At 43.3% G+C, this 72,089-nt stretch overlaps 1 protein-coding gene and 1 pseudogene across 9 annotated transcripts in view; one reads left to right on the top strand and one right to left on the bottom strand.

Moving 5' to 3' along the window:
• Kcns3 (potassium voltage-gated channel modifier subfamily S member 3) overlaps nucleotides 1-3,562 on the top strand; it is a 65,336-nt gene extending 61,774 nt beyond the window's left edge. For all 9 annotated transcript variants that reach the window (XM_050141965.1, XM_050141968.1, XM_050141963.1 and 6 more), the window contains one exon: nucleotides 1,479-3,562. In XM_050141965.1, coding sequence (XP_049997922.1) covers nucleotides 1,538-3,013 — 1,476 coding nt within the window. In that variant the 5' untranslated portion in view covers nucleotides 1,479-1,537 and the 3' untranslated portion in view covers nucleotides 3,014-3,562. The remainder of the gene's footprint in view (nucleotides 1-1,478) is intronic.
• Nucleotides 3,563-20,335: 16,773 nt separating this feature from the next.
• On the bottom strand, nucleotides 20,336-21,501 carry LOC126501284 (V-type proton ATPase subunit d 1-like; annotated as a pseudogene).
• Between the last annotated feature and the right edge of the window lie 50,588 nt (nucleotides 21,502-72,089).

The following is a 72,089-nucleotide window of genomic DNA, read 5'->3' as shown; positions in this document are numbered from 1 at the left end:
TGTACAGTGTCATGGACTGCTCTCGGAAGGCTGAGTCTGAGTGGGTCTAAGTTACGGTCACAAGCACACTTGTCAAGCAAGACCCTTTACTTGTAGGCATGTCCAACCTGCAGCCTGTTGGCTGCACACAATTCAAGTCAGCTATGAGTGGCTCTGATACCAACACTGAGATTTTTTTCCCTTGTAACTCAGTTCCATGGTTCTTGAGCATAAACTTTGTAGGCGACAGTGTCAGGTTGTAATGGGAACTCAGTTCATTATAGTCTTGCCAACAGAATAAAATCCTAGCCCTCCTGCTGCCCACCTCGGATAATCCTCTGCTGAGAGCTCCCTTTCTCATTCTGTTTAATCAGCTGTGCTGCTCTTGTTGAGGACCTGGGTTCAGTTCACAGCTTTCAGTGAAGGCAGCGCACAACTGCCTGACGTTCTAGCTCCAGGCTATCCATGCCTTCTTCTGGCTCCCAAGGGGACCTGTGCACTTGTGGCACATACACATATTCTTAAAATTAAAAACAGATCTTTACTCCTCTGGCCCTCCTTCATATTTTTTCTCTGAGGAATGGATTTGATATACTTTGTTGTTAGAACTGAAAGAAAGTCATGAGCCCAACCAGTGTAGACCATCGATGGAGCGATAGTTCTGGATGATGCTGTGCAGGTAACTATGAGAAGAGGGCAGAGATGGGAGAAGAAGCTGTGTGTCAGGAAACGGAGCATGTTTAACTTGAAAAGGTCTTCCCCAGCCAGTTTCTTTCCACACTGATAGCCCCGAAACCCCATCCTGGAAAGTGTAATGATATCTGCAAGATATAAGGTGCTTAATTATGGGGAGATAATTATATCCTCTTGAGTGTCAGTGTCCAAACATAAATAATGGGCTCTCCTAAAACAGCACGGCGCTAGAGCATAAAGTGAAACTCACAGTCTCTGTAAGAGCTGATCTCTGTCTCCCTTGGATCAAATGTGGAGAAGAGGAACGCGCTCTCTGGGTGGGCAGCTAAGTTTAGGATGGACGGATGTAGGCTACAAGCCCTGCAGCAACTGATTTATCAAGAACGTCATGGTCGAGACTGTAGACATGTTTATATTGTGCAAGTAAATTGCTTTTTAGTGTCTCTCTCTCTCTTTTCCCGTGTGTGTGTGTGTGTGTGTGTGTGTGTGTGTGTGTGTGAGAGAGAGAGAGAGAGAGAGAGAGAGAGAGCATGAGAAGGAGACAAAAGATGAAATCTGAGTGTTTAATAGAGAAAAGGGAATTAGGCTTCATGAAATGATGCTGTAGGTTTTCTTTTATAAAACTAGATTTCTAAGCTCAAGTTTTTGAAGCCCTTCCAGAGGTCCCCAGAATGTGCTTTTCTTCTTCTCAATGTGCTTCCTGTTTTGCCTTCAGTCAGCTCATCATTCTGGAAAGGGCAGATTAAAAATAAGTCCCGATGGCGCAGGGCTGGGCACAGGCTAATACTGTCTTGTGCTCCTTCCAGGTGCAATGTGATCTTGGGCATCTCCCTTCCTGGCCAGCACTCTGCCTCCTCTATCCATCATGGTGTTTGGTGAGTTTTTCCATCGCCCTGGACAAGACGAGGAACTTGTCAACCTGAACGTGGGGGGCTTTAAGCAGTCTGTGGACCAGAGTACCCTCCTGCGGTTCCCTCACACGAGGCTGGGGAAGCTGCTGACCTGCCATTCTGAGGAGGCCATCCTGGAGCTGTGTGATGACTACAGCGTGGCCGACAAAGAGTACTATTTTGATCGGAACCCCTCCCTGTTCAGATACGTCTTGAACTTTTACTACACGGGGAAGCTGCACGTCATGGAGGAGCTGTGCGTGTTCTCCTTCTGCCAGGAGATCGAGTACTGGGGTATCAACGAGCTCTTCATTGACTTCTGCTGCAGCAGCCGGTACCAGGAGCGGAAGGAAGAAAGCCATGACAAGGACTGGGACCAGAAAAGCAACGATGTGAGCACGGACTCCTCCTTCGAAGAATCCTCTCTCTTTGAGAAAGAGCTGGAGAAGTTTGACGAGCTGAGGTTTGGCCAGCTCCGAAAGAAAATCTGGATTCGAATGGAAAACCCAGCTTATTGCCTGTCCGCCAAGCTAATCGCCATCTCCTCCTTAAGTGTGGTGCTGGCGTCTATCGTGGCCATGTGCGTGCACAGCATGTCCGAATTCCAGAATGAGGACGGAGAAGTGGATGACCCTGTGCTGGAGGGAGTGGAGATTGCATGCATTGCCTGGTTCACTGGTGAGCTGGCCATCCGGCTGGTCGCTGCCCCTTCTCAAAAGAAGTTCTGGAAAAACCCTCTGAACATCATCGACTTCGTGTCCATTATTCCCTTCTATGCTACGTTGGCTGTGGACACCAAGGAAGAAGAGAGTGAGGACATTGAGAACATGGGCAAGGTGGTCCAAATCCTCCGACTCATGAGGATTTTTCGAATTCTGAAGCTTGCCCGGCATTCGGTAGGGCTTCGGTCTCTTGGGGCCACGCTGAGGCACAGTTACCATGAGGTGGGGCTACTGCTTCTCTTCCTTTCGGTGGGTATCTCCATCTTCTCCGTGCTCATCTACTCTGTGGAGAAGGATGAACTCGCATCCAGTCTCACCAGCATCCCTATCTGCTGGTGGTGGGCTACTATCAGTATGACCACGGTGGGCTATGGAGACACCCATCCGATCACCTTAGCCGGGAAGATCATTGCAAGCACGTGTATTATCTGCGGCATCTTGGTGGTGGCCCTTCCCATCACCATCATCTTCAACAAGTTTTCCAAGTACTACCAGAAGCAGAAGGACATGGATGTGGACCAGTGCAGTGAGGACCCACCGGGAAAGTGCCCCGAGCTACCTTACTTTAACATCAGGGACGTTTATGCACAGCAAGTCCATGCCTTCATTACCAGTCTGTCTTCCATTGGCATCGTGGTCAGCGAGCCTGACTCCACAGACGCTTCTAGCATCGAAGACAATGAGGATGTTTACAATACCGCATCCCTGGAGAACTCTACCGCAAAGTGAGCAGGGGCATTTGCACCGATATCTTGTGTCCCTTCCTGACATTAGGTTAACACAGCTTTATAAACCTTAATGGGTTTGTTCAAATAAATCATTTAATTCTCAGGGTGTACCTTTTAGCCATAGTTGGACATTCATTGCTGAATTCTGAACTGATAGAAATTATCTTTATTTTTCTCAAGTGAGGTCAATTAAATGCCTTGTTCTGAAATTTATTTTTTACAAGAGAGAGTTGTAATATGTTTTTTTTGGGGAAAAGAGTAAATGATATTGGGAAGGATTTATTGCTTCGGCTTATGCATCATTCTGTACTTACCATTCACTCACATTGAGCTAACTCTAAATTACTGACGATAGAGCAGAGGCCCAGCTGACTGAAGACGACATGCATGTAAGATCTACAACATGAGACAATGCATGTAAATCCATGTTCATGTTCCAGACATGGGAATTGGGAGCTCAATAAACTTCTAATTCAGTATGGAGAATGCTGTGTTTGTATGTTTTTATGTCAAGTAAATATATTCTATTATCCCATAAATATCGGAATAAAATATTCTATTATCCCAGTAAATATCGGAAGGTGTCTCAGGGTTTCTATGGCTGGGAAAGACACAACCATGACCATGGTTGTCTTAAAAAGGAAAACATTTAATTGGGTATGGCTTACAGTTCAGAGATTTAGGTCCAGAATCATCATGGCGAGAAGCATGGCGGCATGCAGGCAGACGTGGTGATGGAGAAGGAGCTGAGAGTTCTATATCTTGATCTGCAGGCAGAAGGAGGCTAAGGCACACTGGCAAGACCTGAGCTTCTTTGATCTTAAAGCCCACTCCTGTAGTAGCCCACTTCCTTTAACAAAGCCACGCCCACTCCAGCAAGGCCACACCTCCCACTCCCTGTGAGCCTATGGGGCCATTTTCATTCTGACCACCACAGAAGGGAAATGCTCCTGTTGCGACATCAAGAATGTTTTCATGGCAGCTGAGATGATAGCTCAGTAATGTGCTCTCATGGGGACCTGGGTTCTAGCCTCAGAACCTACTGTTAAAAAAAAAAAAGTCAGGCATGGTATTACGTGTGTGATTGCAGAGTTAGGCTCATTGACTGGGCAGCCTAGCTTACTTGAGGAACCACAGAACGGTGAAAGACCTTGTGTCAAAAAGGCAGATGGCATTGAAGAATGAAACTCCAGATTGTCCTCTGACTTTTACATACATATGTACCCATGTGCACCCCCCACACGTGTATCTGCATGTGCGTGTGTGCTTTGTTTTGAATATACCCAATGATATGCTAGTTTTTTGTTCCAGATGCTTGTGTTAGGCAGGTAGAAAAACGCATTAATAATCAAATTGTTCTGCCACATGTACAGTAATTAAAATGATTAAACACGTAGGTGTTGAGCTATATAAATGAACGATATACCTTATCTAGGTGTATTTCCAGTGCAGTTTGAATTCCATAATAATTTGTATTTTCAGGATAAAACTTGAAAATTAGAGGGACCTGGGAGAAGGGAGGAGTACACAACCACACAGATGGGCATCATCATGCAGAGTAGTGAGCGCCGGATCTCTAAGGCAGGGGTGCCCGCAGCCATAAAATGAGCCAGCATTTTCAAAGGGCCATAGACCGCTTTTATACGGAAGTTCCACACAACAAAAGGAGGCTCACTAATCATTGCCAGACCAATATAGCATAGTTCCATCCCACGCAGAGGGAATGGAACCTCAGACTCCATTTTGGAGATGTAACAAGAAGCTAACTGGTCTTGGCAGGTTGGCTGAAATATTTCGAATGGGGAAGCCACAGGGGTTTATTGGGCAGCATTTTATGCGTGGAGATGCATCTCATTGAAAGCCTATCTATAGTCTGTCAGAACCTATAGAACTCCTGTTCTACTTACTATGTCTGTGACGTCTGAGACAGACATAAAGAAATAGTTTGCTTCGGAACTTGATGTTTATTACACGAGTGTGTTGTCAGAATTCTACTCATTTGGGAAAACCTTTTCAACCAAAATGCATTTTTGATGTCATAAATACAGTTTTATAGCATAAAAGTAGAAGTTGGGATCCTGTTTTATGAAAGATTTTCTGACTAATTGTGAACTAACTAAAGCCTGTTTATATGGCCATTGTTGCAGTAATGGTAGGTGCAGCAGCATCAGCAGCAAAAACAGGAGACCTGAGTGAGTATTTTGCTGAAGTAATCTCATTTTATCTTCTTGCAATTTTGCCAGCACCTAGAGTTTATTTCTGCCTTCGTTTCAAGATGCAGAAGCTGAGGTTGGCTTGGTAAGTTTTTATGGTGGGTAATGTAGTTGGGCTTGGACTCATATTTCAAAGCTGACCTCTGAAATGCCACCCCCCCTTCCCCGGGGTGTGGGGTAGCGCATTTGCGGTAACCACAGAAGGGTCGCTCCGGAAGAGGGAAGAAGAGAAGAGGAGCAGCAAGGGTCCCCAGAGTTTGATTTTTCCAGGGCCCGAGTCAAAGGCGCATCCTGGTCTGTGCACCTTTCCGTTGCTTATCCTGAAACCAGACAGAGTTATTTACAGGCATTTCTAGAATAACTGTGACGCTACAACAGGCCCTGAGGAGCATCGAGTAGGAGACACAGTGAAAAAGACTGGTTCTCCGGGAATTTGAGTAGATTTCAACCTGCAGGAGCCGAGGGGAGGTTCTGAGTCTCTATGAAGTTGAACTGCTCTTGCCTGAGCTCCCGAGGCATCCTGCAGTGGTTACCCCGTGGCCTGAGTGTCTGCTGGACTCCGCTCTGGTCCTCTCTCCAGCTCCCCTGTACTCCCTCCCCTCATTCATTCCCTTCTTCCCACATCACTCAGAGATCTCCCTGTTCCCATAGAGAGAGACAGAGGCCTGTTCTCTCTGGAAGAGTGGACTTGGTGGTTAAACATCCATCTCACAGGATGACCAAGGGCCTGAGCTAGCAGCAAAGGAAACCAGACAAACTCCATGCTGTTTCTGTGTGGATGACCCCGAGATTCATTTGAGCCGATGGTTTCAGGGAGTGTTTGTGACCTTATAACTCACTCAGTGTTTTTTTTTTTTTTTTTAATGTTTGTTTGTTTGTTTGTTCTTACTCTATGAACTCTTTCTGCTTGGTTTGTTTTGTTTTATCATCAGCACTAGGGATGTGAATGGCCATGAAGGGCCCATCTCCTCCCCAGTTCTTCACCCTGGGGGCAGAGAAAAAGAAGGATGAGTAGGGTGAGAGAGGAGGAAGGAGGGAGGGGGCAGCTTCCCGGAGGAGTTGATACACCAGAGCTGTTTGGGGGTGTCTGTCCTGAGCCTGGCTGGGTTCAATTGGCAACCAAACCCTTACTGGTGTCATCAAAGGTCCCTGTTCCCTCTTAGGCTGCCTCCCACTGCATACATGGCTTGCTAATCTCTACCTCCATTTTTCTCTTTCTCCCCTTTTTCTGAACCCCGGTTTTGTGGCAGTATCTTTCACCTTTCGGTGTTCCTACCTCCCACTCCTTTTTGTCTGGTGGAGGATCAGCTGTGCAGCTGTAGGTAGAGCTTTGATTGCTCGGCCTTCTGGTTTTGCTTGCCTTTGTTTTGTCACAACTGTTTGGTCTCTCATGCTATGTACATGCCGGCTCTCCATCTTGTGTTAATTTCCTATTTAACTTGACCTTTTTTGGGGGAGCACTTGCCGTTGTCCCCATCTAACTACGCTAGTCATTGCCTTGGGGCTTAGAGACCTCTGCTGTTATTTTTTTAAGGGTTGATTCACGGCACTGTTAAGCAATGTAGGCCACCATCCAGAAAAGGGTGATTTGTACCTTATGGGATTGTCAATATCTATTATTTCTGATATAGGATAGCAGCAGTTTCAATATGGTTCAATTTAGTGTTGTGAACTTGCCTTCTATTAGAAAAAAAAGTATTTCTTAAGTTCTCAGACAAAGTGTGGCTGCTAGCATAGTGAGCCTGGAGTCTCCTATTTACCCCATGGCTCATAGCTGTGCTATGGTGAAATGAGGAACACTCAGGGCTTGTGTTCTTATCTGGAGGGGAGTTCTTATCTGTGCACTTGATGATTTACATTCTCTCCAAGCTGGCTTTGTTCTTTCCAACTTTGTTTACATTATAGATTTGCATAATAAGAATCAGTTTTAATATTTTTGCTCTTTCATCCGGTGGAGTCCTAGCCCTTGTGGTCTGTCCTCTTTTGTTGGGGCCCTGGGAGTTGGCTACCTTAAGGCTTCAGCTGTCAAATGCATTTGCAGGAGGTTGCCCACCTCTCTGCATCTGGCGGCAGGAGTGACGGCTTCTGGAGTTCTGGGAGCCAGGCTGGGTGAAAGGTTTCGTGAGAAACCATAGGTGCATGACTTTGATTTGCTCTCGCATCACTGGTAGCTTGACCTTGGTTGTTCGCTGCATCTGCTAACTTTGTCCTTCGCAGGCAGAGTGCGAGAGCATCTCGGAGAGTAGGAGAGAGGAGGGCTGAGCTGGGAGAAAAAGGTCTAAGATGGTTAAGCACTGCTTAAGGCCATGGGACTTGACTACTTGGGGCAGCTTGGAGGGGGTCAGAGGTCACACCACTCTTAATTTTATAGTGAGGAAGAGGAATGAATTGCTCAAGATCATGTAGCAACACAAAGACCAAATTCATACTAGAACATAGTCACAGCTCTGGCTCCTGCCTTTTCCCATCCTTTCCTACTTAATACACACACACACACGCACGCACGCACACATACACACACACACTTTAGTTGATTTTTTTTAACTCTTTGGGGGCCCACCACCCAGCTCCCAAATAAATACACTTAGTTTTACTTATGAATGCTCAGTCTTAGCTTGGCTTGTTTCTAGCTAGCTTTTAAAAAAATTATCCCATCTACCTTACGCCTTTGGGCTTTTACCTTTCTCTATTCTATATACCTTTCTTTCCTTCTTACTCTGTGGCTGGTTGTGTGGCTTGATGGTTGGCCCCTGGCGTCCTCCTCTCCTCCTTTTTCACTCCTCCCCTTCTTTCTTCTCCTTGTCCCATTTATTCTTCCTGCCTGCCAGCCCTGCCTATTTCTCTCTCCTGCCTAGCTTTGTCCATTCAGCTCTTTATTAGAAAGAATCAGGTGTTTTAGACAAGTGAAGTAACACAACTTCACAGAGTTAAACAAACGCAAAATAAAGGAATGCAATACATCTTTGCATCATTAAACAAATATTCTACAGCATAAACGAACATAGCACATCTTAAGTTAATATTCCACATAGGTATAAATATATATATATCGTATAAGTGTGTGCATGTTCGTGTGTGTGTGTATGCACATATATTGTATATGTGTTTGGTCTCAAAGTTGACATCCAGTGTCTTTTCAATTATCCTCTGTTTCTTGAGGCAGATGTCTCACTGAACTCAGAACTCACCAGTTCTGAGTTCAGTGGACTAGCCAGATTTCCCCAGGGTCCCTTGTCTTTGCTTCCCAAGTGTAAGATTACAGGTGCCTACCATCCTTTCTCTGCTTATAGAGATCCAGTCTCTAGCCCTCATGATTGTACAGCAAGTGCCTTTTCCATCGAGCTATCGCCCCACCCCATCTTTTTCGTTCTGTTACAAAAATTTTATATGTTTTGATATATCAAGAATGACATGACATACTTCCTCATGCCTCTTATTCAACTTCAGCAATCACGTCAGCTCATTAGAAACTTATTTCATACCTCCCATGGTACGAAATAAATACTTCTTCCTTCCTGTGTTTATTTTGAAGCAAGAATCCTTTGATCCATAACCATTTCAGTGAACTTCTTGTAAAGAATTCTTTTCTTTTGGTCTGAACAAAATCGCAATGCTGGCAACAAAACAGAAAACTGTAATAATTCCTCAGTATTGTGAATACTAGTCTTAGGTAGTGTATGGCACTTACTATCTAGTTATTTCATAGACACAGCTCTGTTTCCTGTCTTTCCTCTTCTTTCTTATTTACAAACACACACACATACACACACATTATACACTGATGTGTTCATGTTCTTGTGTGTGTGCACATATATGCACACATGTGTCTTGCCTCATGGTTGATGTCCAGTATCTTCATTCTTTTTTCAAAAAGGAGGGTGAAAGTGTCAAGCTCCCCCAGTTTTCTGAACACTCAAATGAGGTCAGTGCTTCAGCTGACCTCCCAACTTCCCCAAGCCTATGTGTTTTCTATTACAGCTATATTAAGTTACCACTTCCCCTGGGTGATTTGAAGCAATGGAGATTTCTTTTGTGATTCTGAACTTGAGATGTAGGCATTAAAACTAAGGTGCTGTTCTGCTGGAGACCTTAGGAGGACAATTTGCTTCTTGCCTCTGCCAGCCTCCAACAGCTGCCGGCATCCTTGGCCTGCTGCCATGTGACATAGTCTGTTTCTCCGTGGCTGCATTGCCTCCACATCTCTGTGTCACGCCCCCTTGCTACTTCTCCTACCTAAAAACTTTAACCCCATCTGCAGTTTTTTCATGATATAGGTTGACAGTCGCAGCTACTAGAGACTGGGACCCGGATGCCTTTAAAGGCTCCTACGTCCGGAGTTGAGGACAACTCATGGTAGATTTGCAACCAGTAAGCAGCTTGCATTCTAGAGGTGCGCTAGCATCTCTGCATCTTAATCATTAGAAACGACAAACAGTGGGAGCAGTGATAATTAGAACACAGGTTTTTGTATCGCACAATCTGTATTTGAATACTTGCTCTGTCTTTGATCATGGGCAAGTTCTCCTTAGAACCTTGCTATTATTTATTTAGTAGGATTGATTAGGATACTATTCACCCCTATTACCCTTATCCCTCTCCACTCTGACTCCTGTCTTCCCCACCAGTTTCTCTTCTTCCCCTGTGTCATTTTGTGTGTTCAGGTTTTGTGCAGGTAAGGACCTCTGCGTGCTCCCGATTGTAATGGTCCTTTCATGTCCAGAAGGCAGCATTTCATAGGGCTCATATCCATTCTCTGGCTCTCAAAGTCTTTCTAACCCATTTTCTATGATGCTCTCTGGGCCTTCCTTGAAGGGAGTAATACAGATGTCTTGTTTAAGGCTGAGCACTCTGTTGTCACCTGTCCTCAGCATCTGAGCACTTGTGAGTCTTTCCATCAGCGATTACCCCCTGCAGAAAGAAGCTTCTCTGGTCCAGGCCTACACCGGCACTAGTTTGTGGGTTGAGTGTGAGTGTTAAGAAGGCAGTTAGGCTGCTTGTCTATTAGGAAAGCGTGAGCCACATGCCTGTGGCATCCCCAGTCATCGGCTTTTGACCAGTTTGTGTGCACTCCTGTGAAGCAGAACTCAAATTCAGCCAGAAAGCAGTTGGTTAACTCCATAATAGTCATGCCTCTGTTACACCAGTGGGCACAGTGATGGGCGAGTTATTTAGCCTCTATGTGTTGAAATAGGAGCGGCGGGGCTGCGTCCCCAACACCCCGGCCGCTTGGCTAGCTCATGCCCGAAATAACAACACACAAACTGTATTCATTTAAGAACTGCTTGGCCCATGAACTCTAGCCCTTACAGGCCAATTCTCGCATCTGGACTAGCCCATTTCTAATGATGTGTGTAAGCACCCCAAGGTGCACTTACCGGGAAGATTCTAGCCTAAGTCCATCGTGGGTTGCAGCTGCCTGGGAGAGCTGAGCATGGCGTCTCTGCTCCAGCCGAGCTGTCGGCTCTCTCCCCAGAAGCAGAGCAGAGTCTGACCTCACTTCCTCTTCCGCCCAGAATTCTATTCTGTTTACTCCTCCCATCTATGTTCCAAGCCATGAGGCCAAGCAGCTGGTTTATTATAACTTAACCAATGAAATCAACAGATTGATATATGACACTCCCACATCATCTATGAGCTGGTATTTTTGGTTTGTATATAGAGATAATACCAATCATCTTATAAGAATGAGAAAAATTAAAGGGGTAGCCTGTTTACAGTACCCAGTGTAGTGTTTGGCATACAGTATATATCCATAAATGGCTTTACATGATGTAATACATAGCTTCAGTTAGCTTATCTCAGATGGTGCTCATGAAGGCTCAGGACCTGTTGAAACTATTACAGGCATCAAGACAAAGATAACTGAATAGGTTTAACTGTATGAAAAACCACTGATGCAGGTTTTAAATTACAAAATATAAAACCCCAGAGAGCATAATCACAAATACCATTATAGAAATATAAACTGTAGAGAGAATTGGAAAGATTTAAAAAGCAAACCAACCAACCAAAAACCGTTAGAAATGCAATAGACTTAAAGATGGGGAAGATCACTCAATCAAGGGTCAGAACATCTTTTGATCTTTTATTTCTGTTCTAGATGTATTTCTTTTTCTCTGAGTAGGCTCAGCATAGCCCCTTCACCTCTCCAAGCGTCAGTGTCTTAATATATAAAACGGATCATAGTTGTGAAGATATGATCATGCTTCTAGTGTATTCCTGTAAACACTTGGTATTACTCCATCAGAGACCTTTTTTGCTAATAAGAAAGACAAAGAAGAGAAACAGTTATATGTTGGCTTCCCAGTGGACTTCAGTGCATCACTGAAAACAAATAAACAAAAATTATCAATAAACAGAACATGTGGTTCCTGCAACATGTGTAGCATCGGAGCCCAGCTTTCCTTTCAAGAGCATCCTGCCAGCCACCAGCGTGAGTGTGCATTGTATTGAGAAGTTCACGGTACTGTACAGCCAGATGTACAAGAGCAGGCACAGAGCTTCTGCTCCGGTAGCAATTAGCTGATGAAATTGTGCTTCGTCTGCAGCGGGCAAACAGGCTCTATTCCCACTGGAGTGGGAACATGTGCTCTGGTATTTATAAACTGAGAAAGATGCTTGTCAGCATGTGTGGTGCACACATTCATTGCCGAGAGTTGGTAAGAAATAGCCTCCTCGTTTCCCAAGAGCTAATGATGGATTCCTAAGTTCTGTCAGCAGCTCCACTGCTGCTGGGGAGTCTCTCTGTAGATGACAATTCCAGCATGTGCAATTTCAATCTTAGGCCAGGCAAAAAGCAAGATTCTGGGTCGGATACTTGCTCCATCCTACTTTGAGCCAACTTGGCTGATTCTAGATGCAAAGGGTCCTTGTGCTAGAAGACTGGTGTCACAGAGAAAAGGATCCATGAGAGTCGGAGTACTCAAAATCCTCATCTTTATTCTTTCTTGCCTAGTACCTGGATCTCAAAGAGACAGTACAGGCACAGCATCACCTCACGGCTGGGAGTCTGTAGGATTTCTAAACCTTTCCCAGGTTCTCAAGGGTGTTGGCTTTGGTAGGAAGGGGCTCATGCTTACCCAGACCCTTAGTCTCTGGGCCTGCTTCATAGTTTTGCAGCGCATTGAAAAAAGAACTGCAAGCTCTCCACAAGGTTCACAGAATGAAGCCAAGCTCTCCTCACAGGCCTCTTACTGTGTCCATTTCATCTGGGTATGATCTGGAGTCCAACTTTCATCCACCATTCGCCCTTGGGTTGTGGGCAAATCATCTGTTTCTCACTCCGGTTCCCACTCATTTCCTCAGTCTACAGTCTACCTGTGGCCCCATTTTGGATCACTGTCTATGTGACTCCACCCTTAGGAGTCTTTTTGTGTTGACCCCAGGTTCTCCAACTGGCAGGGGTTGAGCTCAATCTGCTACAGCCCCGTAGGAAGGGGCTTGAGCATCTCCTTTGTTCAACAAAAATATGATACAGGCAGCCGATACTCTATGCCGCTGTGTTGCTCTGACAATAGCGCAAAGGAAACAGTGCCTGTGGATGAGACCCTTAGAATATGATAGAGTGGTTATAAGGTTGATGTGTGTGAATCAAACAAAACCAGCATGGTCCTTGGGAGTCAGGTGGTTCAGGGTCGGGTTTTCCCACCCTCTCAATAGATAGCTAAGATTAGGTTACTAATTTCTCTGAAGCCTCTCTTTCCTCAACTTTAGGAAAGAGGCTATCAAGGTCCAGTTCATAAGGTTAAGGTAATTCATATTACAAGTACTCAGTAGGCATTTCTTACATATGAACATGAAATGTCTCCTGACAGCTAAAGACTTGACTGGGACAGATTGGCAACAGGGATCTCTGATGATATTCATGCATTGCTTCATTGATATGTTCATAATTGAATGGATTAGGGGAAGACATGGAAACTGTCAGGGGTAGGAGCTATTTGGAGGACATAGATCACAGAATGCATGCCCTTGAAGTATGTACCTTGTCTCTACTATCTCTCTCTCTATTCCTCTCTCTCTCTCTCTCTCTCTCTCTCCTCCTCCCCCACCAGCTCTCTCTTACCTTTCTGACCGCTACAAGGTGAGTGACTCAGTTTCACCAAATGGTCCCTGGTATGGTGTTCTGCCTCACCATGGTCCAAAGTGATAGCACCAAGCAACCGTCTTCTGAAGTCTCTGAAATTCAGCCAAAATAATCAGCTATTTTGTCTAAGTGAGAGAAATCTGACTGACGGAGTTGAACACATGCTACTTCCCCCCCCCCCGATTTTATTAACTACTTATTTGCCTGCAGGTAAGGCTTCATGACATAAGCTGAACTTAAATCCTTGACATCTGATGGTGCTTCTGAAGACCATTTTAGGAGTCTCTAGGGACTTTGGATCTTTTGCAGTGTGCCACATATGGAATGGCAGCTGTACTACAATAATATTATTATATGCGTATCTGACTTTAGCTAAATCAACACAAGGATGCCCACTATCCCCACCCTTAGTCAATACACTCCTTAAAGTCTTAGCTAGAGAAGTAAGCCAAGGAAAAGAGATAAAATGGATTCAAGCAGGAAAGAAAGACATTACATTATTCCTATTTGCAGATGACGTGATCCTGTATTTAACAAACCAGAAAGAATAACTGGACCTGGAGATGGGGGTTGGTGGGAACCAAACCTGGGCCCCCTGCAGACGCTCTTCACTGCAGAGCCATCTCTCCAGACTTCACCTTTTAAAGGCATCATCATCTCCTCATAGTGTTAAACAGGAAACCAAACCTTTAATTTGGGCCTGGAGTGGGAGGGGTGGTCTCGAGCCAAACCACAGCACTCAGTGTATCTCAGAACTAGATCCTGCACCTTTGTCTGTTTATGTTTACCTTACCTTACCCCATCTCATCTCATCTCATCTCATCTCATCTCATCTCATCTCATCTCATCTCATCTCATCTCATCTCATCTCATCTCATCTCTCATCTCATCATTCATTCATCCATTCATTCTCTACTGACCAAGTGCTTGGTGACCAGACAGTCTTCCAGGCCTTGAAGAATAGTTGTATCTTGTTTGGTCCTAGCCACCTGCCTTCCCCTCAGCATTTCCATCACACATTTACTTCTCCCCTTTCCTCTTACCGATGTGCCCTCTCTCTATTTCTGGTATATTCAAATCAGCTATAAAAATGTCCATCTCTCTACCCCTATCACTTTTGCTTTCCTGTGTGCTAACCCAAGCTTCCCAAACATGGGAAGCAGTGAAAACCTTCCCTTCCTCTCTGCATGGTCTCTTCTAATCCTCATGGCTGAGCCTCTCACCTCTGCCACTCTCCTGAAGTCTCACCCCTGAATACATCTGAATACATCTGTGCCCATACTCTTAGAAACTTGTGCAATAATGGTACTCTCACTTTATAATCTTCTGGTCATTGTCTTGCATGTGTGTATGTGGTTGCATGTGTTGTGTATGTATCTAGGTATGCTTGTGCATGTACTTGTGGATACTAGAAGATGGTTTCAGGTGTCATTAGGTGTCACAATCCCTTTTATTTTTCGAGACAAGATCTCTTATTAGCTTGATTCAGCTAGGCTGTCCAGCTAGCCAGCCTGTGGGAGTCACCTGTCTCTATCTCCCAGTACTAGGATTCTAGTACATGTTCTCAGACCCAGCTTTTGGCATAGGTCTTTAGGCTTACACAGGTCCTCATGTTTGCATAGAAAGCACTTAATGGCTGACTCATCTCCCCCACCCCGCCCGTTCTTTCTGTGCTTTGGTCATTCACGTTCTATGCCTTGCTTCACAGTGGTCTCTTCCAGCTTCCATCTGCTGGCTGCTCTTGTTTCCTTGTTCACTTTTCCTTCCACAATTGCATCCTCTTACATCACTGTAGCAGCCATCAAACATTCCAGTCTTCCCTTCCCTTCTTTCGTATTTATTACACTTTGTGCTAGAGAGCGGGATAACAGAGTGAAGCAACAAAACAAAGTACCAACCTCTGCTCTTCTATGGCAAAGATGGGCTGCAATCAAGGGACCGTAAATATAAATGAAGCAGTTCATTTATGACCGCTGTTGGCACGAGAACATGCAGTAACAATTCTTCCCACAAGAAGTGAGGTGCACAACCAGATGGGAGGAAGACTATGAGTTAAGAGGTAGCTAACGGTAGTTAAAGGGGAATGTTCTTGGCAGAGTCAGCAGCACATACAGAGGGCCTGGGCAGGAGAAGCCAGGGCATTGCTGAGTCAGACTGGAGTGGCTGCCTGGGAATAGGAATGAGTGAGGTTGAGAGGTGGCCAGGCAGACTGGACATGGTCTGATGAGTTAGCATCCTGATCTTTATCCTGTGAGCATTTGGGAAGTCACACGACAGAATTTTAATTTCCTTCAAGTGTGGAGAACAGTGAAAGGCAGAGATCAGGTGGATATGTAGATAGGATGGTCCTTTAGCAGGACAGTCACCAAGAAGAGAGACTGAAGGTCACTTGAGCACCTGGCAGTGTGGGGAGTACTGTGCTATCTCAAACTCAGGCTTCATCTCTGGAAAAGCTCTGTTCCTCAGAACAAGGGACTTTATGGAATTCCCGAGGATAAAAAGCTGCTTCTCTTGTTATTCCTCTACCACCTATGGCACACGTCAGACTGCATGAGCCAGTGACTGATGTCAGTCACTAACCTGCTTCTGGAGAGGATCAGAAGAACTTTCCTGCCCCTTCCCCCCTCCAAGAAAAGCACCCTGAATAGCACCAGTATTTGGAGACCCTCTTTGACATTGTCAAGATGAGTAGCTGTCCCTTTTGCATCCATACAATGACACCACTGGTCCAGCTAGGGAGTCACAGGCAGTCTGGGTCATATGAGATCACCTTTAACTTCAAGCCTAGGGGTATGACATGCATGATGAGAGCATGCATTTATAATCATTGAACTCTGTAACTGAAGTGTGTTGTAAAGAGTTTCTCACATTTTCCCTGTGGTCCCCTCTCTCCCCTGGTCATATGGATAAGGGAAGAAAAAGCTCAGCGTCTTTGCTTTGCTTCCATTGCTGTGATAAAATACTCTGACACAGAGTAACTTAGGAGAGAGAGAATTTATTTTACCTCCCTTTTCTAGGGCATGCCCCACCGCAGCAGGGAGGTCAAAGTTGCGGGAACTGAAAACAGTTATTCACATCGTTTCCACAGCTGAGAGCAGAGAGAGAAATGAACTCATGCGTTTGTGCTCTGCTGTTCAGTTTGTCTTCTCTGTCTACAGTTCAGGACTCAAATCCTCGAGATAGGCACTGGCCACTTCGGGCTGGGTCTTCCCCCATTAGTAAGCTTGATCAAAACATTGCTCTTCACCCCTGCAGCCCAAGTTGGTCTACACAGTTTCTCATTGAGACTCTTCTCATATTATTCCACCTTGGGTCAAGTTGACAAAGTGAACCATTACTGTTGGTAAATTTTGGTTGAATTAGTATGTCATTTATTTCAGGAAACCTTGCAGAACGTATGTGGAACCAGGAAGTAGAGGACAAATGGACTCAGAGCCCACTGGGGAAACCTTAGATCTAAAGAAGGACTTGGTGGGCACTGCTTAGGTGTGGTACACAGAGAAGGAATGATGTTAGGAGCTCCTTTGCAAGCACAGTGGGAAATGAGTAGACACCTTTGCTTCCAAATATGGGAAAAGACAGAGCAATTCAATAAAAAAGATGTCAGGGCATCTTTCCCTATGTCCTGTGGAGTAATTCTGCTTTGAGTTTGCAAATGTTCTCCTCCGGTGTTCAAGGTCCTGCCTATGCAGTTAGGTCGCTTCATGTATTACAGGGATGGAGAGGCTGAAGCATGGCTCGAGGAAGCCCAGACACCCTGCTTTCCAAACCTATGCCGATGTCTGGATTGTTTCTTTGCTCCGTTTCTGGCTGGATCGTAGGGGTTGGCACCGAGCTTCGTAGGATTGCAGGGTACGAGTGGAACATGAGCAGAGCAATTTTAAATAAACACATCCATCAGCCCTTTCTGAGCTCAAAATAAAATTATAAGCTGTCAGCATCGGAAAGCCTTGCAGAATCATTTAGCATTTCACAGACGAGGAACCCGAGATACACTGAGTGGTATCATATGGCGTCACGCTGTTTCTCAGGAAAAAACAAGAACTAGATCATCCTTCATCCCTAGGACAAAGGACTCTTCCCTTTGCGCGCTTCTCCCGAGTTCTGCTCACATTCTTAGGTCTAGGAGCCTTAGTGGACACAAAGAAGAAGCATCCTGTATCCAATGAGATTCCTCTGGTTCTAAGGGAAACAAAAGCTTCCAGCTGACAAAAAAAAGGAAATGGGGGTGGGCATCGCATAGATGAAGGTGCTAAGCCCCAGCTGTATGTGACCAGGAAGATATTGTCTGAGAAGCCAATGTGCTGATTGCCTTCAGCAGGAGGGGTTTTGGGGATCTATATTATACATGGGTTTCTCTTTCTTGCTCCTACTTAAAAATCAACTATAAGCATGCTAAAGAATAGAAACACTGTGATGGGGCTGGGGACATGAGTCAGTAGGTAAAGTGTTTGCTAAAACCGATTCATACCTGAGTTCGAATCCCCAGGAGCTGGGCACAATGTATCAGCATCTTCAGGGCACCTGTAGAAAGATGGGAAGTGGAGAAAAGACAGTTTTCAGAAACTCACAGGTTACCTAGCCTGTCCTAGGCAACAGCAGCAAGCAACAACAACAAAAAAAGTATCCTGTCTCAAACAAGGCTAAAGGCAAGGATCGCCACCCGAGGTTGTCTTCTGAACTCCACATGCATGTGCAGGTTTGGGATAGCAAACACCACACACACACACACACACAGTGTGAATAATCATTACAATGATTCTTATCTATTAAAGATTAAATCAGGACTTTCATGGATAATGAGTACTTCTGCCACCCTGTGAATTAAAATTATTATTTATAGTGGGGTAGTATTAGTGGCATGCCTTTAATCCCAGCACTCGGGAGGCAGAGGCAAGCAACCAGTTCCAGGACATCCAGGGATATTCAGAGAAACCTTACCTTGAAAAACCAATATATATACACACACATATATATGTAGCCATATATATAACCATATATATGTATATATATACATATATATACATACGCATATTGTTTATAGACACAATATTTGTGTCTTACAAAAATTCTTATGTTGAAACCCTGACTCACAATGTTGTGGTCACTGTTGACAGGGTCTTTTGGAGGCAGTCAGGGCTTGTGGAGCTCAGGAGTGTAGGATCTTCACAGTAGAATTTAGTGTCTCTGTAAGTAGAGCCAGAGAACTTTGCATCTCCATCTGTCGTGAGAGGACACATAATAAAGTGGCCGTACGATTTCTCCCAGCACCTAGATCTTGGATCACTCTTTATAACCATGATAGATAATGTTTGAAATTAACCACATGAGAGGGTCACTTGTTGTTTTCATGACTGGTTGATTTGCAGACCTCCAGAGGACAAGGATATTAGGGTGTCATAGCATGCATGCCCGTGGGACTTGCCAATACTGGGATCTGAACTCCGGCTCATTCCTGCTCAGTCTGCTCAATCTGCAGAGCCAGTTTGCAGGTAGGGAGTGGTTACTTTGGTTGCCTTGGTTGGCATGGTGACTGAGAGTGCCATGAGCCTACATGGCTGGTATAAACGGTTCAGGGAAGGTTTTGGGTGACGAATCTCTACGGAACCCCTGTGCTCATCTCTCACTTTAAAGACTTGCATCTATCTTTCTTTGATGCTACCACGATTCTGCTTCCATTTCCTTTGAATGCAATTCCATGCAGAGACTGGCCCATGGAGGGCTCCTCAGAACTAATGAACAGCTTTGCTGAGGTACCTGGGGATGTGTTTTCACCCACTTTTCCCGTTATTGAACTTCATAACCATTAATATACTCCTGGTTATAAAGTGCATCTCCTACATTCTATCTTTCTGAGCAGTCAGGGTCAGGAACTTGGGCCAACTCTTACCTTCTGTTTGATTTCATATACTCTAAACACTACTATAGAGAAAGAGTTCTCAGCAATAGAGAAGCAAAGGAGACCTGAGCGTCTAGACCCAGGGTGATTCAGGAGTTCCTGTGCTTGCTCTGTGCACCATGGCTTTGCTCTGTGCGATGCTCTTTACTGATGACCCTTTGGGTACTTTCCTTACTTCTTCTAGAGGGATATCTGTGCATCAGACTTGCATAATCCCCTGCCTGGGTTCTGCTGTCCGTTCCCATCAATCTTTCCTTTGAGAGGCATGACTCCCTTCTCGCCATCCTAGCGTCTATGTTCAGCCATCATTTTAGGCTATTTGTTTGCTTTCAGGGCTGACTAGTGTCCGGACATGTTTTTTCTTCCCCATTAAAACAAGTAATTTTAAGCTTGCAGCATTTATTAATTATAGAATTCTTCCATTCAGACTGGACAAATCTCCAAAGGATATGACTGTTAAGTTAGAAGACCACTTTAGAAAAACCAGACATCTGTAGAGTATGTGTTTACGAAGGCTAGGGTATCTTGAAGAGTTCAGACACACACTTGCTTTCTTTCTTGGAGTTTTACAGACTTTAGTCACCTCCTTCAATATGATAATACCTTTGTGTTTTGGTTATTGGCACTAATAGAATATTAAGATCATTTTGTTTTCTGTTAATGTCTAGCAAATTATGAAGATATTTTCCTACATAGTTGTTTTGGGAAGACAGAATAAGGGGTCATTAGACTTTATCTTATTTCCTTGGCCTGGTGCAAGGTCAGGTTGCTTTATTTTGAAGATTGTAGTTCAATCACGACTGAGTCATCATGTCTCTGTGTTGACTCTTTCCGTCTGTTATTCTTGGCTCATTAACAATGAGAATCTCTCTTGTTACTGGAGGAGTGACTAAGTAACAAACTTTGATTAAATAAGACAGAGAAAAGCACAGCTAGGAGATGGAGGAAAAGCAAATCTTATTTGGTGTTGGTTTTTAGAGACAAATTTTCATGTAGTCCCAGGCTGGCCTCTGACTTGCCATTGTAGCTGAGGGTAGTTTTGAACTCCGAATCCTCCTGTATCCACTTTCCCAGTGCTGAGATTATAGATGAGTACCATTACACCAATGGCTCTTTTTTTTTTTTTTTGACTTTTTAAAGAGAGGACTTTATTGTCTCAGAGGGGCAGAGCTGAAGGAGAGGGTTACAAAGCTACTTCCCCCACACCCCAAAGACACACACTCTTTAATCTTTCCAAGGGCTATTGCTCTGGGAATGAGCCACAGAAGGACAGGGAGGCTCACACTGCCAGGGCTTCTCAGGTCAGGGAGGACATGAAAGTGACACAAGTTCCTTAGATATGTCAGTGGCTGTAAACGTAGGGCTGGGGGCTCCTGGTCCATTCTTCATCAGGGGAGAGGTCTCTAATCCCTTTTAGGCCTAAGAGCAGTCCCAGAGGGGATCATGGGAACTGAGCAATCCCAGGACAACGTGCTATACCTCACCAGGTCAGACAAGTGAGCCATGGGCTTCACCACAGCACACAAAGACACACACAGTGCATCTGGGAACCTTGGGTTAGAATGCTAGAAGATGGGGATATAGTTGTCGATCTTGGTGTGATGGCGCTGGGCGATGCACTCAGCAATCCACACAATGTTGTGACATTCCTGTTCCTTAAGCTTCACAAAGGCATAAAAGACACCAAAGTGGAACTGATTCAGGAAGGCCAACTTGTTCAGCTTCACCTCATGTTCAAAGAATCGGTCTTCCATGGTCTTGTCTCCAGGATTGCTTCCTGCACCCTCAAAAAGCAGTTTGTATTCCGGGTAGTAATCAGCTACATTCTTGACCTGTTCATAGTCATCAGCCCGAGCCAGCTGAGCCAAGCCCTCAGGGTAGAGTCAGCCACAGTGTGGAAAAAGCTTGGCACGGTCCTCCTTGGATAGCTCTGTCCCGAAAGAGTTGATGGTGATGATGAAGGCGCGGCGGTCTGCTTCAAACTTTAGGATAGGACACATGGCATCAGCTGTGGTCCCACCCAACAGAGTGTAGAACTTGTAGAAGGACTCCAGGTAGGCCTTGTAAAGCGTATTGCGGATTATCTCGATGTTCATCTCATCAAGGTCCTGCTCTGAGATGCAATCCTGGAAAAAAGCCGCCTGGGGCGTGTCCACCAGAATGGCATTGTAGAGCTCTGCAGGTGTCTGTGCGATGTTCACGGCCTCCATCGGCTCAAAGCTGCCTAGTGGGTGGCACTTGGGCACAAGTTCAGCGATTGACCGCTGTACACCAATGGCTCTTAATGACATCATTAAACCCCTTTGTTTGACACATCTAAGCCAAATGTAGCTCCTGGACTTTCAGCTACCTTGGTAACATAGACCATGCTTGGGTTAAATTTCACTGTTTGTGTCTGAAAGAATCTGCCTAGTACAATTGCTAAGCCTTCATCATGGCAGCATCTCTTTATTTGGTACAATTCCCTGTATAATTCACTTCTCTCTTGCCTTCGCGTATCAGGTACTGTAATAGACTATGCAGAGTCTACACAGATTGGGACATCTACCTTCTGTGTAAGGAAACAGGCAGGTGATTTTCAGGAAAGATGGGGAGGCCTGCTGCTCAAGTTTCTAGATAAAACTTAAGTCAGTTAAATTTGAATTTCAGATAGCTGAATATGTAGTCTATGTTTAGGACCCTCAGCTAATTGTTCACCCCAAAACGCAAACTAAAGGGTCAAGTATTTCACCTGGGAAACGTAGTCTCATTGAATGGCTGTCTTTTGTGAGCGTGCTTATTGTGGCTTTGGTATGAAATGTTCCCTTAGGGGCTCATGTATCTGAACATGTGCTCTCCAACTGCTGGCCACTATTGGGGAAGTTTGTGGACCCTTTAGGAGGTGGAGTCTTGCTGGAGGAAGTATGTCACAGGGGCAGGCCTTCATCTTTTTGTAGCCAGGCTTTACTTCCTGTTTATTCTACTTCTGGGCTAGATATAGAATATAACCGCCATCTGCTCCTGCTGCTATGCCTTCCTCATTGTGATGGACCATGTCAACTTGGGACTGTGAGGCAACATGCAACGTTAACTAGTTTAATGCTTGAGATTTCTAATGCTTGAGATTTCTAAGGTTAGGAAACCATTATATCCCAGTGTCTTTCTTAACAAGGTATCTTCAATTTTTATTGGTTGAATCTGGCTACCTTGTCCACCACCCACCACAATTATTTGCTTGCTCCAGACAACACAGTGCCTACATTTTGGTTCCCAAGAATCCATCCTACTTTGCTTGCTCCATAATCAAGAAATACCTGTTATTAAAGCTTCTTTCATGAGTGTTTGCACAAGAAGGTGTCAGGGTCCATGATGGGCTGTTTGGTAGCCTGTGTGGGTGGGGAAGGCAGTCCTGGAGCGCTAGCAATTTAGGAGGGTCTCTTGCTTGTTGGGTACTGAGGAGAAGTTTCACATGCCTTTGTCTAAGTCATTCTTGTATGGAATAGAGAGACTTCACTTTTTCTCATGTTAGAAATAAGGAAACTGAGAGTCCCAAAGGTGATTTGCTTTAAACACTCCAGGTTAATTTGATTTCTGAGCCTGTGATTAGAGTTTCCTGAGGGAGAAGATGGGGTCTGGCGTCTGGTAGCAGAGTGCACTCCAGGGCTCCGAGTCAGAGGGCCAGAAGAACAGGGCTACCTTTGGGGCAGAGAACCTGTGATCCTTACTTTCTGCCTACGTGCAGCTGGGGTGAGTGGATGTTTTGACCAAGTGTCTTTTGTGCCACTCCTTAGGCTGTTAATTAAAGCGGGACAGATGGTTCTCAAGCGATGAAAAATGTACAAACTCATTCGTGATTAGAGAAATGGAAATGAAACCCCACAATACTTCTTCTCCTGTATCAGAGGAATGAAGATTCAGAAGTGTAGCAACATATCCCCTTAACAAGAAGGATGGGGCTGGTACAATGTGCCGCTGGTGGGAAGCAGCTTAGACAGGTCACTAGGCTAGAAGCTGGCAGCACCACACAGTAAGAACTAGCTGTACATTTACTGTGTGTGTGTGCATGTGAATGTGTATGCATATGTGAGACTGTGCGCATGTGTCTGATTGTCCCTGTGTGCCTGTATGGAGGCCAAAGGTAAATGTTTAGTGTCTTACTCTATCATATTCCACTTTAGTTTTTAAGGGAGGTGCTCATACTAAACCTAGAGTTCCCTATCTTTCATAGACAAGGAGTCTCCTCGTGTTTGCACAGCAAGCCCACTTCCCATAAAGTTGTCTTCCTAACCCTTGTCCTTTTCTTTTTGGATCAGGCACACTCACCTGCGGATGCAGCTGCTAAGTGTGGAATCACCTGTGAAATGAGTTTTTCATTGCAATATGGGTTTCAGCTTTAAGACACTGACCTTGGGTTTAATTAATAATATTTAATCCATGTAAATTTCCCACATACATAATACTTATTATTTTTTTGTGTGTTAGTAAGAAGCTAACATTCAGGCAACCAGGGTGAAGGAAACTTTTCTTATTGTCTAAGAAATGCCTTTTGTTTCTGCAAATTTAGTTATATTCAAAGTAAAAAGTTAAATAACAAAAGCAAAGCACATTTGCCCTCATCTGATGTGGGGTCCAATTATGGTCAATTGCTGCGGGAGCTCCTTCAGCCAATAGCCTTTGAGATACCAGCCCACTGGGGCGTGGTCTCTTTCTCTTTAAAAAGCAGCTGCAGCCTTCCTCTCCCTCTCTTGCTTCTATTTCCTGGTCATGTAGGACAGCATTCTGTAAGTTTTTTCCCTTCAAATAACCTTTTTAATAATAAGTCCAAACTGGTGTGGGATGGTTTCGTGCTTTAGTCAATGTTGGTACAGCCGTGAATGGAATAGCTACCCCAATTCCATTTTACTGGGTGCAGTGCATCCAGGAGGGAGGTGTGAAGCTGACCAGAGACTGCAGTTTGGGGAGTGTATGGGGGTGGTTATGTGTGTCAACTTGACTGTAAGCTTTAGAGTCATCAGAGGAAAGAACCTCAGCCAAGGAAATGCCTCCTTGAGGTCCAGCTGTAAGACATTTTCTCATTTAGTGATCAAGAGGGGAGGGCCCGTGGGTGGGTGGTGCATCCCGTGGGCTGCTGGCTCTGTGTTCTGTAAACAGGTGGTGGCCCGAGCAAACCAGGGGAAGCAAAGGCATAAGCAGCTCCTGCCTCCATGTTCCTGCCCTGTTTGAATTCCTGCTGTGCTTCCTTCAGTGATGCTCAGCTGATGGAGGTGGGTCTTGTATCTTATCTGTTGATTTCATTGGTTAATAATAAAGAAACTGCCTCGGCCCTCATAGGACAGAAAATTAGGTAGGCGGAGTAGACAGAGGAGAATGCTGGGAAAAAGAAGCTGAGTCAGGGAGTCGCCATGATGCTCCCACTCCAGACAGACGCAGGTTAAGATCCTCTCTGGTAAGCCAGCTCGTGGGCTACACAGAATATTAGAAATGGGTTAGAACAATATGTAAGAGCTAGCCAATAAGAAGCTGGAACTAGCTGGGCCAGGCAGTGTTTGAAAGAATACAGTTTCCGTGTAATTATTTCGGGGCATAAGCTAGCCATGCGGGCGGCCGGGTGCCAGGGACGCAGCCCTGCCGCTCCTAATTCAACAGAGTGGCGCCCAACGTGGGGCTCGAACCACGACCCTGGGATTAAGAGTCCCATGCTCTACCGACTGAGCTGAAAGTCCAGGAGCTACATTTGGCTTAGATGTGTCAAACAAAGGGGTTTAATGATGTCATTAAGAGCCATTGGTGAACAGCGGTCAATCGCTGAACTTGTGCCCAAGTGCCACCCACTAGGCAGCTTTGAGCAGATGGAGGCCGTGAACATGGCCTGCAGAGCTCTACAATGCCTATTAAAGATTTCTGCCTCCTCCCCGCCACCATCTCCCATTTCCCTCCCCCTTCCCCAATCAACTCCCCCTCCCTCGTCAGCCCAAAGAGCAGAGTTCCCTGCCTTGTGGGAAGTCCAAGGACCTCCCACCTCCTTCCAGGTCTAGTAAGGTGAGCATCCAAACAGCCTAGGCTTGTCTGGGGACTCTTTAATACTGGGTAGAGTCCTTACGTTCATGCTGTGCCCTTGCTGCTAACTTCTGAGAGTCAGCTACGACATGGGTGGGCTTGGGTAAGATGTCCTTCCCTGTGGGGTGGATATATCTCACAAGCCCTCTTTCTCCTGACCCCTTTTGGAGCTAGATGATATATTAACTAGGTTGATCAGTTGATTGTTCCCGTAGCCCTAGTAAGACTCAAGAAAACTAAATGCCTTGCCCAAGGTCATGTGGCTAATAGACAGTGGAACTGAGGTCTGTCTGTCTGCCTTCATGTTGGGGGACATTTCCTAAGCTTACCACTTAACAGAGACAGAGGAACATACTCAACGTTGCCACTTAGCTGAAGTTTGCTAGGATTGCATTGGTTTGTAAAGAAGTCGTTCTGAAAGATGCCTCATCTGCTAGCTCTTACAGATTGGTCCATGTAGGGAGCCCCAAAGCAAGCCCCGCCTGACCATCTGTGAAGTTTAGACACCCATGGCCTGGCACACTGCAGTGGGGAATGCCACCCAAGTCTTCTCCCCTTTCTTGCTAGGAGAAGGTTCTCTGTGTGTTTGGGGTGTGTGTGGGATATGGGGCAGCTTGGGATCACAGCAGCCTATGAGTTCTGTGTCATTATCTTATTCCTTGAATACATGAATTCATCCCTTCATGCATCTGTGATTTATTTACTTATTTTTATAGAAGTGGTGATGGCAATGATACCTAGCTCAAAGGATTACTGGAGGATTGAATGATATAATGAAGGAAATGCACCCAGCACACAGTAGGCATTGCATAAATGTCATAATTATTGTGACAAGCATGGCTGATTCTCAGCCTCCTGTGGCACTATCTGTTCCTCCACATGGATCAGGGTATTTCCAACAAAGGACAAAGTTTGAAAGCTATCTCTCAAAATAAATTTCTCTTCTCGAAGACAGGAACTCTACCAAGGAGAAAAATGGGAGCTAGCCCAGGCTTTTGTGCAGGTTTTATTTGTATGCAAAAGCAAGGCAGTCTTCTTTGTTCGGAAGATGAATTTCATTCTAATGGTGCCAATGGATCTTTCAAAATCTCATAATTGCCATTCCTCACATGCTCCACACGGAGACAATGAAAGAATGCGGTGGCTAGTCCAGACTGGATGAGGAGAGGGGAAGTGCATTTAAAAGCATCTCAACTTAACTGAGTCATCCTGGTCCACACAGACGTGCAGATGCGTTTATAGTGCAGAGTCAGCAACAACAGCTGCTGGTACTGTAGACGATCGGACGGTTCAAGTCAGGCTTGAGGGGACACTGAGCTTCCGGAGCTCTGCTGGTTTCCTGGCCTTGTTTGTTATCTGTTACTGTAGAGTAGTGTGTGGCCCAAGGACACATCTTGTTATCTATTGCTGTAGGATAGCTTGTGCCCCAAGGATTCATCTTGCTGTTATCTATGGCTATAGGATAGTGTGTGTGTCCCCAGGGTCCATGTTGTTGTTATCTACTGCTGAGGATAATATGTGTCCCAAGGATTCATGCTTTTAACTATTGTTGTGGGAGAGTGTGTGTGTCCCAAGGACTCATTTTGGAAAGTTTGATCTTCCAGGCAGCAATGTCAATAAATGCTGGTAAGGATTAGAGGGCAAAGGGAACCTTATACACTGATATTAGGAAGGTCAATTAGTATGAAGCAGCAATACTGTTTCTGGGTGTCATAGTTAGGGACACTATAGCTATGCTGAAACACCCTGACTAAAGCAAGTTGGGGAGGAAAGGGTGTATTTGCCTTACACTTCTACACCATATGCCATTACTGAAGGAAGTCAGAGCAGGGATACAATCAGGGCTGTAACCTGGTGGTGAGAGCTAATGCAGAGGCCATGGAGAAATCGGGCTTATTGACTTGTTCTCCATGGCTTGCTTGGCATGCTTTTCTTATAGAACTATAATAGCACCAGTCTAAGGATGGACTGGGTTCTTCCACATCAGTTAACCAACTAAGAAAATGTCTTTAGGTTTGCCTACAGTCCAGTCTTGTGGAGGCATTTTCTCAGTTGAGGATCCCTCTTCTCTGATGACTCTGACTTGTGTTAAGTTGACATAAAAGTAGTCAACACACTAGGTGTGTACCTAACAGGCTCTTTAACCAATGTAGAACAGAGGTTCTTGCCCACTCATGTTTATTGCTACACTGTTCACAGTAAAGAAGTTATGGTATAAGTCTAGGTATACATTAATGGATGGAGAAAAAAAATCTGGTCACTCTCCATATTGGAATTTTATTTAGATAAGAATGAAATTACGTTTTCTGCAGGAAAATATGTGTAACTAGAGATGATTATATTAACAAGATTAAGACTCAGAAAGACAAATATGTCTTTCTGAAGTAACAGCATGCCATATATTATAATTAGTCTATGGGAATCACTAGTATAACAATTATTTGAATTAAGACTTTAATAGGCCGGGCGGTGGTGGCGCNCATACGTGATATTTAGGACACAAAAGTAGAAGCAGAACCCTCTGGGGGAATGACTATATTTGAATAAAGAGTGGGCATGTGAACATGGTTAAATTGTAAATTCAAGCATGAAAATATCTCCATGAAACCTACCACTACGGATAGTGAATATGTGGTAATTAGATCACCGTGGGCATGCCCTTGGTAAAAGAGTAAGGCAGTTTTCATGAGACCCTAAATTATATTTTAAAAATCAATAGAGCAATACTTGCCCCTCCAATTCTATCTTCTTGTTTCATGCAATCTCTCCCCCCTCTCTCCCTCCTTTCATTACTACCTTCTTCCCTTCCCCTCTCATGCTCCCACTATGTTGTATTATCACTGTGATATATTATGTTCTGATATCACTTTTGTGTGGTCGGTGTTTTACCACTGAGACATCTCCCAAGCCACTAAAGAATCATGTGAGGACATGAAAATTTTTAGTGTTGTAGTTTATACCATGGTACTTGGCCATGGTATAATCTTGGCTAAGTGTTTCTACACACAGTAGAAGCAGTAGAAGCCTTGGGAAGTGGGACAACATGTTGTGGAGTTCCTCTTCCTCCTCTTTCTCCTGTTTTCCCTCTCATCTTTTTCTTCCTTTTTCTTTGCCATCTCCTGATAGAGAAATTGAAACTATGGTGGGCAAATTCTTAATAATGCACATGAAGGTTTAGAAGATTAACTTAAGTAAATGTCCTGGGAACTGGATCAGAAGGTTGGAAAACAGAAAAACAAAAGACATGAATCAGTGTAAGACCTCTGACGCATCAGCTGAATCAGGCAGCCAGGAAAGAAGAGGGGAGAAAACAGAACATGCTAACAAATGAAACAAAACAAACAACCAAAGCAACCAACCAAACAAACAAATAAAAAATCCAAAATTCGGGAAAACGCATCAGAAATGATGAACCAATTTTTTTTTTTTTAATTTAAAGAGCCATAGACCAGTCTGGTGAATTTCAAGGACAGAAGTTTTCAGAGAGGCAAAACCCATCTCAGGTGCTGGCAATTTCTCTCCAAGGAAAAGAGCAGTTTACCTTAAAAAGGAATAAGAATTAAAACATTCTATTTTGGTGTATGTGTATGTATCTGTACACATGTGTGCATCATGCCTCTGTGTGTGTGTGTATGTGTATATGCATATGCATGTGCATGCGAGCACACTGTGGAGGACAGAGGTTGACATCAGATGTTTTTCTGGATTACCACACCATATTGAGATGACGTCCCTCACTTGAACCCAGAGTTTGCTGAGCTGGCTGGTTTAGGCTTGGTTTCTTTGCTTCTCCACTGTGAGAATTACACTCAACCAGCATTTGCATACATGCTGAGCTCTAAACTTAGGTCTTCACACTTTTAGGGACAATCGCTTTGCAGACTGGGCCCATCTTCCCAGGCCTAAAAACGTACTTTTTCAGTATTAGTGGGAAATCACAAGGTGACATGGGGTAACTTCCACATTTTGAGAAAAAGTGATTTCGACTTCACAACTATACAACTAGCTAAAATGTCACTGCATCATAAAGATAAATAAAGGCAAATTGAAATCCAAAATAAATTCTGGTTTTAGTGTATTCTTTTTGTAGGGAACTTCAAAAAGATAGGCCCCTAAAGATAAATACATAAATCACAAGGAAGATAGAAATAAGTGAGATACAGGAGCCAGAGTTGTACAGCAAGAACACAGAGCATGATTCCAGTAATGCTTTGCTGGGGAAAGCTCAGAGAGTGATTCAGGTTTTAGGGCAGCCAAGCCAGGACAGAGCAAGAAGCAGGCACCTCAGAGGTGATGCCAAGGAGTATGGAAACACTTAAGTGTTCTAGTGCACGCATTTCCCAGCTTCTTCATTGCTGCGCTAAAATACAAAAGAAAATCGACATAAGTAAGGTTGATTTAACTTAGAAGTTTTAGTCCATGATGATCATCTCCATGGCTGTTAGGCTTGTGGTGAAATAGAACATCATGGCTGGGAGGGTAAGGAAGCTGCTTGCCTCATGGTGTGAGGGTAGCAGATCAGAAACATGAGACACTGGATAGGATCCAAGGTATTGCCATCAATGGCAAGAATCTTCTGACTCGCTTCCTCTAAGTCCCAGCCCAGGAGTGTATTCAACTATGAACTCATCAACAGAGCAAGCCATTGGTGAGGTAATCACCTTTATGATGGAGCTACCTCCCAATAGAACCTCAACCTGGGAACCAGATCTTAAATGGTCAGTACCTTTTTGGGGGTGCACTTACCTGTTTAAACTCCAGTGTGAAATATTTGGAAAGAAAGTAGAGACTACTGAAGGCATCTGATATTGAGAAGAATACTTCCTCATGGTTGGAGCATCTGGGGAAAGCTATGACAGACACATGTAGAAAACCTAAAGTAATTATTCTTTTTCAGGAATTATGCAGATTTCTCAGGGAAAGGGGTCAGGATCATGGTGCCCTCCCTGTCTCATTTGTGAATAACAGTCTCATATTTTTTATAATGTGAACACTGAATAATGACTTCACTGGCAATGTGGCAATGTGCATTTGAAAAAACTGGACATTGTGTGTTCACAAACCTGGTGCTGGTCTCTCTATTCTCATTCGGATAAGGCATCAGATAATATCTAAATACCACAATAATCAGGATCTAGTGAGCATGGTCTTAGATGTATGGATTAGAATGCATTGGATGGCTTAACACAGCAAATAGTGGTCTCTGGGCTGAGGGCACAGGGCAGGAAGACCCATGCAGAGGACCGAGTTTCTTCATTTGCCTTCATTTTCTTTATGGTACTTCTAAACATTCTAAAATCGAAAACCCCTGCCCCAGGATTTTATTGTGAAGTCCCAGAATGAAAAGACAGTCATTAACTCTGTGATGCAGCCACCAAAAATGGCTGACTTTCCCCTCAGCTATTCTTACTAGGCTCCAAAAGAATCATGTCTTCAAGGGGGGTCAAGCGCTCTCCCTCAAGCAAAAATCAGAAATCAGTTCTGAACAGAAGAACCCAAAAGGAGCCATTAGCTGGCCATGAAGTAGTCCTTGGTGCAAAGTGACCTACCCATGGAAAATCTCCAGAGGCGACAGGCCACGCTTATTATGGAAGAATGCTGGCTGTGTTATGGCAACCCTTCAAGAAGTTTATGTGTCTCTATGCTTTTAGAAAGAGAATCCTGATTGGACACACTCCTGTTAGCTCAGTGAGTAGAGGTAGATGGATAACCGAGTGGAAGGTTTTCTCTGCTCTGGGGATAGAAGCCAGGAGGGCTCCAAGGCAGTGTGGTGTTTGTTGATAGTGGTTTTCTGTATGGCTTCTCTGCCTCTGTTAACCCACTAGTGAACTAACGTTCCCTGGGGAACGAGGGATCAATAGATTTGTTCCTTGGGATCAGTGTATTTGTTTTCTTTCTAACTCTCTCTGACTTCGTGGGCCCCTTCTGAACTCCAGTATGATTTTTGCCTCCAATAAACTCTCCCCTGTCTCTGTTCTTTGCGACTCAGACACTGAATCCTGGTATCAGCAGCCCAGGGTGAGGGAAGGGCACTGTCTTAGTCAGTATTCAGTTGCTGTGAGGAAACTCCATGACCAAAGCAACACTTATAAACAAGACAGGGTTAAATTGGGGGCTTGCTTATATTTTCAGAGGATTAGTCCGTTTCAGAGAAGATCATGCTGGCATGCAGGCAGACGTGGTGCTGGTACAGTAGTTGCGAGCCTTACAGCTTTATATACAGGTCTGCTAGCAACAGCAGAGACAGACAGAGATACATAGAGAGACAGGGAGATAGAGATACATAATACAGGGAGAGAGAGAGAGAGAGACAGACAGACAGACAGACAGACAGACAATGACTGGTGCAGGCTTTTGAAACCTCTGAGCCCATCTACAGTGGCACACCCTCCACCCACAAGGCCTGACCTCCTAATTCTAACAGGCGGTTCACCTGGGGACTAAGGATGCAAATACATGAGCCTATAGGGGCGGGGCGGGCATTCTCATTCAAATCAGTACAGACACTTTCACACTTTCACCCACATGGATGTGGCTTCATCAATACAGAGTAGCTTTCATTGCAAACAGGCTTTGTGGAGGGACATCTTGCCCATCATGCAAACCTTATTTACTTCTGAGTGATGATCACTGAGGGCGCAGGCATGGCTTGTGCTATCAGCTAATTGAAAACTACTTCCTCTGTTGTTTCTCACCGCAGACAAATGAAGACGCATCTGACAGACCCCTTGTTGTGGGTTTTGCTTCTTAGCTCAGCTGTAAATATTTAAAGCGGCCCACTCTTCCTGAGATGCCCAGGAGTGAGCCTCTCAGTGCCCAATGCCTGGCTCTCTCGAGTAAAATTCTCTGAGCGTTTCTAAGTGGCTGAAGAAAAGAAGAGGTACACATAAGTCTGGGCTGTGGCTGGATGTTGGAAGTGCTAGGATTATTTTTCCTACAAGTCTTCAGAGGAGCAGCCAGTATGAGTATCGCCCATGCTATATTTCTCCAGCAGGATTATTGTGCAAAGTTTTACAAGGCTACAGAATCCCCCTTTCTTGCTTGTGTGCACGTGTTTAAAATGTGTATGTTTGGGAGTGGAGATGTGCAGACATCTGTGCACGTGGAGGCAGGAGGTCAAGCTTGGGCACTGTTCTCCAGGAGCTGTGCACCAGGGTTCCTTACTGGGACCTAGCAATATTTGGCTGTGTTGACTGACTGGAGAGCCTTAGGGAGTTAGGTCTTGTCACTTCCCCAGCACAGGGGTTCCACGTTCACACTGCAGTGCTTTGGCCTTTTAGCTGCTGTGGACTGAATTCAGGTCCTCAAGCATAGATACCAAGTGCTTTACCAGCTGAGTCATCTCCACACCCACAACTCAGCTTTTCTTGTTTTTGGTTGAAAACAAAAATCTATTTACAAAGACCCTCAGTATCAATGAGATAGAAGCCAAATGGGTGATTTGAGAGCACTGGTGTAAGGGATATAAACCCAGTTTCCTGGTCCCCTTTGAGGAAAGACATCCTTGGCACCTTCTACAGATGTGCAAGTCATGGGGCTGGTGCTTCATGAACATTTTTCTGATGTATGAATCAAAACTAGGTGAAGTGGTCAGAAATAGCTGACCCAAGTCCATGGGCATTCACAGTCTCTGGACCAGAGCCTGCATGGGATCCAGCTAGGCCCTCTGCATATGGTTGACAGCTGTGTGACTTGGTTTGTTTGTGGGGCCCCTGGCAGTGGGGTCAGGATCCATCCCTGGTGCCTGAGCTGGTTTTTTGGAGCCCATTCCCTATGGTGGATGCTTTGCTTAGCCTTGGTGCAGTTAGGAGAGACTTGGTCCTTCTTCAACTATACATGCCAGTCCTTGTTGATTCTCCATGAGAGGCCTTGCCTTTCTGAGTAGTGGATGGGAGGTGGGGGAATCAGGAGGAGGAAATGGAGGGGGAACTGTGGTTGATATGTAAGATGAATAAAAAATTTAAAATAAAGATATGAGAGTAGGATTTAAAGAAAATATACCAACTGGTGACATTTTCATAAAGCAAGCAACATACAAAAAATATCAGTTTTAGTTTTTTTTAGTAAAATAAAACATGTTTCAATAATAATAATGTTAGTGTTAACTTCTGTGAGTCCTATTATTTTTAGTTTATAACCATGATCTCATTTACTTTATTTTATTGAGACAGAATTGCATAGACAATCAAATGGTGACTTTTTATTTTGAGGTAAGGGCACTGAAACCCATTGCCTTGCCCTAAAGTGTAAAAATAATTTGAAATGGTTAAATAAAAAAAATTCTTAACAATCAAAAGAAAAATGAACTAGGTGGGTAGTATAAAGGAAGATAAATCTAAAAGCGATGAGTCCTCAAAGCTGAATGTATTGTTTAGTTTTATATCAACTTGACACAAACTAGAATCACTTAGGAAGACTTTTTAAAAAATTTTGTTTGGGGCGACGCAGCTGACACGGGCGAAGCAGGTGGCGGCGGCCTGGACCGGCGGGTACTGACTCAGCGGCAGGCAATGCAGGCCACAGGGACCAGCACAACACCGAGAGCAGATCGCCCCAGGAAAATTAAATCAAAGAGGTAGGCCTTTGGTTGGCGAGGTCCCTGGCAAACGGGGAACCTGGTTCTTTTCCTGAAGACCCATCTGAGGGGTGAGAGGGATCTTGGCCCCCCGGCAGGAGCCAGGAAACAGAACGAGGGTATTTTGCAAGAGGAGCCTCTGGCCAGCAGAGAAACCTGATCTGGTTTTAAAAGACCGGTTAGATAACATCGGTAGGAGGAGATGGGCATGCACCAAGGCAAAAATTCACCCAATAATCTGAAAAACAACATGAAAGCACCAGAACCCAATGATCTTACAACAGAAGGACTTGAACACCCTAACACAGAAGAAGTGGAAAAAATTGACTTTATGAAAGCAAGAGTCCCTTAAACAATATGTAAAAAACACCTTTATAGAAATGGATGAGAAGTATAACAAAAAGTTTGAAGAATTGAGTAAATACGTACATGAGACCCTGGGAAACCAAGAAAAAACGAACAAACAGGTAATGGAAACAGTTCAAGAATTGAAAACTGAAATGGAAGCAAGGAAGAAAGCACAAACTGGGGACCAGCTGGATACGGAAAATCTAGGTCAACGAGCAGAGCCTACAGAAACAAGCATAATCAATAGAATACAAGAAATAGAAGAAAGAATCTCAGATTCTGAAGACACCATAGAGAAAATAAACGCACTGATCAAAGAAAACAGCAAAGCCAACAAATTCTCATCACAAAACATTCAGGAAATATGGGACACAATAAAAAGACCAAACCTGAGAATAATAGGAATAGAAGAAGGGGAAGAATTACAGCTCAAAGGCCCAGAAAATATATTTAACAAAATTATGGAAGAAAACTTTCCCAACATAAAGAAAGATATTCCTTTGAATATCCAAGAAGCATACAGAACACCAAACAGACTGGATCAAAGAAAAGCATCCCCTCGCCATATAATAATCAAAACACAAAATATACAGGTTAAAGAAAGAATATTAAGAGCTGCAAAGGAAAAAGGCCAAGTAACTTATAAAGGTAAACCGATCAGACTTACACCTGACTTCTCTATGGAAACCATGAAAGCCAGAAGGTCCTGGATAGAGGTTCTTCAAAAACTAAGAGACCATGGATGCAAACCCAAACTTCTATACCCAGCCAAGCTAGTATTCACTATCAATGGAGAAAACAAGACATTCCAGGATAAGAACAAATTTAAACAATACGTAGCCACAAATCCAGCGCTACAGAAAGTAATAGAAGGAAAATCGCAACCCAAGGAATCCAACATTGCCAACACTGACTACAATAACTCAGGAATCTAGCGAACCTTCACCAGTACAACTCAAAGAAGGGACACACACAAACTCTACTACCGAAAACAGTAAGAATAACCGGAGTAAACAACCACTGGTCACTAATATCACTTAATATTAATGGTCTCAATTCACCTATAAAAAGGCACAGGCTAAGGGATTGGATACGAAAACAGGATCCAACATTCTGCTGTTTGCAAGAAACACATCTCAACCACAAAGACAGGCATCTACTCAGAGTAAAAGGTTGGGAAAAGGTCTTTCAAGCAAATGGTCCTAACAAAAAAGCAGGTGTGGCCATACTAATTTCCAACAAAACTGACTTCAAACTAAAATCAATCAGAAGAGATCGAGATGGACACTTTATACTCATAACAGGAACAATTCATCAGGATGACATCTCAATCCTGAATATCTATGCCCCTAATATAAAAGCACCCACTTATGTAAAAGAAATATTTCTAAAACTCAAGGCAGACATAAAACCACACACACTAATAGTAGGAGACTTCAACACACCTCTCTCTCCAATGGACAGGTCAATCAGACAGAAACCTAATAGAGAATTAAGAGAATTATTGGAGGTAATGAAGCAAATGGACTTAACAGACATCTACAGAACACTCCACCCAAATAGGAAAGAATATACCTTCTTCTCTGCAGCTCATGGAACCTTCTCAAAAATTGACCATATACTCGGAAACAAAGGAAACCTCCACAGATACAAAAGAATATCAGTGTCCACCTGTGTCTTATCAGATCACCACGGATTAAAGTTAGATGGCAACAACTATGCTACCCCCAGAAAGCCGACAAACTCATGGAAACTGAACAGTCAACTACTGAACCACACCTGGGTCAAGGAAGAAATTAAGAAAGAAATTAAAGTCTTCCTTGAATTTAATGAAAATAAAGAGACAACATACTCAAACCTATGGGACACGATGAAAGCAGTGCTAAGAGGAAAGTTCATAGCACTAAGTGCCCACTTAAAGAAAACAGAGAAAGCATACATTGGGGACTTAATGGCACACCTGAAAGCTTTAGAAAAAAAAGAAGCAGAGGTGCCCAGAAGGAGTAGAAGACTGGAAATAATCAAACTGAGGGCAGAAATCAACAAAATAGAAACACAGAAAACAGTCCAAAGAATCAATGAAACAAAAAGTTGGTTCTTGGAGAAAATCAACAAGATCGACAAACCCCTATCCAAACTAACTAAACAACAGAGAGAGAACACGCAAATAAATAAAATCAGAAATGAAAGGGGGGACATAACCACAGACACAGAGGAAATCCAGAGAATCATTAGATCTTACTATAAAAGCCTGTATGCCACAAAACTGGAAAATGCAAAAGAAATGGACATTTTTTTAGATAAGTACCATATACCAAAGCTAAACCAAGACCAGGTGAATGATCTAAATAGACCTGTTAGTCGCGAAGAACTAGAAACTGTTATCAAAAATCTCCCTTCCAAAAAAAGCCCAGGACCAGATGGGTTCAACGCAGAATTCTACCAGAACTTCCAAGAAGAGCTAATACCTATACTCCTTAACGTATTTCACAATATAGAAACAGAAAAGTCATTGCCAAATTCCTTTTATGAAGCTACAGTTACCCTGATACCAAAACCACACAAAGACCCAACCAAGAAAGAGAATTACAGGCCTATCTCACTCATGAATATCGACGCAAAAATTCTCAATAAAATACTGGCAAACCGAATTCAAGAACACATCAGAAAAATTATCCATTATGATCAAGTAGGCTTCATCCCAGAGATGCAGGGCTGGTTCAACATACGCAAATCTATCAATGTAATCCACCATATAAATAGACTGAAAGAAAAAAACCATATGATCATTTCATTAGATGCGGAAAAAGCATTCGACAAAATTCAACACCCCTTTATGATAAAGGTCTTGGAGAGAATAGGGATACAAGGGTCATACCTAAATATAATAAAAGCTATCTACAGCAAACCGACAGCTAACATTAAATTAAATGGAGAAAAACTCAAAGCCATCCCACTAAAATCAGGAACAAGACAAGGATGTCCACTCTCTCCATACCTCTTCAATATAGTGCTTGAAGTTCTAGCAATAGCAATAAGACAACATAAGGGGATCAAGGGGATTCGTATTGGAAAGGAAGAAGTTAAGCTTTCGTTATTTGCAGATGACATGATAGTATACATAAGCGACCCCAAAAATTCTACCAAAGAACTCCTACAGCTGATAAACACCTTTAGTAGCGTGGCTGGATACAAGATCAACTCCAAAAAATCAGTTGCCTTCCTATACACTAAGGATAAGGAAACAGAGAGGGAAATCACAGAAGCATCACCTTTCACGATAGCCACAAAGAGCATAAAATATCTTGGGGTAACCCTGACCAAGGAAGTGAAAGATCTATTTGACAAGAACTTCAAGTCTTTGAAGAAAGAAATAGAGGAGGACACCAGAAAATGGAAGGACCTCCCTTGCTCTTGGATTGGGAGGATCAACATAGTAAAAATGGCAATTCTACCAAAAGCAATCTATAGATTCAATGCAATCCCCATCAAAATCCCATCAAAATTCTTCACAGATCTGGAGAAGACAATAATCAACTTTATATGGAAAAACAAAAAACCCAGGATAGCCAAAACAATCTTATACAATAAAGGAACGTCTGGAGGCATTACCATCCCTGACTTCAAACTCTATTACAGAGCTACAGTATTGAAAACAGCTTGGTATTGGCATAAAAACAGAGAAGTCGACCAATGGAATCGAATAGAAGACCCTGACTTTAACCCACAAACATATGAACACCTGATTTTCGATAAAGGAGCTAAAAGTATACAATGGAAAAAAGAGAGCATCTTCAACAAATTGTGCTGGCAAAACTGGATGTCAATCTGTAGAAGAATGAAAATAGACCCATATCTATCACCATGCACAAAACTCAAGTCCAAGTGGGTGAAAGACCTCAATATCAGTCCAAACACACTGAACCTGATTGAAGAGAAAGTGGGAAGTACTCTACAACACGTGGGCACAGGAGACCACTTCCTACGTATAACCCCAGCAGCACAGACAGTAAGGGCCTCATTGAATAAATGGGACCTCCTGAGACTGAGAAGCTTCTGTAAAGCAAAGGACACTGTTGCTAAGACAGAAAGGCAACCCACTGACTGGGAGAAGATCTTCACCAACCCCACAACTGACAAAGGTCTGATCTCCAAAATATATAAAGAACTCAAGAAACTAGACCGTAAAAGGCTAATCAACCCAATTATAAAATGGGGCACTGAGTTGAACAGAGATCTCTCAACAGAAGAAGTTCAAATGGCCAAAAGACACCTAAGGTCATGCTCAACTTCCTTAGCGATCAGGGAAATGCAAATCAAGACAACTTTAAGATACCATCTTACACCTGTCAGAATGGCGAAAATCAAAAACACCAATGATAGCCTTTGCTGGAGAGGTTGTGGAGAAAGGGGTACACTCATCCATTGCTGGTGGGAATGCAAACTTGTGCAACCACTCTGGAAAGCAGTGTGGAGGTTTCTCAGGAAATTTGGGATCAACCTACCCATGGACCCAGCAATACCACTCTTGGGAATATACCCAAGAGAGGCCTTATCATACAACAAAAGTATATGCTCTACTATGTTTATAGCAGCATTGTTTGTAATAGCCAGAACCTGGAAACAACCTAGATGCCCTTCAATTGAAGAATGGATGAAGAAAGTATGGAATACATACATATTAGAGTACTACTCAGCAGTAAAAAACAAGGACTTCTTGAAGTTTGCAGGCAAATGGATGGAAATAGAAAACACTATCCTGAGTGAGGTAAGCCAGACCCAAAAAGAGGAACATGGGATGTACTCACTCATAGTTGGTTTCTAGCCATAAATAAAGGACATTGAGACTATAATTCGGGTTCTTAGAGAAGCTAAATAAGAAGGAGAACCCAAAGAAAATCATATAGGCATCCTCTTGAATATTAACCTTCATCAGGCGATGAAAGGAGACAGAGCCAGAGACCCACATTGGAACACCGGACTGAAATCTCAAGGTCCAAATCAGGAGCAGAAGGAAAGAGAGCATGAGCAAGGAACTCAGGACGGCGAGGGGTGCACCCACACACTGAGACAATGGGGATGTTCTATGGGAAACTCACCAAGGCCAGCTGGCCTGAGTATGAAAAAGCCTGGGTTAAAACCGGTCTCGCTGTACATAGTGGACTACTGAGACCTCAAGGACAATGGCAATGGGTTTTTGATCCTACTGTACCTATTGGTTTTGTGGGATCCTAGGCAGTTTGGATGCTCACCTTAGTAGACCTGGATGGAGGCGGGGGGTCCTTGGACTTCCCACAGGGCAGGGAACCCTGATTGCTCTTTGGGTTGACGAGGGAGGGGGACTTGATTGGGGGAGGGGGAGGGAAAGGGGAGGCGGCAGTGGGGAAGAGACAGAAATCTTTAATAAAAAAATTTTTTTATTTAAAAGTTTTTTTTTCATTTTACATACCAACTACAGTTCCCCCTCCCTCCCCTCCTCCTGTTCTCCCTACCTTCCCCTCCATTCCCTTCCTCATCCACCTCTCAGAAAGGGTAAGACCTCCCACGAGGAGTCAACAAAGTCTGGCATTTCAAGTTGAGGCAGGACCAAGCCTTTTTCCTCTGTATGGAGGCTGAGCAAGGTCTCCCCCCACAAGGAAAGCTGTCCCTCCATAGGGAATGGACTTTAAAACTCCAGTTCATGCACTGGGGGTAAATCCTGGTCCCACTGCCAGTGACCCCAGACTACCCAAGCCACAGAACTTTCAACCACATTCAGAGGGCATAGTTCAGTCCAATGCAGGTCCCTCAACTGTCAGTCCAGAGTCAGTGAGCTCCCACTTACTCGGGCCAGCTGTTTCTGAGGATATCTGCATCATGGTCTTGATACCTTTGCTCATATAATCCCTCTTCCCTCTGGGAAGAGAGATTCTTATATTGAGAAAATGGCTCTCTGTAGGCAAATCTGATGTGCATTTTCTTGATTGAAGATTGATGTGGGTTGGTCCAGTTCATTGGAGGAGGTGCTGCTCCTGCGCAGGTAGGTGGTCCTAGATGATAAAAGAAAAGCAAACTGAGCAAGCCAGAAAACAGTACTGGTCCATAGCTTCTGCTTCAGGTCCTGGCTTGAGTTTCTCTCCTGACTTCCTTTGATGATAGACTTTGACGTGAGTGTGTACGCAAGAGAAATCCTTTCATTCCTAACTTGTTTATGGTCATGGTGTTTTTATAGAAACCCCAACTAGGACACTGAAGATAAGGGACAGGGAGGCTAGGTTGTTGTTCTATAGCTCTGCCCTTTTCTGGTTCTCTGACCGTGACCTAGGCAGGAAGTAGCCAACCAATATCTTAGTTTACTTAAGGCTCATTCCCGCAGATGGAGCACATACCTGCCACTGTCCAGGTGTCCACGATAGGTGTCTGTCCAGCAGGTGGGAACAAGTACAGAGACCCACATCCAGACAATGTACAGACAGTGAGAGAACTTGGAACATTCAGTTCTGGATGGGAGGTCTCCATAAAATCCCTCCCCTCAGGGATCAGGGAACTCCGTGGAAGAGGAGGCAGAAAGAACGTACAAGCCAGAGGGGATGGAGGGCACCAAAGAAACAAGGCCTTCCAAACACAGGCGGACCAGTACACATATGAACTCTCAGAGACTGTGGTAGCACGCTCAGGTGGGGTCTCAGAGCAGAGAGAAGAGGACGTGAGCCCCCATCTCTTACTCGGAAACTATTTCCAGTTGATAACTACCTCTCCAAAAAAAAATTTTTGGTTTTCTCTAATGCAATCTAGCTGGGGATACAAACCAGCAGCAGGCAGTCAACACAGAACAAATTCAATGGCACCTTTGGGTTATTTATCTCATAAGAGTTTGTCAGGGCTTCCCTCCCCCACCTGACAGATCCTTTGTGAATATAGTATGGCTTCTGGTTTGTGTTTTTATGGGATTCCTGGGTGTGCAAAAGTTCTTGTGCTGTCTCTTTGACTTCTTTTCTTTGTTTGTTTAGTTTGTTCTCATTTGCTTCAGGAGGAAGTGTCTCTGATGACAGCTGAGCAAGGCGCTGATCTGTGAGCATAGCAGAATATCATTAGGAGTCTTTTCTTTTTGCGATGGGATCTTTTCTTTTCTTTTTTTTTTTTTTTATCAGAACAATAGAATTTGGTTTTCCCTTAAGTCTATGGCCTCTCCGAGACTAGGCAGACACCTATACTGGACACATGAACAGTGTTAGGTATGGGTTTCATTTCTGGAGTAGGCCTTAAGTAAAATCAGGTATTGGTTGACTCAAACTTTGTGTCGCCAGTGTATCCACCTATCCTGTAGGCAGGTCACCATTGTAGCTTAAAGTGTCTGTAGCTGGGTTGATGTTTACCTTTGTCCTTCGGCAGCATACAGAGTGCCTTCCAATACCATGAACACTGGGCTGCAGATGTGAAGACCCTAGGTAGCTAGGCACCGGCTTGACTTTTCCACGTTCAATGAGTTGTATAAGTGTTTTCTCCAGCAATAGGTCCTTGCCATAAATTTGTGGAGAGCAAGCAATAACCTCAGCAATATCTTGGGTTGTTTGGAGGTTCCTATGGGACCTCTTTGACCAACAACTCAATTATATGTAATTCATTCTTGGTACCAGAAGCTTTGTTTGTTGACGAGAGTTGTCCAGCTGCTGCCCTGTTCTTTGGTGGTTTCATTTAGATCACCTTCACGTCTGTGTGTATTTTAGGAACCTCCTACAGTATTAGGTTTCCGTAGGACCCTGAAAGTGGCCCTTAGTTTGACTAGTTGAGAAAAGTTTGATTGAAGTAGGACTAGCACACGTCACTGAGCATTTTCAGTTCCCTTGATATTCCCAGGGTACTTACTCTTCCGCGATTCAGTTAGCACGTAATTAAGGAAGGATGGGAAAGGCTAGAAATGATTAACTGGGGAGTGTTCAGACCTCTTCCTCGCAGATGAAATCTGCTGTTGGCTCTGAGTGTGACACCCACCTTCCAATCTGCTGCCTAGTTTTCCTTCGCACTGAAGTCTACAGTGGAGAATCGAGAGAGGTGGCAGGAAGAGGAGGGGGGTGAGGAGAGATGGGAGAGACATTTCTTTAGGTAATTTGCAAATGAGAGAGGGAGAGAAAGGGATGGGGTGAGGGAGGGAAGAAGAAAGAGAGAGAGAGATGGAGAGAGAGAGAGAGAGAGAGAGAAAGAGAGAGAGAGAGAATTAGTTTGTCTAGCATATACAAGAGCTTAGGATCAGTCCCAAATATATAACAGAGAAATAAATTGGAATCATTCGAAATGGTTTTCAGATGTCCCCCTGGTTCTTCATGGGCTGTGGACACAATAGTCACAGTTTTCAGAGGATCATGGATATAAACCACTGTAGGATACTGGCTTATTTAATTCATTTAATATTTAATCCATTCACTTTCTTTCTTCTTTCTTCACTTCGTCTCCTACCTACCCATTCCCATGCAGTGGAGGGTCCCTTTCCAACCAACAGAATGAGTTCTGCGGCTCACACTGTGGTCAGACTGATCCGTGTTTAATCTCTCCTTCCCCCAGTGATTTAAGGCCCTTAGCTTCTAGCATTTCACTTTGGTAAACACAAGGAGGAAACATGCAAAAGCAGCTTGCCCTCCTGAATGCTTGGGGTGCCCCTTGATGTCCTTGAACACATCTTCTGAAACCAGAGAATGGTGTGGAGTCTTTCTCGAGTTCAGAAGGACACTGCTCAGAAGACAGTGGCCAGGACTGCTTTCTGATAACTGTCTTTGATTGGTAACACTAACCAAAGTGACAAAGGCAGAGAAGTTAAATCCCACTGAAACCTAGCCATCAGCTGGACACCCCAGTGACACTCAAGGGACAGGGCTACAGTAGAAGTGTTCTGCCAGACTAGAGAGCTAGAGCTAGATTTTGTCTGTAATTATTAAAAAAAAATCAGCATAACAGATGATTTTTTAATTGTTGTTTTTAATGTTCTATTTTTTTTCCTGCTTGGATCATGTCCAGACTCTTCCTGTGTGGCAAACTGGCTCCTTCTCTCCTCTCTGGTCCACCATAGGATGACATGGTGGCCATTCACTAAATTTCCTTTTGTTCAAGATAAAAGAGTAAATAAAATACAAGGTTGATTAGGCTGATATGTGGCTACTTGGTGATCTGTGAGTAGCAGCCCCTAACTCCATATGTGGGAATTTCAATATAAAGCCAACAAAGAGAGGGGTTGGGTGTACACATTGGGCACAGAAGATAGTGCCTTATGCCCAGCAAGACCAGTGAACAATTCCATATGGTGTTTTCTGGACAAGGGGAGCCAGGCCTAGAATGACAAGAATCCCACGGTAGAAACAGAGGGTCTAGAGTGCGTCAGCTGCTTGTATTGTCTCTATCTGAAATTCCGACTTGCTTTTCTAAAGTTCTTATAGCCAAACACTGCGACCCTTGTCTTTATCTTTGGCTTCATCTTACCTTTTCTCTCTTCTTCTGCCTCCTTTACATCCCCTCTCTCTCTCTCTCTCTCTCTTTCTCTCTCTCTCTCTCTCTCTCTCCCTCTCCCCCACCCTCTCTCTCTCTCTCTCTCTCTCTCTCTCTCTCTCTCTCTCTCTCTCTCTCTCTCTCTCTCTTGTCTCTCTTTGGTTTTTCGAGACAGGGTTTCTCTGTAGCTTTGAAGCCAGTCCTGTAACTCTCTCTGTAGACCAGATTGGTCTCAAACTCACAAGGATCCACTTGCCTCTGCCTCCCGAGTGCTGGGATTAAAGGCCTGCACCACCACCGCCCGACTCCATCATCTTTTCAATAAATGCAATTCTTATCTGGAGACTCCATTCCATAATTGAGGCTTTAACTTTACTTTACCTTAAGCTTTGTAAAGTGTGGTGATTGTCTAGGTGCAGCTGTTTTTGTTATTTTAAGCTCCGATGAATTTTAATCAAAACCACGACCTTTCAACTCGCGTTGAAGGGGGCAAATATTTGAGACTGTGACCATTTCCAACAAACTCTTAAAGAACCAAAGGGCAGTAAGAGGAGTTTATTAGTTGAATGAAAAATATCACTAGCAGCTGCATGGAAATAAGAAGTGGGTAGGGCCAGAGTTTTGAGGGGAGACTGGTGTTTAACAACAACAGCAGCAATAAAACAGTTGGCTGGAACCCCAGAATGGACGTCACTTCGCACCCTCTGCAAGCAAATGTCCATACTCCCCAGGGCAGTCCAAACAGATTCAGAGTTCTGTCCATTTCTTTTCTGTGTATCTTTCTACTCTCTCCCTTGTATTCGCCTTGCTCTGAACTCCAGCCTCCTACATTTCAGCCTGAAAGCTACACACCCTCCCATTCCTCATTGCCTTTGCCCACGCTGTGTCTCCTCTTGGAAAATGCTGGCTTTCTCTTTCCTCTGCAGTTCTCTACTCTTCTGCAAGAAGAGTATCATCTCTTCTGCAGATGCTTTCCTGGTTCCATGTTGTTCATACCCCCAAATGTCTGTAACCTACTGGATTTTGTCCCTACTATTTGATGCAGGTGACCTTGGATAAGTTACTTGATCTCTCTGAAGTAGTTTTCTCAATTGCATAATGAAGATAATCATACTATCATTTATATAATTGTTATGGAGATAAAGCAATTAATGTTTGCTATAAAGCATACAACTACCCTAAAAGTGGTTTTATACTTTTGTTATAATGTCTTACCCCTCCTGCCAATATTATTACCACATCTATGCCCCAAGTGCTTTATTCATACAGATTATATTCACATATTTTTGTGGTGGATAGTTTTATGTCAGCTTGATACAAGATAAAGTCATCTGAGTGAAGGAGCATCAATTAAGACAATGCTTCCATAAGATCTGACAAGGCATCTTCTTAACTACTGACTGCTGGGGAAGGGCCCAGCCTATGGTGGGTGGTGCCATCCCTGAGCTGGAGGTCCTGGATTCTATAAGAAAGCAGACAGAGCAAGTCAGTAAGCAGCACCCCTCCACAGGCTCTGAATCAGCTCCTGCCTCTGGGATCTTGCCCTGTTTGAATTCTTATCTTAACTTCTTTCAATGATGAACAATGATGTGGAACCACAAGCCAAATAAATCCCTTCCTCCCCAAGTTGCTTTGGTCATGGCATTTCATCACAGTGAAAGTAAGTCTAACTAAGACACCTTATTTCTTATACCTTAATCCTCAGGCTAAGTGCAATATTTGGCATCAGCAGGTATTCTGTAAATATTTTTTGAGGTACATCTTTTAATCAACTTCTCAGTGTCTTGAGTGTTTTTTCTACTTTATAGCAGCCAACAAGAATGCAGGCCAGTGCCCTGACCATTACTAGTATTACAGTGCATCCATGACAAGTGCACAGAAAGCACTACTTGGGGCAGGGCAGTAGTGGTGCACACCTTTCATTCCAGCATTTCAGAGGCAGAGGCAGGAGGATCTCTGTGAGTTTGAGGCTAGCCTGGTCTATAAGAACTAGTTCTAGGACAGGTTCCTATGCTACAGAGAAACCCTGTCTCAAATAAATAAATAAATAAAATAAAAAAAGAAAGAAAGCACTTCTTGAATGCTGGTTAAAAGAAGACAGGTCAGACCACAGGTGTGAGGAAAAATCCACTACCTACATGTCAGTCATCAGTGATAGGCTGGAGGGTGAGGCAAACCTGGGTATGATCCTCGTCTTCAAAAATCCCACTGTATTGTCATTAAAAAGCAGACGAAGCATGGTAAGCCTGTCTTCTAAGCCTGATGCTGGTATGTAGACTGAGGATGTGGTGAAGGAAAGACTGGTGATTTCCTGGGAAAGGTTACAGCAGTCTGCTCAGCTCCTGTTTCCCTGTGATTCTGAAGACGAGGATGCTGAGTCCTCTCAGCTGGAGTCTGTATCCCATGAAGTTGAGAGATCACCATTGCTAATTGCATGCTCCCACAACTCATCTGTTGTGGGTCATTTGATGATCTGTTTTATCATGTTACACTTACTAGGTAACAAAGATCTAATAGTTATCTTCAACCAGGAAACAAACAAAGGAATGCTTCAATCCCATTCCTAAAAGTGGGTCGTGGGTATTTCTAACATTTAAAATGGACCATTTCACATCCCAGCGGTGTGATGTTTTTGGTGAATCTCATACCATCTTCTATTAATACTGTTCTGAACTTGAATTATGCAATTGGTTGTATTATTAAATACTCTTCCTTTAAAGGGATGCTTGTTAAGCCATGTGAGCTCTGAATTTACATTTTGCTTAGAGGGTGTCATAAAAAGTTGAAATCAAGGGATTATGGGGGAATGGTTTCAGTTAAAAAATGAGAAAGTTATTTGGGTTTAACGAGAACATTTAAAGATTTTTCTAGGGATCTGAAATATATGGGAAAATGTGACGTCATTAGAAATGGAATGTAAGACTTTTTATTGCTCATCTTTAAGCTTGTGGAAATGAAACCTATAAATTGAAGGATGAATGAGGGGGTGCCTTAGATTTTTTTTTTATATATATAAAGTGGTCAACTTGTCTCAAATCCCAGGGAGGTTAGATGGAGGCCTCATGAAGAGCAGAGATGGGCTCACCTTACAAAGAATGAACCTCGCTTCCGGCCCCACCCCCTCTGTGTTTACCTATCCGTCTTCCTGTGTCTGTCTTGGCCTTTGATAGCACTCGCTGAAGGTCGCTCTCCTCCACGTGTTCATGCCACCAGTCACTCTCCTTGCTCTCTCGCAGACCTGGTGTACAATAAAGTAACAGCTGCTTAAACCCAAGAGGCCAGCTGTTTACTCACTAAGGAAGTCGGTCCCGAGAACCACTGGTAATTTCATCAGGTCAAGGGATGATGTGGGGAGGGCTCTGCTTGGTGCTTAGGACACAGTTTCTTCCCCACCTCCATCCCCAGGCGAGTAGCTAGTCTTCTGAGTTCAGGTGAGACTGCATGGCTGACTTCCCGTTAAGGGGTGTAGCCCACCTCATTCCTGCCTCCTGAAATGAGCTTGCATTTTCTCCCTCCATCATCATCAGGGGAAAACCAAACCTACAAATGAGGAATTCCAGGTGCTAGGTGCCAGGGCCATCTCAAAATGGCAGAATCTGGTCCATGCCTTAGAGCCGCTGGAGAGAGTCACCTGTTCCTTATGCTCAGGGCCTCCAGTGAGCAGGAAATAACTTCAGTGTTGTCAAGTGACTGAGATGTGAGAGTTTATTTGCCCCTGGAGCAGCTGTTTTGTGTATGGCATGGTGACTTTGTCAACAGGACACAAACGAGGGTCACCTGGCAGGAGTTTCAGTGAGGGGTTGTTTTTATTGGGTTTGCCTATGGTTGTAACTGTGGAGAATTCCCTTAATTAAATTAATTGACATCTTAAGTTCCAGCTTACAGTAGGCAGTGCCATTCCCTAGGCAGGAGTTCCGGCCTGTGTCAGAGTGGAGAGACCACGCTGATCACAAGGAAATGGGCACGGACGCAGTCAGTACTCTTTGCTCTTGACGGTGGATGCGCTGTGACTAGCGGTTGGAAGTCTCTGCCTTTACTTCTGCACCATGATGGACTATGACCTGGAACTGTAAGCTAAAAACAGCAAATGAGAACAACCAAAACAAACAAACATCAAACCCAACCAAACCAAAAGAAAAAAAAAAAAAAGAAAAAAAATCCTTTCTTCTATCATTTGCTTTTCTTGAAGTAGTCTCCAAAAAATAGCAGCAGAAGTAAGACCAGGACAGCGCAGATCCCCTGTCTTCCAGGAGTTCCAGGTCCTTAGAGACCTGTCATTGCATGAATCTGAAACGTGAGCAGAAGAATGTCAGGCTCCTTTGTAATGTGCATGTGATGATGGGGAAGGCAACCGGAGGTAACAGTGGTGTGACTACAGGAAGGATGAAAACGCATCACTGTGTACTTCCTGTCATGTGGTTTGTATAGACAGAGAGGACCAGTCACAGATCTGGACTGATGAGACAGAAATGATGGAGCTGATCATAGTGACAGGCGGGAATGGCGAGAAAAGGAGGCCCTACAGAGGGTGTTTTACGGCACCTCCTGGGGCTCGAGACTTTTAGAAATGGAGACCCACTCCAAAGGCGAATTGCAGTGCTGCAAGAAACGAATGCTGGTTGTCAGTGCTCTGCCTGTCTTGTCAAGTAAATGTTGCTATTTTCAAAGGTCAGCTGAGTGAGAAGCAAGCTTAGTGATGTTGTTGAGTCGCCTTTTGGCCCAGTCTCCTTGTTTTGTCATGTTTAGAAAACAGACTGTTGGTCTTGGAGTAGCCTTCTCGCTGACCGTTTATTCTGCTTGTGTGAAGGCTGCGTCTTGAGAGACTGGGAGACTTCACAGGTGAATGGGGAAGTGATTCTCGGGGCTTGTGATGAAGATCTAAGCTGGGACGTGGTGGTATTATATTGATGCACAAGGCAGACTGATTCTAGATGTACAAAGCGCAGGGGTGGAGTCTAGGGGGAAACCAGGCTTAGCACACAAATTCTGCTTATTTGTTATGTGTCTGGGTAGATGGTAATTCCACCCACAGGAAGGGTAATGGGTGAACTTAGGGTAGAGTTCACAGAATCAAGGTTTGGGCTGGGGATGGAAGATGAGACAGCCGAGGGGCATCCAGGCAGGAAAGACTGGAGCTGTCTGTCTAGTCTGAGAGGTTCAAATCTGGGAATGGTTGTAACTATACCAATGGAAGGGAAAATGGCCCGGGGAAATATTCTGGGTACAGTAACATAAAGGAGGCAAACAAGGTCTTATCAGCTGTACCTGGCGCTGTGAGAGAGTAGGGGATCCTGGGTGTGTAGAGGGTGGGAAGTCTTAGAAATACTGAGCCTAAGAAGTCTGTAGGAGGCCCAGGAAGCTAGCCATCAAAACGCCTCCCCTGGAGTTATTAATTAGGATGTCTTTGATAAAATCTGGGACAGAGGAGTAAGTGGTGGGGGCCAGAGCACCATAGAAGCAGAATTTAAAAGCTTCTAAGGCCAACCACTGAGCTGAGTGAGTCCCTTTCTTCTCTTAGTAGTTCCTTCTCTGTAAGACATTAGCCCGAGGTCACTACGATGCTTTCATTCCTAACCATCTGATAAGGTGTCACTGAATATGTGGTGGGTATACCAATCTCATAAAAATCTCATAGGGTACCGATACCCTGCTTTTCCACAGACCGGGAATGCTGAAGTGTCGTGCTAAGTTAAGATTCATAGAGCCGATGGGTTTCTGAACTGGAAATTAAAAACTGGGTTTGCCTTGCTACAGAGCTCATATCCTTTATCTTATTCTGTGCCATGCGGTGCTTTTAAGAAGGATAGGTACAGGGCTGCATGCGAATTGAATTCCAGTAGTAGATCACTTATAAGAGCCATCCTTGTTGTATTTTCATAGGCAATCTCCCTTAATAAAAAGCAGAATGTCCCTTTAGAGGAACGTAAACAAAATTCGATGTGAAGCCCTTGAACTGCTCTCACACTTGGTACAGAAATAAAGGACCAAGTTGATCTGCGAATGATAGAGAAATATGGAACTTCTATACAAACAGAAAAAAAAGATCAATAATAGCATACCATTTTATGGAGGCCGTGTATTTTTCTGTTAAACGTCTCTGAAGATGAGCGCAGCAGTCATTAGACAAAGGAACTCCGGGGCATGTAATTCTCGTTTAGCACAGATAAGCTCATCTCTGCAGCCAATTATCTGATATAACCAGCAAGAGCATGTGTTTCCTCAAGGTGTCCTCCTTTGGGTGTATGGCAGGAATAGATGTTTTCAAAGTCAGTTTATAATGTGTGTGCATGGGAGAGAATATTTTTCATTTTGGGGGTATTTCCTATAGCTAACATTTAAAAAAGAACCAGTGGTGTTATTTGGCTTCGAAGATATTTCAGATTTTTGCATAATGTTAGCATGTGCCCGCTTTGTTCAACAGTCCTATAATTTCTTTACATGTGTGCATATGCATATATGTGTGTGTGGTATGTGGTATGGCACATGAATGTGAGTATGTATGTGCCCCTGTATATACATATGAAGGCCAGATCATGATTCCGGGTGTTTTCTCCGTCATTCTTCACCTATTGACTTGAGACAGGCTTTCCTGGAACCACTGCTCGCTGCTTCAGCTAGGCTACCTAGCCAGTGAACTCTCCAGATCCCCCTGTCTCCAGGTTGGGACACAGGTATGCATAACTATGCCCAGCTTTTAAAAAGAATGCCATTTTTGAGATTAGAATATAATCACAGCAGTTCACACTTTTCCTCCCTCCAAACCCATAGTCTCACCAACATGGCTGCCTATGCCCAGCTTTTTCCGTGTGGCCTGGCTATCCCATGTAGATCCTCATGTTTCCAGAGCAAATGCCGGTCTGCACCAAGTAATCTCCTCAGCCCCAACCCTTTAATTAATTTCTTTTAATGTTAGCAAATAGTCTTTTCAAAGGAAACCTAGTTTGCAAAGTGTTTTGGAGTCTTCAAACTCAGACATTGGATTTGAAGCCGTGGACCACATGGACAACTTGCTAGTGCACAGCGTGTCTGGGATGCCAGTTCAAGGCAGAGTGGAATACTTATGGTTTGTATAGAAAATATTCTCTGCAGGATCATTTGTCTGAACACTTAGTCCCCAGATGGTGGCTCTATTTTGGAAGGGAAGGAAGGGCCTAACTAGAGGAAGTGGGTCTCTAGAGGGCAGGCCTTTGAGCCTTATAGTCTTATACAACTTCCTATCCTCTGTTTCCTGATTTGATGGGATGTCAGCAGGCACCCATACACCCCTGCCTGCAGAACTTTTAATCACACTCGCTGTTCTGCCTTCCCTGCTATGTATGTATGTATGTATGTATGTATGTATGTATGTATGTATGATATCCCTGCTATATATGTATCATAGTTCAGACCATAAGCCAAAATAGACCATTCCTGTTGTATATTGCTTCTTGTGGCATATTCGGTTACAGCCCTACAAAAGAAAGGTGGATTTACCTTAGGAATGCTTTTTTTTTCTATTTTTTTTTAATTGAACTATATATTTTTCTCTAATCTCCTCCCCTCTTCCCCTCTACCCTCTCCCGTGACACCCATAGCATAGGTACTCTTACATCTACCAGAAGTGTGTGGCTCTCAGAGTTCTTGGTAGTGGACAAAGGGACAGTGTTTGATCACTCAGGGTAGCAAGTGGTACACAGAAAAGCCTACTCTGAAACTTGGTGCAGTTATGATTTTTCCTGCTCCACTTTCACTGCACCCCCAAGTCTATGGGCTGCTTAGCACCCTCCAAGCTAGCTCGCTCCTATCCTGAACCATGGGAGAAAGCCTGTAGTGAAGTGAGACTCCGCACACAGGAAGTTGGCTTCAGGCCTGCTCGGCTCTGGCTTTAATTCTTCCTCAGTTCTTGTTCAACTCAGTGAAGAAATCTATTTTGTAAGCACACAGGCCCAAGTCTCTGATTTGATTTCTTGCTTGTTATCTCTGTTAGTCAGGCTAATGTAGGCTTTAGCGTGGTAACAAGCAAATCCCTAAGCCTCCGTAGCTTAATGCATAAACATCCATTTCTCACTCATGATTTGGGCAGTTGCCGAGGGCAGTTCCCTGTCAAGCCATTCTTTAAAGATCTCAGTCTCTTGACTCATGAGTCTTTGCCATTTGAAAAATATGAAGTGCCAATCCCCACAAAGAAGACAAGTGAGCCACAGGGTCGAGCACCATTTCTTGAATGCTTTGGAGATAATGCATGCCACATCTTCTTAAGATCCATTGACCTGGACTAATATATACTTTGTCTATTAACTGTAAGAGTATTAGAGAATTTAGGTACATGGATAGATTCAACTGGCAGTAAACTTTGCTGGTATAGTATGTAACTAATATAGACTGCACACTTGTATCCCCTAAATCCACATGTTGAAATCCAAAGTGAGGTGTGATGGTTTAGAAACTGTAAACTCAGCCCTGGGGAAAGCTTCTGATGATTTTGTTACTAGCCTGGGTAAATGATGTGTAGAGTAAAAACTCAGTCTCAAAAAAGACCAAAACAAAACAAAACAAAACAAAAAAACCAACGAGCCAACCATCCAACCAACCAAACAAACCCAACCTACCCCAAACAAAATGAAACCAACTCAAGCACTCAAGGAAACCCAAGTATGGCCTTTGAAAATGAGAGTTTTGACTTTTTGCCTCGTTGAGACTTTCATGTCTCTCTGGTGTGTTCATCTGTCCCTTTGTTCCTGCTCTTGAACATCCCTCCTCGATTCCAGAATCTAGCTTCTTGAGGTTTCCAATGTAAACTGAAGGCCAGTGGCTCTCTAGAATCTCCTAGTCCTTCAGTACCAGACTGTGACTGCTGAGACAGGCAGCCTCATGGTGTGAGCAGCTACTGGCTCCTTAGCTTGTCCACTGTGAAAACAGCCACTATTGCACTACACAGACCAAATAGTGAAAGCTGATCTGCGGGATTCCCTTTTAATATTAAAAAAAAAAAAACCCAGAGATTCGAGTAAGTCAGTGAATTAGCAGACTCATCCATTAATTTAAGACCTGATGGTGGCCAGGCCTGGTGAGTCACACCTGTTATTCTAGCACTAGGGAGGTGGAGGTAGGAGAATTGCCAGGAGTTTGAGGTCAGTCTGGTGATCAGAGATCCTTTCTTCAAAAAACCCAAAAATGCAAAACAAATTCCTAAATCTTACTTCCACCAACAACAATTAACAAAATAACAACAAAATAGAAAACAGAATGAAAACTCAACCAGCAACAAAGGCAAGGTTAGGCCGACAAGACCTGAGGCTTTTGCTGAGGGAGAGCCTTCTCGGGAGGTGTCCTTTTGAGATGGGACAGGAGAGCACCTACTTCTTTCTCATTCCCTACTCCACACCAGGAGAACACAGCAAGGACATTGGCATCCACACACCCACAAGAGCTCTTTCATCAGGACCCACCAAGCTTCCTCTCTGGTCTAGGTCTTTTAGGTCCCTAGAACTATAGAAACATAACTTCCTACTGTTTAGATTACTTACTATGCAGTAGTTTTCCTGTAGCAACCTGAAGTGAAACACTTCAGGGCTTTGAGACTGGCTGGCACTTAGTTTTGATTGGTTCAGCTTCTCATTTGCAAGGCCTCCACTGGACTCTGTCTTGACTTTTTTTGCCTCGTGAACAACACCCAAAGTTGCAAACAGATCTCGCCCCTTTTAGGACCCAGCCTCATCTAATCACATCTCTTGCAGATGCATATGTTTAGATTCTTCCCTTTGCCCTTCCCACTGTACATAAAAATAGACATTAAATCAACATTTATCACTGACATCAGGGATTCCCCCAAATGGGTAAGGGCTGTGACTATAGCCTTTTTTTATGGGGACTGGAGGAAGAAGCTGGAACGAGCTTTCAAGATGAGTGTGTTGATTCCCCACTGGGAACAGGTCCCAAGTGTGTAAGTTAATAATGACTTCCAAGTTTGTATGGTGATGCAACTCTTTAATCCCAGCACTTGGGAGGTGGATCCTTGTGAGTCTGAGGCCAGCCTGGTCTATATAGTGAAAACTTGGTGAAATTCTATGAAAAGTGAGATTATATGAAAGAATTAAGTGTTTCTAAAAATCTTGCCTTCGTTGAATCATGAAAATATGCACCTCAATGTTATCTCAGGGAGCAACAAGTGAGCGAGATTTGGGGGAGAAACTAGCAGAACTGATTGTTTTATTTGTAAACCCTCATGGTGTCACTGTTATTTAGAGATGGTATGGTAGCTGTCACAGTGTTCCCTCACTGTCACAGCATTGTGCCATACTGTCCTTGAAGCCACCTTCATGAGTTCATCAATACTGACTTGTAAAAGATCACCAGATCATGGCTTACTGACACTTGACCTTCTCTCATAGAAAGGAGGGGGTGGGGACAGTCATGGTGCCATCACTAGGGTATCTCAACTGGGTGTATTCAATTCTGCTGTAATGACATGTGGCCTCAGGAAGGGGCATGAAGTATATAAGCTAGGAAGGGTTGCAGGAGGGCTCCATCCATGTGGTCATGGGGGAGTCATCATTCATGCTGGGTGACTTTCAGAGTGACTGATTTAAGGTTACCTCCATTGTTCTGTAAGTCAGTCTAGTAAACTTACTGGATCCTCAGAGTGAACTCTGCTGTGATCTTATCTCATCATGAAGCTGGGAGTCTTGGAAGAGGGGTAGATGTTGTTTATGTCTTCCCCCAGGGAAGGGATTTAGCAACACATACTCAGAACCCATGTTTTCAGGGACCACCGAGGCCAGCACACAGGACATTGCTTCCTCCATCTGTATCACAGTAGAGTTGGTATCTTTCTGTTTTCCTTCCTTTAAAAACCAAAGCCAGACTTTTAAACAAGCTAACTTTATATAGTAGAATTCTTCTGGTGGGTTAGCAAGACATAAGTGGTGTCGGGTCTTGAGACTATCTACAACGGGGCTGTGGGCTCTCGAGGACTTTTCTGGTTCCAGGGACAGCTCAGAGATAAGGTCACATGAGTTGTCTCGCTGAGTAATGAAGGGTGGGGTGGCTTGACCCCAGCTGGCTGTTACTCAGTCCAGACAAAGCTAAAGAAAAACAGTTGCCCACTGGCCTTTCAACTCTGCTCCTTTCCCATTATTTCTCCAGCCATTTATGGTCTAGTGTCTGGAAAGTACTAGGCTCAAGCTTGGCAGGACTCGAAACTGATAAATCATCTGTAGACCAGCGAAGGCCTCAGAAAAATGACTGGGAAAGGGAGCATGGACTGGGTGGACTCATGTCTCATTTACTGGTTGAGAGGGCTTTCATTTTAACCCCAGCTGGGACTCAATACCAGAAACGCATTCTGCACCTTCTGTTTGCATCTATTCTCCCAAGTACTTTGTGGGTATGGCATAAGGATGCCAGGAGGAAAGAGAACATGCACTGGACTCAATACGGGGCATGACAATGGCACCCTACTCAGCGTTATCCCCCAGCTTCTGCTCTCGGGTAGGTTGTTTATTGAAAGAGACCTTATTTAGGCTAAACCCAACAAGGTGAGAGAAACATTTGTCACTGGTTCCTTTTTTCCTTCGCCACCCCACACCCAGTCACCCCTCACAACCCCCCTTCCCCAATATAGCTTTTGAGCATCTCCCTCTCCCTGATTGCCTTTGCCTTGGGAGAAGCCTCCAGTGCTTCCTCACCTAAAACAGTTAGGGTAACATCTTGTTTGGTCTTGCTACCTCCAGTTTTAATTTACCAAATTCACGTTTTAATCCTGTTAATGGAGTAATATTTCTAAACACAAACACGAGCACGTCAAAGGCCCGTGCCAGATTTCCCTAATGGCTTTGATAATCTGTGGAACAAATCCCAATCTCCCTTTAGCTCAGCAACGCTTGTGTGGTAGCTCTCACGTTCCCATGCAATCTCTTTCCACTCCTTGCAGCGCTTTGTATAGCAACATGCGATTCACCCAACCATCTTGTGCCCGTTTGGGCCTCTTCTCTTACCCATATGTTGCTCCCCAGAATGCGGCTGTCTCACCCTGTCTTCTGGCAAATTCAATCACTCTGTCATTCAGCTATTCTAGTGAAACTTCCCAGGTTCTTTCTGGTGTGTAAGAGCCTCCCTATCTGGCTTCTGGTAGCGTTTATTACACCACATTATCATTTTTAGGTCATTCATAATCTCTAGTAGACTTAAAACCTTTTGAAAGCAGACACTGTGTCTTATGTAACTTGGTCTTTGTCATGTGTGGCTTTTTATGGACCTTCTGTTACGTTCTGTTGCTATGTTTGTGCCAATATCCCAATCCCTAATAATTGTGGCATTAGAGTAAGTCTTTTGTTTTTGTGTTTTCGTTTTTTTGAGACTGGGTTTCTCTGTAGCTTTGGAGCCTGTCCTGGAACTAGCTCTTGTAGGCCACGCTGGCCTCAAGTTCAAAGAAATCTCTCTTTCTCTGCCTCCCAAGTGCTGGGATTAAAAGTGTGTGCCACTATTGCCCGGCTCTAGTAAGTCTTAAAATCAGTTTAGGTAGATGCTGTAACCTGCTTATTTTCTCCAAAACTCTTATGGCGGTGCATATAACCTTTATGTTACTCTATTTATTAGAGCTAGCTTTGCAGTATAGGCAAATAAAACCTCCTCTGAGATTCTCTTTTGCTTTGTTTTGAGTCAGGGTGTCATGTAGCCCAGACTGGCCTTGATGTTGCTGTGTAGCCTAGGAAGACAACAACCTTCTGATTTTTTTTTTTTTTGCTTTTACTTCCCAAGCGCTAAGGTTACTGATATATGCTGCCGTATCTGGCTTCTCCTTGGGCTTCTGAATTGGAATTATATTTAGCATATAGATGAATACAGGAAACTGCATAATCTTAAAAGTATTGATCCTTCTGATTCAAGAATATGGGAGCTATGTTCATTCATTTGGGTCACCTTCTGGTCTTAAGAGTGCTTCGTAGTTGACAGTACATAGTCCTTGTCCATCTTCTGCCACTTCAAAGGAAAATCCTGACACAGAAGAATTCAAACTTTTGAAATAAGTCGTGAGAGAATTGTTTGCTTCCAGATGGATTCACAAAAGGCTGCTTAAATACTCCCACCTCCCTCATGTGAGAGGATGGGTTGCTACCCAGAGAGTGGGTCCCACACTTGTAACAAACAAATCCTGATGGATGCAGAGAACTTGCATTTATAAGCAACTTTCCCCAAGCCCAAGGACTATGGAAGGTAAGGATGCTTGCATTCCTCTTACCTCACTTCTTAGGGAATTGTTTGTTTACGAGAGTTGCTTGAGTTCATTCTTCAAACCCAGTAGTTGGTGTTTCAAACAGTCAGCCCCTGGGAGGAACAAGGCTAAAGCCTATCATCCTGACTAAGGGCTGGGCTTTGCCGGGCCTGTGAACCATCAACCGAGGGGTGACTTGTAGAAGTGACTCTCCTCTGGGACAGAGCCAGACTTCATGTGTGGGAAGAGGCTGGCTCTACTGAATGTGACTCATGAGTAGCTGTAGCAAATCTCCAGATCATCGTGCAAGTGCAGAGAGGGCCAAGCATCCTTTTCAGGGCTCTGCCAATACCCACGAGGCTGTGAGACGTTCAGAGTCTGCTTCAAATCGAAGTTTCCTAAAGTCAGTTGGCGAAGGATCTCTATTAGCTCTGGATTACATGCTAAGTTGTCCAAGGGTCTTATTATGGCATGGGAATTCCTCTGTAGTCAACTTCCAAATGCTAGCAGACCTTATGTCCAAATCCCTTATATTCCTTTGTCCCTTATGTCTGATGTGCTCCTCCCACTGTGTAATACCCCAAATGCATGTGGCTCTCATCAAAATGACAGAATTTTATCTCACCTTTGCTGCTGCAGCTCTCCCTGCGTGGGGTCAGCTCACTCTCCTACGCAAGTTAAAATAAACAGCAACCAAAACCAAACTAAAACATTTTCAGAAAATCTCTAGGAATTTTGTTTACCAAGTATTTCTTCGATATGTTAATTTTTATTATTTATCCATAGGCTCTGACTGCTGGAATAGAATTTCTTTTAAGAGTTGAATTTCTAATTATGTGCATCTGTCTCTGTCTATGTGTGGGTTTGTATACATGAGTACAGGTGCCCCAAACAGACCAGAAGAGGGCCTTGGATCTGGAGTTACAAATGATTGCAAACATCAGATGGGTGCTGGGAACCCAATTCAGGTCCTACGGAAGAACGATTCTTTTCCACTGAGCCCTGTTGACACCTCGCCCCCCAATAACAGAGTCCCACCATGGGGTTGCTATTCATTTGCTTTCTTTAGTCCTTATCTGTTATTCTCATTTGTACATCATGCTCTGTTGCTTCCCCCCATCTCTCTGTGTGTATGTGTGTGTGTGTGGGGGGCAGAGAGGCTATGTCTATCTTGCTCTCTGTCTGTATATGTACGAGGCTGAGTCCCCTGGCTAGCACATTTTTGTTCATGTAGGTTCTTTAGGACTGAACATCTTTCCTGGGACCTTAGATACCCAGTAAATATTTGCTCGCTGTGCCAAGGAGAAGAGGAGTAAAGCAGAGGGTGTCCTTGGTAGACACAAACCTGTTTCTGGAAATAGGTTCCCATTCTTACAATGTGTCTAAGCATGATAAAAATAAATGATACTCTTCAACTCTCATTTAACATATATATATATATATTTAACACACACATATATATCACCTGAAGGTTAGATATAAAAGTACATTATTAAATACCAATCTCAGAGGAAGAAATGTAAATTCAGATTCTGGTGAGATAATGAGCTAGTTGAGTTAGTTTTAATAATCTGTCTAACAGAGGATATCATAGTCTTCTACGGGTCTGAAGTCACCACCGCAAACTGGAAGACTTTGCTAGTGTTTAAAATGAAGACTGGATTCTGTTTATGTGTAGAATCTGTACTGCTTTCTGCACATTTGCTAGATGCATTAGCTCTGCAAAGACACTAGATAAATAGCTATTTACAAAGTCTATAATATGAATATACAACATTAGAGTTTTTATAAATAAATTGCTTTTACTTTTACGAAGTCATATGAAATGTTATTAAGAAGAGGCAGATCAGTTTTCCAGTCTTGAAGTGATTGTCAAAATTGTTTTAATTTCATCCCCTTGTCTGTGCCTGCATCATTTCCAGCAGTTAGAACATACCATATGTTCTCTTCTGTTTGTCTGTACATCAAGGCATTAGTCTGTGTTAACTTACTGGCATTTCATAGTTCTGGTTTTATTTAAAATTAAGATATAATTTAATCCATTAAAGCCTATTCTTTAGTAATGTACGGTCTTTAAACCTGACAAATGTGTGTGCCCTTGTTACCACCATTACAATCAAAACACAGAGCGAAACAGACGTAAACAATCCCATTCATCAAGTGTTAAAAGGACAGCATAGGGCTAAGGAGATGGTCCCGTGGGTAATTCGCTTGCTGCGCAAACTTGAGAACCAAAGTGAACTCTCCAGCACCCGTATAAAATCTAGTTTCAGTGGTTCAGCCCTGTAATTCTATCACGAGAGTGGCAGACACAGAGGAATCTCTGGGGCTTGCTGGCCTGTGGATTCAACTGAAGCAAACTCCACATTCAGTGAAGAACCTTGTGCCAAAATACAAGTGGAAGAGTAAATGAGAATGACATCCGACATTGACCTCTGATCTTTCCCATGCCCAAACATACATGAGAATACCTCCCACGGGAACATTTACATACCTGTACATACACTCACACAACAGTGTTGGGTATGAATGGAAAAACCTCTTGATAGCCCAAGCGGGCACAATTTGAGCAGCAAAGTAAAGAACATGACATTAGGTATATAGTGCTTTGTGGGGACAACTTTAAACAAAACAACAAACTAATGCAGTTTTGAGGCAAGTGGTCCTTGTGAATTTGATCATTCACAAGGACCACTCAGAATTTGAGAATTCTGCTCTGGACATCCACAAAAGAATCAGCTAGCCTCTTCTCTGGCCCAAGATATGCGTTTTCCAAGGAGCAAAAATAGCCTAAGCACTGTATATCCCTTGGGCTATGGCACAGGGTGGGTCTATGACCAGGAACTCCTGAGGTCCTATCACCTTTCCAGGCCAAGAATTGCTTTAACAGACTTCAAGCTTTCCCCAGCTCTTTCCTTTGCCGGAACACTGTCCCCACCTTGTCTTTGCACCCAGATAACTCTCTCATCATTGCTGTCCCATCCGAGAAGCTTTCCCAACCCTTCTCCCAGAGAAGAAATCTCAGTCTAGCTCAGGCACCTCTTTTCAGGACCTCCTTGGCTTTTTTGCACAGAACTCCCAGGGCTAGTCGTCTGCTTACCTAGGGTCTCCTGCAGAGTCACTTGAGGATGAGTCTAGTCTTTAAAACAAAATTGAATGTCCGTTTATTTCATTATCTTTACATATATGAGTCTTCTGCCTGCATGTATGTGCTCATCTTGTGTGTGCCTGGTTCCTGGGGAGGCCAGAGGAGGGTGTCAGATCTCCTAGGAAAGGTGCTTTAATGGGTGTGAACTACCATGGAGGTGCTGGAAATTGAACCCATGTCCTCTATAAGAGCAGCAAATGCTCTTTTTTTAATTGCTGAGGAATTGTTTGCTCAGGTCTAATCCTCTTTATATTTAGACTTTATCTTATGGGCAGTGTGTTAATGTTTTGTCAACTTGACACAAGCTAGAGTCATCTGAGAAGAAAAGACATCAATTGAGAACGTGCCTCTATCCGACTGTCATGAAGGCAAGTCTGTAGGGCAGTTTCTTACTTAATGATTGATGTGGGAGAGCCCGGATCACTGTGGGCAGTGACACCCCTGGGTGGCCCTAGGTTGCATAGTAAACAGGCTGAGCTAGCCATAGGGAAAAAGCCAATAAGGAACATTCTGCTCCGGTCTCTGCTTCAGTTCTTGATTTTGGTTTCCTGACCCAGTAGAGTTCCTGGCTTGGCTTCTCTCAGTGATGGGCTGTGATTGGATAATTAAGTCAAAGAAACCTTTCCCCAAGAGGTTTTCGGTCATTTTCTTAACCACAACAATAGAAAAAAAATCTAGGGCAGTTAGATTTCCAGTGAACACAGGCCGAGCGTGTCTAAACCGAATTGTCTTCACTGGGAGCCCCCTACTCTTCCACCTGGTGTCATGCCATGGCCAGAATGTCTCCAAGGATTTGGACCAAGTTGGAGTAGCAAGGGAATGAAGCAAAAGGCAGACACAGATGGACACATCTCCAATCTAGGATCCGCCAGACAATATCAGCTCAGGAGTATTGTTCAGGTGAATGGCTAGAAGGAAGGCAAAGAAGAAAAAGAAGGGAAAAAAATCTCAGTAGATATTCAGGATGAGGATTCTCACATGCCATACAGTCACACAACTCTGCAGAATTAATGTATTGCTTATTAGATTCTAATTACACTGTAATATCCAAACCTGCCTCCAGCCCTTTTAAGAAGGAAAACTTGAGTTTTTTTTCTTTGCTTCCTCAGAAAAGTCAGATAAGTGAGGCTATTTTTCTGAACACTGCAGTTAATGAGTTACTATAATGAATGTAGGTCAAACAGTGTAGCTGTGTAAACAAGTGTGTAAGCTGTTGCCGGCGAAGATGTTGACTCCGCCCGGAGGGAGCTTAGGTTTTAGGCACTTTGGAAGAACCTACTCACACATAATCAAGTTGATAAACACAGTATTTCCTCATGTAGATCCCTGAGCACTTGTTTATCACGTTGCATTTCATTTCGCTGTGGGCACTTGTAAACAGCATCGCTTTTCTTTAAAAGAATCGCATTCATCATTACGTAGTCTCCAAAGTTACTCAAAGGAGAGACTTCTTGGGATTTAATTTTCATTTTGTGTGTATGTGTGTTTCGCACTCACAAATGGGCACCATATGCATGCAGCATCCGAAGGGGCCAGAAGAGGATGTCGGCTACTGTGTAGCTGGAGTTGCAGGTGGAACCGCGAGGTGGGTGCTGGGAACCCATCCCGGGTACTTTGGTAACATTTGCTTTTAACCACGGAGGCAACTCTTTGTAACAGAAAGACAGGCCAGCCAGGTTGTATAGTATGAGAAAAGAAATGTTGTGTGATAGCAATACTACTTTTGGGTATATATCCAAAGGATGTTCACTTGTACCACAAGGACATGTACTCAACTATGTTCATGGCAGCATTGTTTGTCATAGCCAGAACCTGGAAACAACCTAATGCCCTCAACTGAAGAACAAATTAGGAAAATGTGGTACATTTACACCATGGAGTGCTATACAGCGGGGAAAAAAAATCTTGAAATTCTCAGGCAAATGGATGGAGCTAGAAAACATCATATTGATTGAGGTAACCTCGACCCAGAAAGACAATTATCATATATACTCACTCATAAGTGGTTTTTAGACATAAAGCAAAGAAAAACCAGCCTACAAATCACAATCCCAGAGAACCTAGACAACAAAGAAAACCCTAAGAGAGACATACATGGCTCTAATCTACATGGGAAGTAGAAAAAGACAATATCTCCTGAGTAAATTGGGAACATAGGGACCATGGGAGAAGGTAGATGGGGAGGGGAGAGGAAGGGAAAAGATTTGAGAAAAATATATAGCTCAATAAAAACAATTAGAAAATTGATGGGTGAGCGACTTAGCCAGAAAGAACTGAACGAGATTCATTGATGAAAATTTTATTTATCCAGTCAGAAATATTTTATTTTGTAGTTCTTGTGTGTCAGCTGCTGTTTTAGAAGTTCATTGTGCCGGATAATAATGCAAAATGAGTTACAATGCAGATTACGGGGAGATGGAAAGATCTCTGGATTAGGAAATCCAATTTAAATTCTATAAATACTCTGAGTAAATTTGTTCCTTTTGGTTTCTCTTCTATGTCTAGAAAGTGAAGATGGCATTATATCACATGATCTTCAAAGTCCCATACATCTATATCATCAGGGTCCACCAGGTCATTGAAGAATGCAATGTTGTCTATAGCTGGTTTTAGCATGGGAAGAAGTTAAGGTTCAGAACTGAAACAGTTTGGGAAAGCTGCTTCTATGGTGCATGCTCATCATTATTTCTGAAGGAGGCATGAATTTGGTGGAGGATGTGTGGGTTTGTACCAGTCTAAGGGTTGGCTGCCATCAAAGCAAGCTCCAAGAGAGAAGTTAGGTATAATATCAGCTGCATGGTATGCCAGAAAAAATGACAAGTTTTAATACAGTTCCAGGGTAGATATTTTACTGACCCCCTCAATTTGAGTTTTTTAAGGTCTCCACTTTTGTTGCTTTCATGCACAACATTGGAAAGTTTCTAGTCCTTCCATGTAACTGTTAATTGTATGAGATAATGTGTGTAAGGCGCTTACGGAAATGTAGAGCACTGTGTATGTTCTAGAATGCCTTCTTTTACTGCTAAGACAGCAATTCCAAAGTCTGAGATTTTCTATTGCAGGGACAAACTGACTGCTTGCTCATTTAAAGTTATTCTCTCATAAGGATAATGTTGACTTTTATGTTCACTTCTCTGAACTGAAGCATACGTTCTTGTTCAGGGACTTTCCAGTATAGGCATCTAGATATTTTTTCTCTGCACCTTATCCCCTTTCTTGATGTTTCTATTTACTCTCAGACTTTCCTTGTGAAGTGTATCATTCTGATCATATTTCTCCTTAGCTCAAAATTACACAGTGGCTTCCTCATACCTATATCCCTGAAACTCCCAATCCCTTCTGAAAACCCCAGTCCCTGAGTTTGCATAGTTGCTTCCCACAATTCAGATTCGCCATGTTTTCTAGTCTCATCTCACACTGCATCATGCCATGTATGTTGCTCTCCATGTAGTATGATCTCAAAAAGCGATCATAGTGACCCCAAGGGCTTACGAGGGTCTACCTTCCCACCTTATCCAGTGTTTCTGAGTCCTTGATGGGGCCTGGAAACTGCACATTTCTAACCAAGGGTTCAGTGATACCCGTGCTGCTTGCTGCTCTGAAGCGATACTTTGAGAATCACTGCTCTAGGACTGGGGAGGTGGCTCATTCATCAAAGTGTCTGTTGTCTAAGCACAGGGGCTTGAGTCCCATCCCCAACACCCACAGGAAAACTGGGTGTGGCGACATTTGTCTGTAATCCCAGTGCAGAGAAGTTGAGACAGGAGGTTCTGGGGGCTCACTGGTCAGCCAGCCTAGCCGAATCGGTGAATCCCAGGTCCAAGGGAATAATCTTATCTCAAAAAAAAAGGTAGATGGTTTCCAAAAAACAGCACCTGGTGTTGACCTTGACTGCAAATGTGTGCACACACACCTGTACCACCCGTAAGCACAGGGATGGGCTCTTTGGAGATGTATATGGTATATGACTTGACATCCTGGCATTTTCTCTTGCTATTTAGATTCCTTCTATTTGTAGAATTCCATTCATTATTCGAGATAATTTTCCTTTCTTAGGAGGCTCGCATTTGTCATTCCGAGTGAGGGAGGAAGCTCGCTCATGTTTATAGCCACAGCCTGCTGCTTGTCTTTTGCATTCGTATTTATGCCATTTTGCATCATTCTGGAGCTCACTGAGAGTTTGCCTCCTCTCTCATTTAAATGTCAGGCCTTTGAGAGAAGAAGGAGCCACATTTCGATAATCTTTGGATCCTGACAACGATAGAATTTCCCTGGGGTGTGCTAGAGTAAACCCCAGTCAGCGCACATCCCTCGAACCATGTTGTTGTATTATCATTCCCCCCAACCCCCTCCCCAGAGGAAATGCTGGTCTTCCCGGGATCATCCACCTCGCTTCTGTGTTCCTTCAGTGCCAGAAGTAATGGATTTTGCATGCTAGTTCCAGAAGAACTCATCACGCTTAGATAGGAACCAGCCAAAAGTGCTGGGGTGCTAGGTTTCAAGGATGCCGGTTTTCCAAAGATGCCGCGCCCCATCGCAGCGAGTCAAGCTGTCGTGGGGACCATGCCAAAGTCAACTCTTATAATGAGGTGTTTGAGTTATTTTTAAAAGGAATAGTACCAGAAGCCATATCCTTTCTATGGATAGTCCTTTCTTGTACCAAATGTGTATGTGTGGGGGGTGGGTGTGGAGGTGGGGAAGACCATGGAAATTTGTAATGAAGCCAACGCCAATGCAAGTGCTCAGTCTGGAAAAAAGTTTTGTTCAAAGTGTATTTCAGGGACTGTAATAGAATCGTTCTCTTTAAATACTCCTTCAGGTTCCACCCTGCTCTCTGCCAGCAAAGAAGGCAAGTCACGTACACTCTAAGGGCTCTGTTCCCGCCCTCCTCTAGAATACTAGGTCCTGTTTCTTGACTCCTTTGATCCCACTGCACCCTTTGTTGCTCTTGCATTCTTCAGTTGCTTTTGCATCCAGCCGAGATAATTTTTTTTCTAGCTCAGGTCCCCAGAGCCAATCATTTCTCCTTAGGTTCCATGGCTAAGGCGTATCCCATTGCTTCATGGGTGCCTCAGGATGCCTCCATCACCTTCTTGGTTCTCTGAGCGTTTGCTGATTATCTCTTACAAGGACAAGCGTAGAATCAACAGAATCTGAATAGCAAATTCCCCAGTTCCACTCCTCGGTGCAACACTGTGGGAATGGCGACATGTGTTCAGTCAAGCACATATACAGGACCGTGTAGAGCCACATTACCTGTAGGACTGCCATGCTGGAAACCAGCCCTTAGGCATATTGACTGGGGAAGAATACGTGAATGTGGTTTATTTGTATGGTGGAGCATAATTTAGCACCAATAACTGACAAAGCCAACTGAATGCCAGGGACAAACCCCACAAACATGAGGTTGAAATAAAGCATACGAGCTTTTCCAGGGACTTATGCTGGATGTGCGTGTGCACGTGTGTGCATACATGCCTTAGTATGTGTGCATGCATGCATGCATGCTTGCATGCATGTGTGTTTGTATTTTAAGATAAATTAAAATTCACATTCTGAAAAATTCATTCACTCTTGAAACAATTTTTCTTACCCAGGGTGTGTATGTGTTTTATTCTAAACTACATTCACAAGCTTTCAAAGCTGTTACTACCCAATTCCCCCAAATTTTTGTAAGGAAATCTGTACCCGTTAACAGTTATCACACTTTGCCCCTTCCTCTGGTAACCTAGTGCCACTAATCTGTGTTCTGTCTCAACACATGTGGTGATCACAGGCATTTCAGATAGCTGGAATCAGGTAATATGTGGCCTTTTGTGTTTTGTTACTTTGATCCAGCATAATGTGCTACGGTTTTTCCATGGTGTCCTCTGAATCATACTTCATTTCTTTATTCGCTGATACTCTGTGGAATGAGTAGATCCATTTTTTTTCTTATAGATGGACGGTCGAATGATGATGATCAGTTGTTTTCCCCCTTTTGACTGCTAGGATAATGATGCTGGGAATATTCATATATTCATTTTTTGTGGTCTTATGCTTTTAAATCTCTTGAAACCACACGGTTGCTGAGTCACATGACAACTTATTGTGGAATACTAAACCGCTTTCTCAAGTGACTGCACAATTTTCTATTCCCATCATTGACTCATGAAAATTCAAATTTCTTAAATTTTTACTCCTTTTCCACTTTTCAAAATTATAATGATCTTAGTGGGTGTGAAGTTATTCTGATTGTGTTTTATGTGCATTTCCCTAAAGATTAATGATATTAAATGTTTTCATTTGTGTACTGGCCATTTGTATAATCATATATATATATTTGAATACGTATTTCTCCATATAATTTTCAGCATGCTGTGAATATATGTGTGTGCAGGGCAATATTTAGCATGCTCAAGAGCTCTCTCTAGAATCTGATACTGAGTTTCCTGGGAATCAAGGCAAAGATGAAGTGGGTTGAATTGCCTAAGTGGAGCAAACTGACTGGTAATGGTAGAAAAAAAATATTTCCACATGGTAAGTGCCGTCAGCTATCTCTCACAGTGATTCTCTCTCTCTCTCTCTCTCTCTCTCTCTCTCTCTCTCTCTCCTCAGGCACTCTTGGTTAGGCAACAAGAACCTTTTGATGTTTTATTGTTAGGCTCCTGTGATTGCTCTTAAAAGTTGGCCCCCTTTCCTCTTTGAGACATTTAGGTTCCTTCACTACTACCTCTTGTCCATATTTTTATGGTCCTCCTGAAAATTAGGAGGATATTCGCTTGGAATGGTACCACTCTGATGGAAATAGATTTAGCCAGATTCAAATGTTTGATAGAGTAATGGGCTATTTATAGGAAGGTTAAGACTTTCAACATGTAACTTAATTTTTAAAATAAGAGATATTGTGTTATGGGAATTAGAGAGGTGGTTCCTCAGTTAAGAGTGCTTGGTGCTTTTGCAAAGGATCCAAGTTCGATGCCCAGATCATAACTTCTTATTAATCCATCTCCAATGGGCCAGATACCATCTTTTGGACTCAGAGAGTACCCACATTCATGTGTGTCAAAGAAATAGATCCATATGTACATAAAAGTACATAAATATTTTAAAAAAGAAGAAAATGTTATTGTGAGAATTTTGAAATGCATTTACTTGAAGAAAACGGGATTATTTGAAGTTTAAAACTATCAAATATCACATTTCAATAAATTAAATCTCTTCTCAGCATCTCTTTAGTGCAAAGATGACATAAGCCATCTATTAAGAGTTATAAAAAGTTACTAGATTTTGGAGATGATAGCTTATATTCACTTTCCTGTGTGAAGCACAGGCTTGGTTGACTTGATAAAACCAGAAACTTCTATCAGTATAACAAAACTGGGCCTGAAGAGATGGCTCGGTGTTTAAGAGAACTGGTTGCTTTTCCAGAGGAACCAGGTTTGATTTCCAGCACCCACAGAGCTATCTTTAACTCTTGTTTCAGGGGATCTGAGATCCTCTTCTGGCGTCTATAGGCACCAGACACAGACATATATACAGACAAAACACCTAGACACATAAAATTATTATTAAGTGAACACAATCTTAAAAAATAAATATAGTCAAACTACAATGGGCATGGAGACTTCAGAACAACTGAAGTACTTAAATTTTTAAAAGTTACATATATATTTATTTATTATAATTTTTTAGTGTCTGCGTGCATGCACTCATGCATGTGCAAATGTGTCATGGTATTCAGTTCTCTCCTTTTACCGAGTCGGTCTTGGAGATGGAATATTCGGACTGTCAGACTTGATGGCAGTCCCCTTTACTTGTTGAGACATCTTTCTAGCCTCCAATGTTTTTATTTTATTTCATTCCATTTTTAAAAAGTGTGTTCTTCTATTCTCACCTTTAAAAAGGTATTTATTTTTATTTTTTATGTATGAGTATTTTGTGTGCTTGTATATAATTCACTATGTCTATGCAGAACTTGAGGAGGCCAGAGGACAATATCAGAACTCCTGGACTGGACTTGTGAACAGGCATGAGCCATCATGTGAGTGCTACGAACTAAAACCCAGTCCTGTACAAGAGCAGCAAGAGTTCTTAACTGCTGGACCATGAGCCTAGAGTTCTATTTGTATATTTTGACACATGCATGACATTTAGAATTGTAATTGTGTTTTGATTCACTCACATGCATTGGCATTACATTGAATTCTATTATTATTCTGGATGCCAATGCATCAACAGAATCCAAATGTGTATGCTTGCCTTTTTTTTCTTCTCAGATGCAGAAACAGTACTTTGTAGACATGACAGATTTGTTGCACAAATGAACTCACAGTGACTGTGAGTGTAAGCACAAATCCGGCACAAGATGAAGCCAGCCCTAATCCCAGCGTGGATGGGGGAAGAATCCACAATGTTTCACCCCTGGCTGAGGAGGTATTGGCAAGCGGTGGCTGCTGTAGGAAGGATATGGAGGATATGGTCCATCCACATTTCAGAAGATGGTTCTATAGCCATGTCCATTAGGTTACATGAGGAAGACTCAGTAAGTTTTTTTCCTTTTTAAAGAATGAGCATGTGAAGTAGGGATTGAAAGCAGAATGAATAGGATGTGGATTTGATCAAAACTATTATATGAATGTATAGAATTCTCAAATTATAAAAATGTTTTTATATTAGCTAGTTTACAATAGAGACAATCTTGCTGAAGTTTGAACAGAATTTCAATATATGGCAGATATACAGATTAGTCATGAGCTGTGGCAGATGTTAACAACAGGCCTTCACTGAATTCTTAGTGGGCCAACAGCTCCAGGCAGGTCAAGAACCTGAGAGTATCATGAGGTACATAGTACATCTGTGGGGGTAGTAAGAGGCGCACACCTACCATTGGGGAGGAACATGATAAAAGAGCTGAATGAGCAGCAGTCCAGTTCTCAGGCAGCACAGGCCTAAGCAATAGATGACATGTAAACCAAACATAAGGCGTTGCTGGATTTCACAAGATACAGTGAAACTGTTTTCTGAAGACCTGAGCAAAGCCAGCAGGGATAAACAAATCCTTAATCCACAGAAAACAAGGGCTGAAAGAGCAAAGAGAACCCCCTCAGAACTCATAAATCTGGTGGACACACTATACAGCAAAAAGATTTTCCACACAGTTTGGAATCTGTCTACTCAATTATAAATCTTAAAAAGCCCTCTAGAATTGGGTCAGCTTCAAAACCCAAGTCCAGAAAAATGCAGAGTCTGAAGTCACTCTCAGAATAACTGATGCCACAGGGAGTGAGCCAGATCATACTGAGGCTGGAACAAAGCCAAAGTTCATATAAGAAACAAATGGCATCGACTCAGGCCTTCAGTGTGAAAACATACAGAAGAAAAGGTGTGTTCTCCTCTGGCGCTAAGAGCTGATGACTTCAGATAAAATGTCTGCCATATGACCAAAGGTTTTAAGATACATGAAGAAGCAAGAAAATGTCACAGCCAGCAAAGGCAGAAAAGGCAATAGTACAGATGATTAAATGTCAGACTAAGTCTCAAAGATATCGATGATTGTAGGAAGGCCGCTTGTTTGTTCCTGGCTGCTGAGCCTTGAAATAACCACACAGAAACTGTATTAATTAAATCACTGCTTGGCCCATTAGCTCTAGCTTCTTATTGGCTAACTCTTACATCTTAATTTAACCCATTTCTATTTATCTGTGTACTGCCATGTGGCTGTGGCTTACCAGCAAGGTTCTGGCATGTCTGTTCTGGCTGCAGCTACATGGCGTCTCTTTGACTCCACCTTTCTTTCTCCCAGTATTAAGTTTAGTTTCTCCACCTAGCTCTGTTCTGCTCTGCATAGGCCCAAATCAGTTTCTTTATTAACCAATTGTATTCACAGCATGTTGAGGGGGAATCCCACATCAGAGGATAAAAAGACTAAAGGGTCCAGTAGAAAAGCACAGAAACTACTTTATGTGACTGCAACAACACAAAATTATAAAGAATAGTTTTAAGCCAAGTGGGGTTGCCAGGAACAAAAGAAACAATGTAAACAGTAAGGGATCTGATTGCTGTTTCTAAGAGCAAAACAGGCCAAACAGAGAAAAAGACTAGTGAACTTGAAGACAGATAAATTTAAAATAGCCAAAATGAGATTCAAAGACCAGAATTAAAAACAGGATGAATATGATCTACACAGATGCTGCATGTGTGAAATTCTCAAATAATTAATCTAATATTAAAAATAAAGACTAGGCCGATTGAAATCTGCTGGGAAGTAGAAAAAGTTTTACTGCATAGGGATTGGAATCCCAGAAGAAGATAAAGAATAATGCAGAAAAAATATTGTGAAGGCAAATGATCTAGAACTTAAAAGAAAATTATGAAGGATGTTGGTGCTCAAATGTCCTTCAAAAAGTCAACTCTGAACACAGTGCTCTCAGCCATTCTGACAGATTGAAGACACCAGGAAAACACAGCCCACAGAATTAACTAATCAGGGTTCATAGGGGCTCACAGAGACTGAAGCAGCAATCACAGGGCCTGCTAGGTCTGTGTTAGGTCTTCTTTATATGCCTTATGATTGTTAGCTTGGTGTTTTTGTGTTACTCCTAACAGAGGGAGTTGGGGTGTCTCTGACTCTTTTGTCTGCTCTTGGGATCCCTTTCTGCCTGCTGGGTTTCTTTGCCCAGCTGTGATATGAGGGTTTGTGTCTGGTCTTACTGTATGTTATTACTCTGTGTTCAGGTTATATCCCTCAGAAGTTTGCTCTGCAGGTATCTTGGGGAGAGGGGAGGTGGTAGGGTAGAGGTGGGTGGGAATAGTGGTGGAAGGAGAAGTGTGTTTGGACTGAAGAGAAAACAAAAAGAAAGAAATAAAAAAATAACAAAAAGGTCAACCCTAAGCTAGTTAGATATAAAGAAATCAATGCTTGAACACAGGATGAAAACATGGGAAATTGCAGGAAAATAAAAATGTCAAATGTAATTAAAGCAGCAAAGAACGATGGACGGGAGTGACTCCATCTTTTCATCAAGAAGATTTCACACCCAAAATACCAGGCAGTAGTTCTGAACAGGAGGAAAAATTCTCTCAGCCTATACCCCATGAAAGCATCTTCTGAAACGGAGACAAACAGGCTTCCAAAAATTCATAGGTTTAAAACAAAACAACCTTGACAAAAAACCAGATTAATTGCCTCAAAATGATAAGGTAAAACCCTAGAACTAAAGTTAAGAATAAAAAGCTTGTAAGATAAGCATCCAAACTGCCTAGGCTCCCACAAAGCCAGTACGTGCAGTAGGTTCAAAAACCCATTGCCATTGTTCTTGAGTTCTCAGTAGTCCTCATTGTCCGTTATGGTCCTTGGACTTCCCACAGGGCAGGGAACCCTGATTGCTCTTCGGGCTGATGAGGGAGGAGGACTTAATTGGGGGAGGGGGAGGGAAATGGGAGACAGTGGCTGGGAGGAGGCAGAAATCTTTAATAAATAAATAAATAAAATAAAAATTATCATCATAAAAAAAAGAATAAAAAGCTTGATTTGGAGAGATGGCTCAATGGTTAAGAGCACTTACTGCTCTTGTGGAGGGTTGGGGTTGGTTTTTCAGCATCCAACTGACTCACAACATCTGTAACCCTCATTTCAAGGGATGGTATGCCTCTCTGATCGTTTCAAGGGATGGTTTGCCTCTCTGATCGCCTGGGCTTCTGCATGAAAATGATGCACATACATCCAGGCATACAGACATACACATAAATAAATAAACTTAAAAAACATAAAGAGGGGTTGGAGAGACAGCTTGGTGGTTAAGAGCACTGGCTGCTCTCCCCAGCATCCACATGGCAGCTCACAACTGTCTGTAACTCAAGTTCCAGTGGACTTAACTCCCTCAAACACCAATGCATATAAAAAATAGAATAAAAAGCCCCCTCCATCTAAACAAATATAAAAGTCCTTTAATGAAAAGTTATCTTAAAATGCTTTAGTAAGTATCAGCAGTTAAAAGTATTGTGGGGATATATTGTGGCATATGACACAGAGAAGATATTTACAATCAGAACACTGAGAAGCAGAGGAATGGAAGAAAATGCATAGATGTGAGCCTCTTTAACATTCATTTCAAAGTATAATTTTTCTTGACTGTTAACAGTAACA

This window comes from Alexandromys fortis, unplaced genomic scaffold (genome assembly GCF_014885135.2).
Source record: "Alexandromys fortis isolate MF-2015 unplaced genomic scaffold, M_Fortis_MF-2015_v1.1 scaffold_30, whole genome shotgun sequence".
Classification (NCBI taxonomy): domain Eukaryota; kingdom Metazoa; phylum Chordata; class Mammalia; order Rodentia; family Cricetidae; genus Alexandromys; species Alexandromys fortis.
Note: the sequence above shows the minus strand (reverse complement) of the source record. Positions and strands in the feature narration are given on the sequence as shown.